The sequence below is a fragment of the Carya illinoinensis genome, chromosome 14, assembly GCF_018687715.1.
Source record: "Carya illinoinensis cultivar Pawnee chromosome 14, C.illinoinensisPawnee_v1, whole genome shotgun sequence".
NCBI classification, from domain to species: domain Eukaryota; kingdom Viridiplantae; phylum Streptophyta; class Magnoliopsida; order Fagales; family Juglandaceae; genus Carya; species Carya illinoinensis.
Genome location: NC_056765.1, coordinates 19,933,717 through 20,003,393, shown reverse-complemented (window position 1 = coordinate 20,003,393; position 69,677 = coordinate 19,933,717). Strand labels below are relative to the sequence as shown.

General features: G+C 35.3%; 3 protein-coding genes, 1 long non-coding RNA gene and 1 pseudogene across 12 annotated transcripts; 4 read left to right on the top strand and 1 right to left on the bottom strand.

Annotated features, from left to right (window-relative positions):
• Positions 1-14,333: 14,333 nt before the first annotated feature.
• On the top strand, positions 14,334-15,240 carry LOC122294842 (lamin-like protein). Its single transcript, XM_043103834.1, has 2 exons — positions 14,334-14,638; positions 14,763-15,240. Exons 1-2 carry the CDS (start codon positions 14,446-14,448, stop codon positions 15,092-15,094), a joined length of 525 nt encoding a protein of 174 aa, XP_042959768.1. The 5' UTR covers positions 14,334-14,445; the 3' UTR covers positions 15,095-15,240.
• A 90-nt stretch (positions 15,241-15,330) lies between these two features.
• Positions 15,331-25,547, bottom strand: LOC122294840 (protein argonaute 4A-like). 9 transcript variants are annotated; one of them, XR_006237754.1, is made up of 24 exons: positions 24,593-25,198; positions 22,737-23,034; positions 22,395-22,600; positions 22,087-22,311; positions 21,847-21,983; positions 21,666-21,763; positions 21,477-21,574; positions 21,163-21,331; positions 20,957-21,073; positions 20,762-20,869; positions 20,576-20,638; positions 20,389-20,502; positions 20,147-20,312; positions 19,905-20,017; positions 19,614-19,751; positions 19,352-19,482; positions 18,818-18,883; positions 16,718-16,781; positions 16,512-16,623; positions 16,338-16,411; positions 16,119-16,213; positions 15,996-16,027; positions 15,519-15,801; positions 15,331-15,409 (listed from the first exon to the last, which is right to left on the bottom strand). XR_006237754.1 is itself a non-coding variant. In XM_043103826.1 (24 exons), exons 3-24 carry the CDS (start codon positions 23,001-23,003, stop codon positions 15,626-15,628), a joined length of 2,769 nt encoding a protein of 922 aa, XP_042959760.1. In that variant the 5' UTR covers positions 23,004-23,034; positions 24,593-24,672; positions 25,231-25,547; the 3' UTR covers positions 15,331-15,625. The 9 variants fall into 9 exon arrangements, 8 of the variants coding, with proteins under 8 accessions (XP_042959760.1, XP_042959761.1, XP_042959763.1 ...); XM_043103826.1 differs by adding an exon at positions 25,231-25,547 and having other exon boundaries at positions 15,331-15,801; positions 24,593-24,672; XM_043103827.1 differs by adding an exon at positions 25,231-25,547 and having other exon boundaries at positions 15,331-15,801; positions 24,593-24,647.
• An 8,441-nt stretch (positions 25,548-33,988) lies between these two features.
• On the top strand, positions 33,989-37,395 carry LOC122294004. The gene is made up of 3 exons (XR_006237437.1): positions 33,989-34,222; positions 36,267-36,903; positions 37,119-37,395. It is a non-coding gene; the product is annotated as an uncharacterized LOC122294004 (long non-coding RNA).
• Positions 37,396-40,105: 2,710 nt separating this feature from the next.
• On the top strand, positions 40,106-45,543 carry LOC122294785 (leucine-rich repeat protein 1). The gene is made up of 6 exons (XM_043103748.1): positions 40,106-40,468; positions 41,477-41,548; positions 41,735-41,878; positions 42,347-42,418; positions 42,512-42,583; positions 45,224-45,543. The coding sequence occupies exons 1-6, from the start codon at positions 40,263-40,265 to the stop codon at positions 45,294-45,296; spliced, it is 639 nt and encodes a 212-aa protein (XP_042959682.1). The 5' UTR covers positions 40,106-40,262; the 3' UTR covers positions 45,297-45,543.
• Positions 45,544-46,616: 1,073 nt separating this feature from the next.
• LOC122293680 lies at positions 46,617-53,108 on the top strand (annotated as a pseudogene).
• The last annotated feature ends 16,569 nt before the right edge of the window (positions 53,109-69,677 follow it).

Here is a 69,677-nt window from a genome sequence, read left to right as displayed (position 1 = left end):
AGGCTGAAACAGCGCCATTTCAGCCTAACCCATTAGGGTTTTCCACTTTTCATTCCCCCCCCTCTGATTCCCTCCCCTCCCCCTTCAGTGCCTTCACTGAACGTCTCAGACCCTGAATCATTTTCTTCCTCAGTGCCTCACCTCTCGTTTCAACCTTCACCGACAGAACCCTCACCTCTCATCTGAACCCGTGCCGTGCCGTCGCCCCTCCGACCTCCGTCATCCCTCTGAAAGCCCATTCTTTGCAAAATCGAGGTGCCTTTCTCTCTCTTTCTCTCTCTATAATTTGTATATCTTAACTATTTTTGCATTATTTTTGTTCATTTTCTTGATAGTTGTGGATATTAGGTTTGTTTGTGTGCTAGAATCGCTGGATAATTGTGGATTTTAGGATTGTTGTGTGCTATTTATGAAAGGCCATGGGTTTTCTTCATGAGAGATGGATGGGGGTCATGGGTTTAAGTGTACAAATGGTTTAGAATTTATTGAAGTATGGAATTTGTTGGAATTTGTTGTTAGGATCTACTATGAAATACACTAAATGTTGTTAGGATCAATCTCCTTCAGTAGCCCTTGATGATCTGAAATGCTATTACTTGTTTTTTCCCATTCCTCTAGTAAGCACTAAGCAGATTCGCAGAAGATTTTAACCCAGTAAGCACTGAGTTCACTCAAGCTCAGTGTCAAGCGAGTGTCGAGCGGCACAATCTGACTGAGTTCGCTCGAGCTCAGTGTCGAGCGAGGGTCAAGCGACACACTCTGCCTGAGTTCACTCGAGCTCAGTGTCAAGTGAGAGTCGAGCGGCACAATCTGCCTGAGTTCGCTCGAGCGCAGTGTCGAGCGAGAGTCGAGCGGCACACTCTGCCTGAGTTCGCTCGAGCTCAGTGTCGAGCTAGGGTCGAGCGGCACACTCTACTAAGTTCGCTTGAGCGAGGGTCGAGTGATGCAACCACATTTATAGATTCATAGGACATTTTTTCTCACTACTACTATATATGTATATCATATAAGTTACTTGAGTAATCTTTACATTAGTTCATGAATTTATTTTGTTTATGTTTATCTTATTTGTTGTGTTCTACAGTTTTAGTTATTAAATAATGGATATGGAAGACACAAACACTCCTACATCCACAAGTGCATCTTGTCCTGGCATTCCAGCCCCAGAACAATCGATTGATATTCCCAGTCCAATAGTTGATGAGTCTAGCGAACCAATAGGCTCTTCGGTATGTAGGTACTCCTAGTGCCTTTCATTCTACCCCTCGCCCTCCACCTGGTAGTAGAAATATTAAGAATAGGTCTGAGGTATGGTCCCACTTCACAAGAGTGCCCGATTGTGATCCCCGAAGAGCCTATAGCTACTTGTAATCATTGTCATAGGCAATGGAAATGTCATCCCAAAAGGCAAGGCACTTCGGCCATGAAAACGCACATCCAACTTTGCCCCAAAAACCGTAAGAGTAAATTGGATAAGAGTCAAATATTCTTGGTCCCGGAAGCAAGAAGTGAAGGAGGGGAAGGGGAGAAGACCTTAGGGATGGCCAAATATAATGAGAAAAAAATCCGAGCTGCCCTTGCTAGGATGGTGATAGTGGATGAACTACCATTTAGATGTGTTGAGGGAGAAGGGTTTCAGAAATTTGTTAAAGCCCTTGATCCAAGGTTTCCTATTCCTTCTCGATTTACCGTAATGCGTGACTGCATGAGGGTATTCTTGAGAGAGAAGGATAGCTTGAAGAAAATGTTTTTGACCACCAAACAAAGAGTATGCCTGACCACCGACACTTGGACTTCTATCCAAAATATTAATTACATGTGTGTGACCGCTCACTTCATTGATAATAATTGGAAGTTGAACAAGCGGATCATTTCATTTGTTCGGATTAGCGACCATAAGGGGGCAACGATTGAGAGGGAGTTAGATGAGTGTATGCTTGATTGGGGCATTGACAAAATCCTCACAATTACAGTGGATAATGCTACCTCTAACGACTCTGCTATTGATTGGTTGAGAACAAGGGAAATAGGAAGTGTGGATTGTATAGCAAGTCACGAGCTTATTCACATGAGGTGTACGGCACACATCTTAAACCTTATTGTGAGTGAAGGTTTGAAAGATGTTGATGACTCAATTGTAAGGGTCCGAAATTTGATTAAGTATGTGAAGTTTTCTCCCCAAAGACTTGCCACTTTCAAGTCTTGTGTTGATAGATCAAAAGTTCAATGCTCTAGTTTTTTGACTCTTGACGTGCCTACTAGATGGAATTCGACTTTTCTTATGTTGGACGTGGCTAAGAAGTATCAAAAAGCCTTCCAACCTTTGCTTGATGAAGATCCCTACTCATGAGTTTATTTGTATGAGGATGGACATGGGAGAAAGGGTCTAGGAGCTCTTGGGCCGGATGATTGGGAGACCATAAGAAACTTTTCGAAGTTTCTTCAAATATTTTATGATGTTACATTGTGCATTTCTGGTACACTATATGTCACATCAAATAATTATGTTCAAGAGCTTATTGTCATTCATAAACACTTGAATAATTTTTGTGACAATAGTAATCGACGTTTGAGTTCAATGGCTTTCAGAATGAAGACAAAGTATAATAAATATTGGGGTGATCTTGAAAAAATAAATCGGTTGTTGTTTATTGCTGCTATTCTTGATCTGCGGTTCAAATTGGTTACTCAAGCATATTGGTTCAAGAAAACATTGGGGGAGGAGAAGGGTGAGGAATTTTTGCACTCCTCAAGAAGGATATGGAATATTTGTATGAGGCATATGTAGAGTTTGGTGGTGGGTGCGTAACTGGTGCTAACAAAACTCAAAGTGGTGAAGCTAGTGCATCAATGGGGAGTAGTAGTACAGTTACAGACTATGATCCCTTGGATTTTTTGAGGGAGTTCCATAAAGAGCATACAACATCCTTGATGGATTGTAAGTCAGAGTTAGAGCGGTATTTGTTGGAGAACATTGAGATTCCTACGGGGAGTTTAGATATTTTAATTTGGTGGAAAGTCAACTCTACCAAGTATCCAGTTCTTGCTCTAATGGCAAGAGATATCTTGGTCATTCCTATCACCACCGTTGCATCTGAGTCAACATTTAGCACAGGAGGCCGTGTCCTGGATCCGTTTAGGAGCTCTTTGGCTCCTAGAACTATAGAAGCTCTCGTATGCTCGCAAAATTGGTTGAAATCTACTCCCATATGCTTGAGTCAAAATTATTTTGAAGCCATTGATGATGCAAAGAGCTATAAGTTAGACTCAGGTAATGTATTTAGAGATTTTTTTAAGTTGTTATATGAGTTGATTTTAACATTTTGTAATACTAATTTCCTATACTTTAACATCTTAATGCAGAATTAGCCAATTCTATGGCCAGCATACTTCGTGAAGAGGATTGACAATCTTGTTTCTAGTATCTTATTTCAATTTTGCTTTCTTTATTTTTATAAATTTATGTGGTATCTTATTTCTTTACTAATTTTGTTCTTTTTTTTTTTTTTTTTTCAGGCACAAGTTGAAAAATGACATTTTTTGGACCTTTGGTTATGTATTTTTAATTTTAGGTTGTAATTTTGGACATTTGGTTATGTATTTTTAATTTTAGGTTTTAATTTTGGTTATGTATTTTTAATTTTAGGTTGTAATTTTGGTTATGTAATTTTAATATGTGTATTTAGTTTTAATTTAGTTTTTAATTTTGGTTGCACATTTGAATTTAGTTTTATTTTCTAATGTGATGATTTTGATTAAATAAATTAGAAATCTCAAATTATATTTTTTTTAAAAATTTGAGTCGGAGTCAGAGCGGAGTCAGAGTTGGGCTTTTTTATTGGGCTTTTTTTTAAACTTTTTTTTTACCCAATTAACATTTCAATTTTATAATTTGTAACTCTAATCGGATTTGGGGTTTTATATCAACTTTTTTAAAAAATAGAGTCGGAGTCGGAGGTCAGATTCGACCTCCGACAAAGTCGGAGGAGGCCAAATCCGACTCCGGTTGAATCGGTGCTCAGCCCTACGTGTATGGAGGGAGCATAGAACAGCCTTGGGATGGACTATTTCTAACATAAAAGGAATAAGTCCCTCCATTTGTATGCACAAAATTTTAATGGAGGAGTTTTACAAGCCAACGATCGAGTACCAACGAAGATTAAATCCAACAATAAAGGAAGTAGTGAGAGCTGAAATTTTGAAACTCCTTAATGCTAGAATTATTTACGCTATTTCAGACAGCTCATGGGTAAGTCCATTGCAAGTTGTACCAAAGAAGGGTGGAATGACGGTGGTGAAAAATGACAATAGTGAGTTCATTCCTACAAGAACGGTCACGGGATGGCGTCTATGCATGGATTACCGCAAGTTGAATAAAGCAACAAGGAAGGATCATTTTCCACTTACATTCATTGATCAAATGTTTGATCGATTGGCTGGGTACTCCTACTATTGTTTTTTGGATGGTTATTAGGGGTATAATCAGATTGCTATAGCTCCTGAAGATCAAGAGAAAACTACATTCACATGCCCCTATAGAACGTTTGCTTTTAGGAGAATGCCCTTTGGATTGTGCAACGCCCCTGCGACATTTCAACGTTGCATGATGGCTATATTTTCTGATATGGTGGAAGATATAATGGAAGTTTTCATGGATGATTTTTCAGTTTTTGGTACATCTTTTGATCATTGTTTGCATAACTTAGCTCTTATTTTGCAGAGATGTGAAGATAAGAATCTAGTCCTGAACTGGGAGAAGTGTCATTTCATGGTTCAAGAAGGGATCGTGCTTGGCCATAGAGTGTCATCTAAAGGAATTGAGGTGGATCGAGCCAAAATTGCAACCATAGAGAAACTACCACCTCCAAAGAATGTGAAGGGAATCAAAAGTTTTCTGGGACATACGGGATTTTATAGAAGATTTATCAAGGATTTTTCTAAACTCTCTAAACCTTTATGTAATCTTTTTGAGAAAAATTCTGCATTTGACTTTGATGTTGTTTGTTTGCAGGCCTTTAATGCACTCAAGGAGAAACTAATGTCAGCACCAATTGTGATTGTGCCTGATTAGAGTCAACCTTTTGAAGTTATGTGCGATGCAAGTGACTTTGCAATTGGAGCAGTGTTGGGGCAAAGGCGAGACAAGCTGTTTAGAGCCATCTATTATGCAAGCCGGACATTGAATGAAACTCAATCGAATTATACGACAACTGAGAAGGAAATGCTTGCTGTGGTGTTTGCTTGTGACAAATTTCGGTCCTACCTCATTGGTACAAAGGTGATAGTGTTCACTGATCATGCAGCACTTCTCTCTCTGTTTGGCAAGAAGGATGTTAAGCCTAGGCTAATTCGTTGGATCCTACTTCTTCAAGAATTTGATTTGGAGATTTGAGACAAGAAAGGAAGTGAAAATTTAGTGGCTGACCATCTCTCTCGGTTAGAGCAAGAGGAAGAAAAAACAGATTCAGTGGTCCAAGAGGCATTCCCTGATGAGCAGTTGTTTGTATGTGAGATCAAGCTTTCGTGATATGCTGATATTGTTAACTACTTAGCTTGTAAAGTTTTACCACCTGATCTTACTTACCATCAACGTAAGAAGTTCTTGCATGATGTGAATTATTATCTTTGGGATGAGCTTTTATTGTTCAAAAGATGCCCTGATCAAATCATTAGAAGATGTGTGCCAGAAGAAGAGATGCAAGACATCCTCCATCATTGCCATTCATCATCATATGGAGGACACTTTGGAGCCACCCATACAGCAGCTAAGGTACTTCAAAGTGGGTTCTTTTGGCCTTCTATTTTTCGTGATAGTTACACTTTGGTGAAAACTTGTGACCGGTGCCAATGTATGGGAAATATTTCAATGCGTCATGAGTTACCACTGAAAGGTATCTTAGAAGTTAAGTTGTTTGATGTTTGGGGAATAGATTTTATGGGGCCTTTTCCTCCTTCTTTTCGCTTTGCTTATATCTTATTAGCAGTTGACTATGTGTCAAAATGGGTGGAAACAATTGCTACAATAACAAATGTTGCAAAGGTAGTGCTCAAATTTCTGCACAAGAATATATTCACAAGATTTGGCACTCCACGAGCTATTATTAGTGATGAAGGGACTCACTTTTGCAACAAGTTGTTTGAAAATCTTCTTTCTAAATATGGTATAAAGCACAAGATAGCACTTGCTTACCATCCTCAAACTAATGGCCAAGCTGAAATTTCAAATAGAAAAATCAAGAACATCCTTGAAAAGACGGTCAAAACCAATCGAAAGGATTGGGCGAAAAAGCTTGATGATGCTTTGTGGGCATACCGTACAGCCTTTAAAACACCTATCGGGATGTCTCCATACTGATTAGTGTTTGGAAAGGCATGTCATCTTCCTGTGGAGTTGGAGCATAGAGCTTATTGGGCTGTAAAAAAGTTTAACTTTGATTTGAAGGCAGCAGGTGAAAAGCGACTTCTTCAATTGAATGAGATGGAAGAGTTCCGGAATGATGCATATGAAAATGCAAAGATCTATAAAGAAAAGACGAAGAAGTGGCATGACAAACAGATTCTTAGGCGAGAGTTTGCTCCAGAACAACAAGTTTTACTCTTCAATTCATGACTCAAACTCTTTCCAGGAAAGTTGAAATCAAGATGGACAGGTCCTTATACAATTCATGAAGTTTTCTCTTTTAGAGCAGTAGATTTGAAAGACAAGATAGGGAATATTTTCAGAGTTAATGGTCAGAGATTGAAGCACTACTATGGAGAACAAATGGAGAGGAACTATGCATTTATTCCTCTTGGAGATCCTAATTGATGATGATTGAAAAGTCTGGCTGTAGACTTTAAAACAAGCTCTTATGGGAGGCAACCCATAGATCTTTCTTTCATTCTTTCATTTATTTTATTATCTTTATTTATTTAGTTTTAATAAATTGGTTTTTGATGCAGGTTTATTTAGCATGAATATAGAGCTGAAAAATTTTAAACCTCGGAAGATTCATCATGCAACAAGGGAAGTTCCTTTTATTTCTTCAATCCTTTTTACTTTTGCATTACAATGAGGACATTGTTTAGTTTAAGTTTGGGAGTGTAAACTCCTATAGTCATTTGATCCTCTTGTTTTCTAAGTCTTGGGTTGTTGATGGGTTTTTTGATTCTCTTACCAAGCATACATTGGAGTAAGATTGAATTCTCTATGACTCTGAAATTTGTAATTGAAGATGGTTTTGAGAAAAATTTTCAAAAATTTCTTTTATGTCAAGTGGAGTTTTGTGGGTACTTTAATTTAAATCTTTGACCTTGAACATAATTGAGCACATAGTCGTTTTTCTCTTATTTCATTTTGTTTATGAAGAGAAGAAGTTGAATTAATTGAAAGAGGGAAGTTCGATTTTGCTTTGCTCTAGAATCCATTGATGGGTCCTTGAGGCGAAATCCTAGTTGAGACCAAATATTAGAGAAATGATCTAGGCATTTCTTTGGCATAACCAAAAAGCTTTCACAGCCGTCCTAAATATCATGCCATCATTACATGGTGTATTTCCATAGTCAACCCCCTTGAGCCTTCATAAGCCTTTATTTATTATTTGAACTACATAAACCATGCCCGCTCTAAGCCTGAAAAACAATGAATCTACCTTTAATAGTTTGAGAAAATATTTTGGTGAAGAGTACATTTAAAAGAGAAAATTGGTTTCATGATTAACCGTATTATGTTTGCTCTATTTGATCAAAGAAGAATAAGAAAAAAAAAAGAAAAAAAAAAGAAGAAGAAGAAAGAAAAAGAAAAAGAAAAAAGAAAAAAGAAGTCGCTAAGCGGAGTGTGAATTACCTCAGATTTTGTTAAGGGAATTGTTGGTATTGCATCAGTGATTACAGCAATAATAATGCCACAAGTATGAGCATATTGCCAAGAAAGAGCTATGATTTGAATCATGTGGGTATCTCTTTTAGTGTTCTCTTCACTAAGTATTTTTTCAGTTTGCTTTGATTTTCCATATCCAGTTCTTTCTTAACCCTCACCCTATGGCCTATCATTACAACCTTATTAAAGACCTTTTGATCTCTGATTTTGGTGTTGACTACATTAGTGGAGAGGATTTCTGAAAATTGGAATTATGGGGTTAAGTTTTAAGAGAATTCTTCTGATTTTGGTTGTTCTACTTTTATCTGAGTTTGCAGGTGGTTTGAGGTTAAATTGACTATAGCACACACACACTCAAGGTCTTAGCTTTAGGTTGAAGTAAATGCCTAACTCTTGCTTGACAAATTGTAAAATTTTTGATTGATTTTCTTGCTATCTTTGATGTTAAAAGAGTAAGATACTAGTGATGAAATCTAAATTCATAAAAGTTTGGTGAGTGATGATCCTTCTCTTTGGGTCGAGTTGGTATTGCCTAAACTATCATTTGCTTTTCTTTTTGTTTGAGGACAAACAAAGTTGTAAGTTTGGGGGTATTTGATGACTTGCAAAATTTCGTATTGCAGATTTTACAAGATCGCTCGAGCGGAGGCTTTTGGCCACTTCAGTGAATTCAGGCAGATTCAAACGCTCGACTTCAGCTCGACAGTGAGCTCGAGCGGATTGCAGGAAAACAAAGATCGCTCGAGCGGAGGCTTTTGGCCGCTCGAGCAAAATCAGGCAGAGTTGAACGCTCGACGTGCGCTCAATAGGACGCTCGAGGGAAATCAGGCAGAGTCGAATGCTCGACGTGCGCTCGATAGGACGCTCGAGCGAAATCAGGCAGAGTCAAACGCTCAACGAGCGCTCGACACCCCGCTCGAGCGAACATCGTAATTTGACAGATTTAGGGTTTTTCGCCATCACATCATATAAAAGGAATTTTTCACTCTATGGCCGTGGTGGTGGACTGAAGAACACTTTTTGGGACAGAAAAACACAGCTGGAAGGATGCAATTCATCTGTTTTGAAGAGGGAATTCCATATATTGCACGTACGTTAGAATCATACACGAGCACAAACGGGAGAAAAGCATTGAATTATTTCCTTGAGTTTTTTAAGACGAATTGCGGCTGCAAGGAGTATTTTTCAGCGTTTATTTTCTTCCAATATTCTCATAACAATTATGGTGAATTCGTTTATGTTGAATTCTATTTTTAGCATGAGCTAAATTTTATTTATTCTAAGAAAACGATGTAACATATTTCTAAACTATACTTGATTGTCTATGCTAATTTAAGCCAATTCTCTCTTTGTTTATATGATTTATTCTAAGTTTATTGCTTCCAATTAACTGGTCATTGATTAGATGATATTTAATCTTGTGATTTGCTATCGAAAAAGGGAATCATAGGGTAGAGCTTGAATATTTTAGCATAGGTAAATATAGAGATCGAAAGACTTGTATGAACCTATGTAGCAATTAAATCATTGATCTTATTGCTTTTTTGATTATTTAATTTGCATATTCTTGTGTGAATTGATAAACAAGAGTCATTTCCAATTGACTATCGAAAGAGGCTTTTGGATGAATTAGAGATTTGCTAATAGACGAAAAGAATTAAATTACATTAGCTGGATGAGAAAAGCATAGTGAAGAATTAGGTGAAGCCAATTTCCTAGAAGTTTTCTTTCCCATAAATTTGATCTTTGAACGTCAGTTTTATTTTCTTTGCATATTTCTCTTTGAGTTGATCTTAGTTTAATTTGGAACTACAAAAATCTTAGTGATTCATCTAGATAAAATCGAGATTAGTATAATTTTGGTATTTGGCAAAAGTAAGGTACCATTCCCTGAGGACGATCTTTTCTTATCATTTTATTATAAAACTACGATACTGTGCACTTGCAATTTTGCACCGATCACGACTTTCGCCAAAACACAAGTGGGGGTCGAGGGTACTAGAGGTGGTATCAGAACTTCATGGCTCTGGGTAAATCCATAAGTCACCTAGGTGCAGTACCAAGAAATTCTAGGCTTCAATCTTGAACTTTAGTTCTTAAAATGGGAGATTAAGGAAGTTTGCGGCAGTAATGTGGTTGGATTTTAGCAGGCAAGGCATAATGGTGTGACCAAGATTGCCTTGAGATGAATCCTTTGGCCAATCCTTGGGAATTTTGCCATGGCAAGAGCACTAAACCACATGACCAATTTTCTCCAGCAGAATTCCCAACAACACCTGCGGAATGAGCAAAGAATGTGTTCTTATGAGCGTTTCCTGGCTTGTAGGAACCTTGGATTTTCTGGCAATGAAGAACCAATCAGAGCAGTGAGATGAATCATAGATCTCGAGTAGACCTTTGAGATATGTGGCTGCAAGAAGACTAGAAAGTGCTATATGTAGGATATATATATATATATATATTAAGGAGAAGTTGCGACATGGTGGGAGACCAAGAAGGAGCTTCTCAAAATGGAACTCATATCTATAACAGCTGTGAAATGCACTTCAAGCAAGAGTTTGACAATCGCTTCTTTCTGAGCACCATGAAGCTATAAAAGGCTAAGGAATTTGCTAGCCTTGTCCATTGGACGAGGTTGGTGAAAGTAAGCTCATTGGGCCAAAAATAATTCAAGAGATGAAGGAACAAGTCAAGATCAAATGAGATAAGATGACGACAACTCAAAGTCATCAAAAAAGTTATGCAGATACGAGGAGAAGAGACTTGTTATTTGAAGAAGACGACTGGGTATACCTCAAAGTGACGCCTGTGAAGAGGATTAAATGGTTTGGGAAGAAAGGGAAACTTAGGCTAAAATATGTTGAACTATTCTAGCTGATGGAGAAGATTGGCCATGTGGCTTACAAGATTGCACTATCAGAATATTTTAGAAATGTACAAGATGTGTTCCACGTCTCCTCACTCAAGAAGAGCATCAAACAATAGGAACCTCGATAAGTCGATCCCGATAGCATCCAACTTTAGCCTAACCTTACATACGGGAAGCTTTGATGTAGATTTTGGATTGGAAAGAACACAAACTAAGGTTCAAGACAATACCCTTAGTGAAGGTTTCGTGAGGAGATCTAGCAGCTCAAAATTTTACTTGGGAGAGGGAAGTTGATATGAGAGAGCAATAACCGTACTTGCTTGGGTATTATTGATTGTATGTTTTATTCCAAGCAAGTGTGGAACTATATCTTGTAAATTGCTTTGAAGTTCTTAATGGATAAAGCTTAACAATTTCGATGAAGAAATTATTTTTCAAGGGAGGATGTGAAGCCTAGAGTGAAGTTTAAGTGGATATTTATTTTAGTGTGTGTGCAGCTAGCCTAACCCATGTAGGAGCCCATGTTCTAAATCTGAAGCCCATCCCCTCACCCCTTGAAAGCAACACCGTTTGATGTCTGAAGGGCTAAAAACCCTAACTCCCTTCTTTCCTTCTTTTCTTCTCTACCCTTCCCATCTCCCTGTGTGCCGTACCCTCTTCCTCTGCAACCTGTGACCCTACAAGGCCACCCATACCCACCTTAAGCTTGCCTCCGAGCATCAAGCTATGCTTGGCTCTCTCTGCACCTTCTGATCATTGTATGCTTCCCCAATCCATGCCACCCCGTGATTTTTTAGTTGTGTGCCTGCATACTGCCATTGTCCCACGCTTTGTAAGGCTCTGTCCCTTCTCAATCACCCCACCCACCATCCATCGTCCCCAATCATAGCTGAGGGCTGCTTTTATCGTGGATGGGCCTCTCAGCCTATAAATAGGTTGAGCGTCCACCCCATCGAAACCCATCCCAAGCCCTTCTCTCCCTCTCAGCCTCATCTCCCGTTCATCTAAAAAAATATCTCTTAGGCTAACGTTGTCGTCGCCGTTATCCACTAACCACCCACCCACCTCCTCCATTCCTCTCAACCTCTCCCCTCTCAAACCTAGGCCTGAAAATCGACATTACCGATTCGGTTCTACGCCGAACCGACCACCAGAATTTTTTGGTTTTGCTGACCGACAACCGACCGTTCAAGGGGTTGGAACCGGCCAGAACTGATTCCGGTCAGTTCAGCAGTTTGGGCCGATTGGGCCATTGTTTTGGGCCTCTTTTGGGCCCCTTTTCAGAATGCTTTTTTTTGCTCACTTCAATTATTTTTTGGGTTTTTTCTACTCAATCTAGTGAATTTATTAGTCAATATTCACAATATTTTAGACTTTTCTTCTTCTATTTTTAAAATTCATTACTAGTTTAAAACAATAAAACTAATATTGTTTTATAAACTAATAATAGTAACTAGTAAGTAGTAATTACTAAATAATACTCTAAAATCTAATAAGTTAGTTAATAACTATTAACTACTAACTACTAAGTAATCAATAAAAGTGTCCACTAAATAAGTAGATGTTTAATACAAATACAAACCAACACAAATTGTTTTAAAATTAAAATTAAAATCTTGGATCTTTAATTCTTCATTCTATATTCAAAAAGTCTTCAATCTTCAATAGTTGTGACGCCAGATTATGCTTCCAATTCTATATAAATATGAAAAAAAAAATTAAGATTAAAGATCAAATATTAATAAATTTGGATAAATTTGGGTCTCTCCCAAATTAACGGTTTGTTCATCAATATCAAGATCAATTAGAGTTGATGAGGAATCCATCTAACATGTGAAACATTAAATTCAAAATTAATTAAGAAACATAGTTGATACAGTAAAATATATGGTGATCAAACTACTGAACTATAGTTATTCCATATTTAATCAACCATATTCTGCATGCTGAAATGTATTTGTCGTGGAGCATGTTGAATTAGATATGCTAAAGATAGTTTACAATTCCTTGCCTCTATAATTCATGCAATTGCATAAAAGAGATGAAATCAGAGTAATTTATTTTCCTATTCCCCATTTCAGCTTCAACAATGACGATTACATCAATAAATAACTGTCTCACATTTCAGCATGCAGATTCCTCATTCCAGAATATGGTTTCAACTGGACGCAAACAACAAATACACTTGCAAATAGATTCTCTCTATTTTTTTATGTTAGTGTTTTTAATTTTTTTAATCAAATATATAACATTAAAAATAAACTGGACGCAAACAACAAATAAACTATATAATAAACTATTTTATTTTACATCAAAAAGATCAAATAAAGTATATAAATTATAACAACATTAATCTAAATTAAATTAGAGCTAACTTATATATAACCCAAATCCAACTTAGTAAATAGCAAGATCCTATCCAAAAAAAAAAGAACTTAGTAAATAGCATTATAGCAAGACGAATTGTCAACTTACACCGTAGAGGAAGGGGCGTTGCGCCATCGAGCAAAGGCTGGCAAACCAAGAGAAATGTAAGGGCCGACGCAGAGGAGCTGAGCAGTGAGCGGGAGAGGGCCAGACGCAGGGAGAACTGGAGAAGGGATCGGCGGCCGTGTGGAGATTTTCAGAAAATCAGAAGACAGAAAAGCCGAAGGGGAAGGGGGAAAGGTAAGGATTTTACCCTAATATCAAACGGCGCCGTTTGGCTTAAATCCAATTTAAGTGAAACGACTTCGTTTTCTAAAGTTTTAACTTAAAAAATATATATATATATATATATAAACGGCACCATTTGGCAGTGAAACGGCGTCGTTTTATGCATATAAAAAGGAAAAAAAAATATAATTTAACGGTCAGTCGGTTTAGCGATTTATTTATCTCTAAACCGCAAACCAAACCGACCGATGTCGGTTCATGAAAAATTTCCTCAACCGCCGACCTGTTCTTGGCTGGTTCCGGCATCTTGAGGTCGGTTCCGGTTGGTTTAGGGCAGTTTATCGGTTTTATGTACACCCCTACTCAAATCTCTCCCACTTTCGTAATCGATTCACTCTCTCTTAGCGTTTCTGCCGTTACCAACCACCACCAACCACCACTAGCTCCTATTTCCCAATCCTCTAAGAAATAAAGTGAGTGATATAATCTAAGTTGTCTGACTGTGTATATACTTAACTAGTTAAGTATTTTAATTAAGTATAGTAAATTAATAATATTAATAGTATGCGTACTATCAATAATTAATAGTTAACACCTTGTCTTAAAATTCTTAACCCTTTAATTTTTATATAATCTAAGAATAAATAATTAGGTTAGAAGACAATTAAATAATTAGTTATAATTAGTTAGAAGAAAATTACATAATTAATTGCTATTAGTTTATATAACTACTTAAAACAATTATAAAATATCATAGAAAAAATTATTTAAAAACTTTTATATTTTCATATCGATATGCTCTTAGAAATTTGGTACTCAGTACCCTGTCCATGTGAATGCAAAATTGAAATAGACCAAATCATAAGGTTGCCACCAGAGAAGCATGATATGGTAGGTTAGGCGGCCGAAACAACATTGCTTTGATGTTCACAATTAAATGATGGCCTGGAATGATTAGTTGATGAGGAAAATCAAACTGAAGATATATTATATGTATTGCTGATGCTAAAATACCCATGAGATATGCATGTTTTTGTAGTTTTTTAAACCTTTCTACCGAGGGATGTTCTTGGGAAAAATGGAGAATTCTAGGAAAATTGTTTGGTGCTTGATGTTGATTATGATGGGCATTGTTTTTGCAGAGAGCAGAAACACTGTTCTCCACAGGGTTGGAGGTGGGAGAAACAGTTGGGTACCTAATATCAATTTTACTGAGTGGTCGAGTCACGAGCAGTTCTACGTGGGTGATTGGCTATGTAAGTTGCCTCCATTTCCAGGCACATTTATGAACTCTTTCATTTTCATTTCTTTCTTTCAATCTCTCAAAGCTATATATCATACGGATTTCTCACCCTTTATGACATTTTCTTGCAATTTAAGATTTTGGGTTTGATAAGCAACTCTACAATGTTCTGGAAGTGAACAAGACGAGCTACGACAATTGCATTGACAAAGACTTCATAACCAACATTACTAGGGGTGGTCGAGACGTGTTTAATCTCACTGAGGCAAAGCCATTTTATTTCCTCAGTGGCAGAGGCTATTGCTCTAAGGGAATGAAAGTTAGAGTCTGTGTTTATGATTATGAACCTCCACTTGCAGCCCCACTTCTGGTCTACAATGGTTACCCGAGGATTATCTGCAGTCGGGGGATCCAACATGTGCTGCTTGCTGCAGCTTTAGTGTGTTTCTCTCTCTTCAAATACATCTGAATTAGATGGATTTCAGAGCACACTACATATTTCCCTGTTTTTTTTAAGTTTTTGAAGGGATGTATACATTTAACGTGATAAAGACTGGGGGTGCTTGATTGCTCATCTTGTACCAAGTTAAATTACAAATAAAACTCCTGCTAACGTTCCCTATTGGAGGGAGGATGAAGCCAAATCTATTTATTTTACATGCTCGGATGTGTGAGAGATTAATCAAGCGAAAGAACAAGCGGATGTGACAGAAATTCAGCGACAATTTGATACCGTTAACAGGAACATCATCTAAGTTCATCCCACCCTAAAATCAATCCATGGCTGCAACAAAACCACAAGTGACTGCATATCAGAGCATGTAGTAAATACTTGCAACCAAACCGACCAAAAAACAGGCAGCATACAAGAACTCAAGGTAAGACGTATCTACCAAAAAGGTTCAAGTTACTGCTTGGTCCGACATCTTCCAAAAGCTTAGGCTATATACAGAGACAAAGGCGTCCAAAATAGTCATTTTCAGTTATTCAGAGACAGGCCTCAACAAAAGAACATGGAGTTGCAGACATTCTCCTGTAATCTGGGCAGTTGCGGGACAGGAACAGCTCCAACAGATGTCAATCCGCCATGGCTTGAAGACGTCTCAGACATGTCTTCAAATTTCATGAACTGCCCAATCTGGGTGGCTGCCAGGTGTGCATAGCATATTGGAGCAACTGCACAGATTGGGAGCAAAATTTACAGGACAAGAGAGAGGAAAAAAAAAAAACTGTAAAGTTTGACATTTTTAATATATTAAAAGGGTCAGAGGCAGGTTTAAGCAACAAAGCAGAACAATATCCTGCGTAAGAGAAATTGGCCAAATCTACAAAAATAAGTAAATGCATCATCATAATAATCTCTGAATTACCTACAGAAATGGCAGTGGTGCTTCTTTGATACCTGCATTAACACAATTCAATATGACTTTAATAGCAAACCATAGCTCCAAACAAATTATTAAAGCAGCCTTCAAGGCCAAATATTTACTTACACGTATGATAGAGAATGCACAAGTTCCTGCAGATCATCTGTCGAAAATCCAATGTCATCCAACAGGACGTGATAATGAGTGGGTCTTGTGGTCCCCTGCCAAAAAAGATTGAAACGCATCGTGAAGACCACCATATCAACTAATTCATATCAACAAATAAATATTTTTCCAGGACAATTGAAATATATAACAGATTAGGACCAACAAGACAAAACTCACAATCATTCCAGCATGTGCACATAGATAGAAATCGTTGTTTCTCGGATGACAAACTTTGTTATCTATAATAGTTCCTGCCAAGAGAAAAGAAAAAGGGGGGAAAAACCAAAGCAAAGTTCAAAATGCTTGACCAATGCCATAAACATGTAACTACAAAACTTTAGGCAACCTTACCAGGGGGAACATTGTCAGGAGAACCAGGCTGGAAGAATTTAGTATGGTGGTTTTTCTGTGCAACAATAACAACCAACTTGGGGGACCACTTGTCATCGAGAAATTTGCAGGCCTACAAATATAAACAAGCATGAAGTCATCTCCAAACTAAGCAAAGTCACAGCCTTGAAATATATAATTGAAGAGTTTTGATTAGGCTAAAGAACCTCAATTATTTGATCCAGTTCAATGTTCAAAACTTGGTTGAATTGAGACTCACTGACTCCATCCCTATATCAAAGAAATTCAATTAAGGAAATTACAGAACCATATAGTATTTTAAATGAAAATCCAACTTGATATGACCAACATAGACATGCTCACATAATCTATTTGGACATGAATTATATCGGTAGTCACCAAACAAACATAAAATGCTAACTATAATGCACCCTTTCACCAACATTTTAGTAAACAGTAGGTCATAATAAGATAAAAAGGTAAAAGCATATAAACTTAGGTACAAAAAAATCCACCCCCAACTCCCAAGTCACCAAACAAACATAAAAAGCCAAGTATAATACACCCTTTCACCAACATTTTAGGAAACAGTAGGTCATAATAAGATAAAGAGGGAAAAGCATATAAACTTAGGTGCTAAAGAATCCACCCCCAACTCCCAAGTCACCAAACAAACATAAAAACCCAAGTATAATACACCCTTTCACCAACATTTTAGGAAACAGTAGGTCATGATAAGATAAACAGGGAAAAGCATATAAACTTAAGTACAAAAAAATCACACAACCCCACCCCGCCCCACCCCTTGGCGCCACAAAGGAAAAGAAATATTTACATCCACACCAATTCACTGCAGACTACATAATTGAACAAGCGCTACATGCAAAAAAATATTATGATCCTTCACTGAATGAGGTAAGTTAGTTCTATTTTATAATGAGCTGAGATAAAGAGCAACTCACAACAAAATCAATAATTATCAGAGCAAAGAAAAAAGAAACACCATTGATCAGATCTTGCAGGGAAAAATGCTAGAACCAAAGAAAAGTTCTCATGTAGGCCATTATGCAAAAACAATTAAAGACCCTCATTTACTCTCCTCTGATATTGAATATGAAATCCACTTGACAATTTAAAGAAGCATTCAGAAATTATTATGCAAAGGATTTGTTGGATTCACTATTATAACAGGTTTGTCCACAAAAATATACCTCAAATGCCCATAAGCATTGAGTTTTGGCATGCTAAAAATTGAAAACTCCTAAGCCTGGATGCAGAGAAGGATATAGAAAAAACCAAAAAATCTATATCCCAAAAGGCAATAGTAAACCAAACAAACTCATGGGTAGAAGAAACTTGAAGGTCATCCACAATAATAACATACAAGGATATATGATCTAACAAGCCAATAAAAATACAAGGCTACTAGGTTCTAGTTGGAAGAATCTCAGATGCCACCAACTAAGGGAATGACAGAAACTTTAGAACAAGACTTGCAGAGATGAACACAGATTTGTTTTAAAGAAAACAAGAAACAAATAATTCGTAGGTTATGATCCATTTGTCACCTGCAGTTGTAGACATGAATTATCTAAGAATATTGGGTCTAAATTTCATCAGCTTACCGATCTTAATTACCTGTAAATCCTAATTCTGAAAACATGCAAATGACACCAGCATATGTGAACAATATAAATTCCAGGGACATGCCTTCTATGTTTTGACTTCAAACCAGTTAATGACTCATGGTTTCAATCAGGTCTCCATTCAAGACTGTAGCCCCAGAATAGGGTCCAAACCAAAAGGTTTTAAACGTGAATACCTTTCTTCATAAAGACCGAAAGCAAATAAAAATTGGCAATTCACACAAACAGCTTCATCAAAGATAGAGAGAAGTTAATAAGTTTTTTCTTTATAAGTAAAAAACTTATCAAAACCTAAGTTTTAAAACGTATTAAGAAGTTAATAAGTTTTAAAACCTAATTTGCATTTGTATCAGCATATTTTTTTCAAAGCTTTTGCTTTAGTTCTCGTCGTTGAGTTGTCTGCATACTCTTGTATGCAAATGGACGGATAAACAAAATTTCAAAATCATCCAACTTCACATGCTTCACTTTGTCCATAATATAACTGACATTTTTCCAGATTTCTACTGTTTTATGAAATAAAAATTCTTTGCAACTGAAAAGAGAAGAGAACCTTAATTTGACGAATTGTGAGTACTTTCAAATGGCATTTGAGGACAAATAACATTGTGAACAGAATACGTTCAACTTTCACACTGGCATCACAAAAGAAACACAAACCTGAATATTATGATCTGATCAGGCTTCCGTTTCCCTGAACTTGTATAGAAATCTAGGAGAAGCTCCCTGAAATGTGAAACTGTATAATTTGAGGAGTCTAGAAGCTTAGATTTTAAAGTCATAGGAGAAAGACAGAGACGCAGGAAAAATGAAAGTTTCCATCAAAGGTCTCTCAACCTTTTTAAATGAGAAATCACCAGGAACTTTTTCTTACATTTATTTCATTTTATAATTTTCTCCAATTATTCAATTGCTTATCATTGATTCTATTTGCTTTTCGCTATTTGGGTCATTAATATTTGAACCTATTACCGATCATATACACCCAATAGCAATCTCAGCCCCATCCCTTAGCACTTGAGTCAAAGCCCAAGGACAGAACAGATCTGCCTATTAATAAGAGTACAAATTTAATTTCTCTCCCAACCTGCCTCCCCACCCAAAAATTAAAAGAATAAAAATAAAGACTGACAGAAAAGAGAATAAACTTAAAACATTACTGTACAATCAAAAGCATGAAGACAGGAAACCCACCTAAATATTCCTTCATCTTCAGTTTCAGACACTCGCTTGAACAAAGAATCTATCATTTCAACCTTTGGGGACTGTGTCCGGACAGAAGCCCTATATTTAGAAATCAATGGCCACTGCCTTGAGCTGACGACCTACAAGTTTCATTAAAAGAACCATAAAAAATTATTAGGGTCTTTTTTTCAATGAAGTTATAACTCAACAGGGTAAACAATTGTTCAATAGATATCCTAATCAAATAGATGAAACAGAGATGCCATGTCACCGCAGCAATTGATGGTACGTCAGACTGCCCAGGAGAACCATGAGACACATCCATCCCAACTATGATGGTGGGAGCCTTGGAAACCATGGGGATAGAAGGCGAGTGTTCAACCGCTAGTACTGAGTTCAAACCACCCAGCTGTAATTGAGATTTAAGGAAAAAGAAAACAAACAAGGATGATGAAACAGATGGACCAAAATCATTTTAACCCAATAAATAATTTGGATCAGGAAGCGGAAGGCAGGAAAGATAGAGTTAAGTTAAAAAGCTAAAACCCACACAGCAGCTCACCTTTGCATTGATCTTTAAGAGGACATTGGTAAGATATTGGTCATTAACCCTTGTAGGAGCAATACACTGGGTGACTATTCCAAACTCAGCAAGGTTTTTTCTTTTCCATGGCCCTTTTAAGAGACAATAAATTCCCATGTAATAGACACTCGGTAGAGCAATTAACAGTCTCAATAGAGAAATTGATCAAATCTTGGTAGGGTAATTAACAATCATAATAGAGATTGACCAAATTATCATACCATAGAGATCAGAGTTTTTCCTCTCTGGAAGCAGGCAAAGAAGAAACTGTGGAGCACCAGGAAGTTTTGATTGTATCTCCTCGAACATCTTCTCCACTCTAACCACAGGGGGAGCTCGTCTACTCTGGGGATTCTCTTGAAACACATCGAATGGAGGATCTATAAGCTAAACCAAACAGAGGAAAATGAACTGTCAGTCACTATATAATACATTGATGTATTCATATCAGGAATAAACTTACAATTCCTTTTAGTTCTCCACATTTAATCAGATCCCGTACAAGACCCTGTATATCACAACGTGCTGAGAAGTTAACGACTGCCCACTTTCCTATCTTCATTGGCTGCACTAATTTCTACATAAAAATATGAAAATACAGTGAGAATACCAGAATGAAAATCATAACAAGTGGAAAACACAATAAATACCTTATTGTTGAAGTTCCATCTCCCATTCCTAGGAAAGAAATCCTCCCCATTTCCCACTTTCAACTGTTTGGAAAACAAAAGAAATTATTCTACATGCAACTTGGCCACTCAATTGTAGAATTCTAGAAAAATAATTCAATAAAAAGAAAAAAAAAATCATTATATTAAAAAAAACCAGAGATCTACCCTTGGAACTGGCAGAACACGACCTTCCACTTGAGTGAAGCTGGTACTAATCGAAATGCCACATGATTGTAGCATAGGTTCAGAATCATAATCACTGCTTCTCAAAGCCTGCAGCAGAACTCGAGGACTTCAAATTAGAAAGAAAAATAAAACAATTTTAATATCATCACTCAAAAGTAAAGCAAAGACACATACTTCGGACAAAACCTTCATTCTCTCATTCGGCTTTTGTCTTGATTTTTCCACTAGAGAAGATCTTTGAAGCGTGGATAGAGCTTTCGTGTAGCGTTGCAAGGAAACCAATGAACAGAGCTAAAGAAAGTGCAATATAGACCACCATAAATACAACCCATTCATCATTTCAACAGTATTAGTTACATAATTATATCCCATCAATTCACCTCAACAGGGAAATAAGTAGGACGCTTTGGCTTCCCAACATTGATACATGGTAGGTCTCCGGAATAACGCAATTCTATACCACGATGATTAACAAAATAATCATAAACGGTCACTTCAATTGTACTGTCGCCATCCACATCCTTGACATTCCTCTGTTTGAGTGTAAACCTTAAAAAAGAAAGCATAAAAATTATTCCAAAAACAGTATTACAATAAGGACTATCAAAATTAGGTGCAATACAAGCACATACTAACTATGATCAATTTCAACGGAAGATAAAGAAAACAGGTTGATACACAACAGGAAGTATACATTTGCTCTTTGCATGGTTTCTCACTCAATCCAGTTATCTTGTACTCTGTATTGGAAGGATTTGTTTTAATTCTAAGATTTTTGAGCGTTCGTTTAGCCTGTCAATAGAAGCAACAAACAGAGCGACAAGTCAGAAGAGAAACCAAGTGGAGAAATAAAAGACAGATGCAGAGATGTTAGTATAATTACCTTAGACCAATCAAGGGAATAGGGATCCCTCACATTCTGGTTGGCAATTAAAAAATCTACCACAGGTCCAGGCTGTATAATCATGGTAGTTGATACATCTGGACAGAAAGGCAAAAAAGACAAGTGATGAAAATAATAGGTGCAGAGATAGATTAAAATATAACATATATAAATGGGTTACCAATATTCAGGGATAAGCCACCCTGGGAGGTCCTAAAACTTGAATGAAATCCTCTGCAGCCAAGAACGCCACCCCCTACATCTGCAAAATTTCTGGGATTATTGTGAAAGAACGATTGGCGAACAAGGAGACAGCCCCTGCAATAGTTGGAAATGGTTTCATCCTAAGTAAAATTAAGCTAAAATCACCCAGAAGATGCACAGATAACTGTGAAAAATCAAATAAATATAATTCCCTTACTGTTTAGCAGCATGCTGCCTCAAAATAATATCAAGCACTCTAAGGGCTTCTTGGGAGTTCTCTGACTCCTGACCACGTAGCGCATTCGCAATCGCCTGCATAGGAATTTTGGAAGCAAAACTAATCTCCACTTGGAATGTCTTGGACTGGTATGGACGCCGCAGTCTCTTTCTGTCACTCTCATTTGGACTTCCACGGCCATCAGGGCTAGAGTTTCTGTTATTTCTATACATAAGTTTTCTCAAAATTAAAGCCGAACCAACACTAAAGAAATCCAAGAACTAAAATCAATCACAAACCATGTATACCTGTTTGATTGGACATCCTCAAGCACAACAGTAAACTCAAGTTTGTTGCGGGGCAGTGGGCCAACAGTAAACAAACTCTTTTCCCCATCATAGGCAAAATACTTTCCAGATAACTCAGTATCATAAGTTTCCTGCACCCTATCAATCACCCTTCTTCCAATACCTTTGCCATCTACAGGACGGCCATCTTCATATGTCACAGTAACCTGTATGAAAGATAGCAGTTCAAAATATATATATATATATATATATGAATAAGTTATATATATATATATGAATAAGTTGGAAAACAGAAATTTTCTTGAAAACCCAAAATGAGAGTGGTGTATGAGAGAAATATACACAGTAGTGGAAGAAATGGCCATCAACATTGCTGACCATAACTTTGAAGTGATTAGTAAGCAAAGGTATTTTTTGCCCTTTGTTTCCAAGGCCACGCCTAGCTATAGGAACTCGGACAACTTTTTTCTTAACAGGTTCGGGAGGCTGTTCAGGTTCGGCATGCAGCAGAACAACATCTGGTGGGATAACAGGGGGAGGAGGTGGCAATGCTTCCTGTGCACTGTCTCCATTTGTTGTCTTCTTATCATCTGGCTCAAGTGAATCCATAACCAAACCGAGAATAGGTACCCCGTGAATCCTATGAACAATCATGAGAGGATACAAATCAAGTTTTACGATATGAAACCATTACTCCTACAGGAACATGAGACCTCTTAGAATTGGGCTGTAAATAAATTAAACTATTTGAGAAACCACTTCACGTCGACTCGGCAAAACCATTAAACCTTACAATGCATAAAAATCTGCTCAACTCATATAAGTTCGAATAAAATCGAATAACTTGATATTTAATAGTCTCTATGGTATTAGTTATGAAATCTTCGCTTAACATGAGTATATATAAAAAGATAATAGAAAATAAAGTTCGTAATAAGATACATGTTACTTGAATTCTTATCAATAGAATCATTGATGCATATATACAAAATTTGCCTGTTAAAATTAAGTAGCATGTGAACAGCCTTGAATTCCATCAAAAAATAAATGAGTTGTACACTAAGATAGAATGTAACGACTTGATAAGCTCAAACCCAATGCACATTTGAATAAAAATTAAACAAACAAATTAACTATCCACTACTCGCTAAACTCAACATGTTTACAACCCTATGTTCAAAACTTAAGGTACTGAATGTAACAGGAATCATATATTCTATAGCTTTAAATTACATAATAAAAATCCATATATGTGCAATAAAGCATTCAAACGATGTACTTACCATAAACGCAATAGAGAAAAGATCAAGATATAAAGGCAACAATAATAAAAAAATATGTAAGAAAAACACAGATCTTAATACCCAAATGGGTTCTCAAACTCTCTTACTTTTATAACTTCAAACTTTAGCATAAATGATCAGCAATCTTGAATAAATAAAAGCCCTGAAAAGCAATATAACCCATGCAAAACAAAAGGGCATGTAATCCAACCAGTGGGCAAACTTTTTATAGACTAAAAGCTGAGAGGAAAACTAAACTGACAAGAAGCTAGACAAACTATGCAAATGCTTTTTATTGCTGATCCTTAACCATAAGAACCAAAGTCAAAACACAACTATTGAAGACGAATTTCAAGGGAAATGAACAGCAGCATATTTGGGGACGTAAATTTATGGAAGGAAACATTCCCCCAGGAAAACATTTTCCTGCATACTAACAAGCAATAGAATCTGATACGAACCTCAGAAAAAGAAGTCCTAAGCCGTGATAGTTTTAAAAAAATCTCTGGCAAACCATAAGATTGCGGAACACTCTTGAAATTCACAAACACCGGAATAAAAATAAAATATGCACGAAACCGTAGTTCAGAACAAAATAGAAAAATTCACAACAAAGAAAAAAAAAAGTTCACATTAAAGAGCAATGAAACTTTATTATACCCAAATGGCTAGAGTCTGATGTGTAAAAACTGCCATGTCAAACTAGGCGAAATCAAAAGAAAAAACAGAAACCAGAAATCACAACCTACTCAGTCACAAATGTCCCCACTTTCGTTAACCAGAGCCAGGCATGTAAGGAGCAGTTTTTAGAGACACATTAACCCAAACCAGACATGCAAGGAGCAGTTTTCGGAGACACCTTAAGCCAAACAAGACATGCAAGCAGGAATAAGATTTATTCACAGAGCGTAATACCTAAGAGTTCAACAAAACGCTGCTGAAAGAGCAAGCCCCGGAGATTCTAGTAACGCTGCAAGCAAAAGAGGGCAAAAGAACTGCTAGAACGTTATATACCCAAATAAACTGTCCTAGAGAGAATAAAAACAAAAACACTGCAGGAACCAAGTTCAAAAGGCAGGATAAAAAACAAAACAAAATTACCTAAAACAAACAGTTAAGAAAGGGCAAAAAATAAAAAGAGCACGACAGAGAAAAGAAAGACGCAAAATGCCCAGTAGAGACGAAAACCAGGGCAAAACGAAAAATAAAAAAATAGTGACCGAATCTTCTCGTAAAGCATCTAAAATTTTTAAAAATAACAAAAACAAAAAACAAGTCGATCATAGTTAAAGCCTCAAAGCAGGGAGATTTCTGTAATCTCAGAAGCAGAAACAGAGACAACAGTTGCAGATCGAGCTCACACACATGCAACACCTAAAAAGCACACAACAAAGCATAAACAAGAGCAGCATTACTGATATAGAACCAGAATGAAGGAACCCGAAAAGAAACACTCTCCGGAAACAACAGTAAACACTTTCCCAGACAGCAAAATCTGCAGGAGACAAAAGAACAAGGAGAGCCCAAAAAACTGGGGGCTAGGCTAAACTTACAGATATCTATGAAAGATGAAGAGAGCAGTGACGCTCAAAATGAATGACTGCTTATTGAGAGAGAGAGAGAGTGAGAGAGCTCCCTCTGTGTGCGTGTCAACGCTCTCTCAAAAAGAGCGTGACGTCAGCGGAAGAACCCCATGTCATGTTTGCAGCACATATCACGTCCTTGTGTCTTGGACACTTGACGGCTCAGATTCTTTGGGCTTCTTGCATTCACGGTGGATGATCGGTCCGTTACACTGTACCGGCCGGCTTTTCTTAAATGACGGTCACCGTACTTCGCGCCCTTTCGCATGGAGGTTATGTCATGTCAAACTCTGCTAGTGCTGCCGCGTGTTCCGGAAAATCCTGTAATATTCTTTTTTGTTTCGACGGTTTCAGTTGGGTATACACTGCTGAAAATGAAATATCAAATATATTTATTAAGAAAAATTCTTATTATCATCCTCACATTTCACATATCACATTTATTTTAATTTTTTTTTATTTTTTCTATAATAAATATATAATGTGTAGGTGATAAATAGAATAATTTAATTATTTTAATAAGAATAAAAAAAATAAAAATTAAAAAAAAATAAAAAAATATTATTTTAATATATAAAATGTGTGGTGTGGGATGATGTGTAACATTTTCCATTTATTAATGGGTTGTTTATTTATATTTATATTTTTTATTTTTTTAATAATTAAAAAGATGATTATTATTGAATTTATATTTTTTAATAATAATCATCTTTTTAATAATTATTAAAAAAATAAAAAATAAAAAAATTCATTTATACTAAAATATATATTTAATAAATATATTTAATATTCACTCTAACATTATGGACCAAAAATACGAAAATGTGATTTTCAATTTGGACTTTGTTCCCGTTATGCTCCAAGGGTTAGATTTGATTTTTTAAAATTTTTTACTTCGAGTCCGAGTTGGAGATCTCGCTAGATCGACTCCAAGTGTGATTCAATTCGATTTTAACTTTACAATTCGACTCTGATTTTAGTAGTGTACATATGTATAAATTAAATTTAATAATATATTAGTATGAGATAATTATTATAAAATAATATATTTATATTATAATATAAACAGATTAAATCTAATTTAATATATGTAAACATCATGGTATTATTACCATATATAGTCAAGTGTAGAAATAAATTAGGCACTAATATTTAAATAAATATAATACAATAAATTAATAACACATATATTAATTTTCAAATTTGGAAGTCTATAAAAAAATTATTTTTTAAAATGGACTAAATATAAAGTTAAGAAAACTCAAAAAATGTCTAAATCCTACTCCACTTCGACAAGTCGAGTCGAAATCAGATCATAGAAGAGTTTTACAAAATACAAACAAAGTCACGCACTAATCTGCATACTAATACTGATTCATTCATACTTAAAATTTAAATTAACACTGTTTTCAATAAAATCTATTTTTTGACCAATCACAATAAATTGGTGCACAGATTAATGCACAATTATATTTACAACTAAATTTTTCTATCAAAGATTACACAAATCAAAGTTGAAGTCAGAATTCGAATTCTATCAAAATAAGAATCAGAATAGGATTTAGAAAAATTTAACTCCAACTAAATTGGTACTCATCACTAATATAAACCTAAAAAAAATGGAAAAACAACAATCCTTAGACAACTTTTCTAAAATTTTTAAATAAAATAATATTTTTTAAATATTTATTTTAATTTTGATTTTAATTTGATGTGTTTGAATTTTAAAAAATACTATTTTATTAATAAATTGTTAATAAAATGATATTGGGCGGTAACCCTATCATTGCTCATAATCCCATAATGTGTGTCCTCTTTATTTTCTCTTGGTCAAGCAATGCTTTTCTCTTTTTCCGTTTAATGGTAAAAGGTTGTATTTGTTTATTTAAAGCAATAGTAGTGAGCTCAACGAAATTAAGATTTAACTAATATTTAATTAGAAAGTATAAAAAGAGATTGTAATGGATATAATAAATTTATAATAATTTTAATTTTTATCAATTCTATTGGCCAAATTTATTAAGCCCCAACAGCTAGCCAAATATTATTTAAGCATAAAAAATTATCTTTCCTTCTTGTTTTTCGATTCTTACCTACTGCATTTCCTAATTTCTATTTCTTAAACATATTTAATCATTTGCGTAGTTTTTTACTTTAATCTGCATCTATACCATACTTGAAAACATATGACTATTGTATGAAAAAAGACTGTTAAAAAATTTTATTCATTAGAATAATATGAACTTTTTTATAACGAATAAATATTTAAATTATAATTAGAATTAAAATAAATGAAAACGTCAAAATCAATATTTTTAATATAATAATGATAGATTTGTTGAGTTTGTTATTTAGTTTTGTTAAAAAATGGCTAATTAAATTTATAAAAGTGAATTTTTTAGTCAAATTTTATTGAACCTACTATTACTACTCTTATAACATTTTAAAGGAGACTGAAAGGAGAGAAGAGGGCAAACATGGAAATTCGTAAACTTTGGAAGGGTACGAAGCTTATAAGCCAAAGGTGATTAAAATCTCGTTTGATAATGAGATTAGTTAAGATAAAAATTTATAAATAATAATAAAATAATTTATAAATAATATTGAAATAGTTTAAGTTATAATATTTAATAAGTTTTTAAAAATTAAAAAGAGAAAAAGTTGATTCAAATTATTATAGTATAATTTTTTTAATATAATTTTTATTTTAAGATTGAAAAAGTTAAATTATTTTTTGTCTTTTGTTTAAAATTTTTAAAAAATTATAATAATTAAATAATAATTAGATAAAAAATTTAAAAGTATTTGAATTTGAGTAATATTTGAATATTGAAAGAAGATAAGATGTGTATCATCTTAACATCCAAATGGGTACTAACTCAAAATCCAAATTATAGATAGCCTAAGGCGATAAAGATAAATAAGGACACTGCATTAGTTTATATAAAAATTTAATCAAATTAATTTAATACTTTCCGTATTGAATAAGCTATTTTTTGTATTATTTAAATATTATTTTTTATCTTATTATTTTTTAAAAAGAAGAAGTAGAGAGCAATTAAAGGATTTTGAGAATATTTACTAATATTTATTATTTTATCATTACTTTTTATTTATACTATTTATTACTATTTAATATTTTCTTATTATTTTTTCATTACTATTTACAGAATATTTGAGATCACGTCACTGCCCAAATGTAATCAAAATTATACAATTTATACTACATTACAAATTTACAAAGGCTAATGAAATCGTTGTTAGGCTTCCGCCATGGTACGCGAATCACGATCATAGGTTTAATCTTTTTAGATTTTTCTATTTTAATTTTACCAATAGGATTTTACTATTTTTTTTTAAATGAAGTTTTATTAATTTAAAAAAATTAATAATGAAAATGGAGGATTTCGTTCAATCAATACAATATATAAAACAAAAATAATACACCATCTACTAGTTAACAATTTGTTTATAATTATGGATTAAAATAACATATTTTTTAAAATTTTAGTTTGACTTTTATTTTGATTTGATGTGTTTAAAGGATTTAAAAAATAATATCTTATTAAGAATCGTAGATAAGTTGTAATTTGATCTTAAGTCCATAAAAATGAGTAGTGCTACTATGACCTAGAAAAGTTATCCATAGCAATAATCGACTGACAGGACATGCCATGCGACTATTTCTTCATATAAAAAAGAACTAAAATAGTAAGAGGACCCGATACCTCAACTCAACATGACTAGGATTTAGAATGAACTCTCCTCTTGGCCTCTCTGGAGAGAGCGAAGGTGGAGTTTGAGTCTTGGATTGCTTGGTAAGTGAGGAAGAAGAAATTCTCGTAGCTTGTTTGCAGGCTGGAGAGATGTGATGGAAGGCTTAAAAGAGCAGGGGGAGAAACTTAAGTTGACAGAGGAGGAAAATGAGGCGATTGATCTAGACTCTAGATAACCGATGAAGGTTTTCGAGGAAGGGGAACAAAGTTTAGTAGGGAAGTTGATCTCTGATAGAAGGACTAGTAAGGATGTAATTCAAGCTACATTGCTAAAGATCTGGCGCATGGAGGGATCGTTTGTGTTCCATGAAATAGAATCAAATTTATTTGTCATCACTTTCGAGAATCGGCATGATATGGTAAGGGTGATAGAAGGTGAACTGTAGCTGTTTGATAATCATTTGCTTGTATTAAAACTATTCGATGGTTTTACACCACCACAATTCTTGGAGTTTGATAGAGAATATATGTGGGTGCAGTTATTCAATCTTCCCTTAGCTTGCATGATGGAAGAGATGGGAAATCGAATTGGTTCATCCATTGGGGTGGTGAGAGAGGTGGATGTCTGTGAAAATGGAATTGGATGTGGAAAATGCTTAAAAGTCAAAATTGAAGTTTATATGAAGAAGAAGGTGGTGCAAAGGAGGACGGCAATGCTGTTAGGGAATAAGATCTAGATCCCGCTAAAGTACAAGAAGTTTCCAAAACTATGCTTTAATTGTGGTGTGATTTGTCATGGTGAGGAGGGGTGCAGGGGATTGAAGGAGAGTGCAATGCGAGGCAAGGGATTGAGGCCACAGTATGGATCTTGGCTCAAGGCCACCTATAATCCACAGCAAAAACTTAATGGTAAACAAGGGAGTAGGGGGGAGGGGATTGGAGTTGGGGATATTTTGTTTTGGGGCGTGGGGGGAGGGGATTGGTGTTGGGGATGATTGGGGGGTGGGGAGGGGGGGACCTTGCTCCTGATGATGGTTTTTTAATGGGCTGAGCCTAGTATTATTACTATTTACAATAGCTATAATATAATATTTTAATATTATTTTTGTTTTTGAATTTGAAATAATTGAATTATTTTTATATTTTATTTGAAAGTTTGGAAAAGTTATAATTATTATATGAAAAAGTTAAATATTTAAAATTAAAAAGTATTTACATTTGTGTAATATTTGAGAAAAAAATTAGATAAGATAAAATGGTATAAGATAAAACCTATTCCCAAACAACCCTTAGATCAAATAAGGGACTGTCAAATTGTAGTTTTTTTATGCTACGACTAAAGACCATCTTTTAGGGTTTTTTGCAACCTTCTTCTTGATCCATCTGCATCTGGATACAAATAGCATCTCATTCCCTAAATTTTAGTAAAAATTTGTAACTTTTTGACAAAAACCACTCTCTATCTGGTTGTCTATTTTAAGAAAATGTTTTGAGATTTGAACAATAGCTCCCTAAATATAGGGAGCTATTAGTCATCCATAAATCATTGTTTATAAATATTTTATTTTAACTAATAAAATAAATTCTTCTTCCAATCATCTATACTTTTTGTCATGCTCATATACAGTTTTGGAGTGTACAATCATCGTTATTCTATTTGAAAAAGGGTGAAACTCCTATTAAAAAAATAATTTTTTCAAGTAGATTTCAAATATACCCACTGTTTTTTAAAGAAAGTACGCGGAAACTATATGCTCAAAAATTGCAAATATTATTTCTTTTTTATTAATCCAATCACACATTTTCCCTTTTGTTTATTCCATTTAAAGATTGGTCAGGAATCTGGTACTTACTCGGTTAATAGGCAGGAGGACTTGCTAGGTTAGGATCCTCACAAGAATTGGATTGATAAAAAAAACTTTAGCAGTTTCTCAATCAATAAGCCGAGCAGTAGAAGAGCACAGCAGCAAAGGCCACCCATTTGCCCCACGTCTAGGGCCGCTGGCCGATCTAGACAAAGGTGTCGAGCAAGTCACCTCAAGCATAATCGGTCACAGGGTCTAGAGGTGGCCAAATCAATACTACTCTAGTCAAAAGTGCTCTGGTCCGAGGATCGAGCTCATGGTGCACTAGTCTGAAAAACAAATGCCCACATCTCATGCACTAGCACTTAACAGCTTTTTGTTTTTCAGTATGTTTGAGGAACAATATTTAAAAATACTTAAATAGTTTTAAAAGCTTTTTAATGAAAAAATCAAGTTATTTGGATGTTACATAACTGGATACTTTTAATTTTTAATAAGTTAAAAAAGTATGTTTGAGGAACAAAATCAAAATTGATACTTTTCCTTAAACTTGTTTTTTTTAATAATGTAGAATATAATTCGAATTAAAAAAAATTATTAATGAATGGAAAATATCCATATAACTTTAAGATAATTACAACTTTTAAATTTTTAAAAATATGATTATAATCTTTAAAAATTTAAATAATAGTCATTTCTATTTCAGAAAGTACTTTTTTAATTTATTTCCAAACAAACGTATTATGTTTGAAAGTGTTTTAAACATATAATTACCAAATTATAAATAATTTTTTAATAGTAGAATTTATTACTTAAGTTATAAATTATAAGCCATAAAACTATAAGTTATATTTTCCACCACAATTTCAAACATTCACTAACTGTTGATGGATAAAAGTTGGAAATTACAAAATTTTGAAATAGCAAGTATAAATGTTGAGAGTTGAAAGAGTAATGACACTCATTATCTCATGATGTAGTATTAGATGATTGAAAACTATTTATTATATTTCACTTTTAAGTCTATCATCTAATGACATAATATGAGATAGTGAGAGAATGATGAGAAAATGGATGATGAATAGATTTTTTTTTAAAGAATTGAGGTGGCCTTTTATAGCTGACGAAAAATTAAGATATTGAATTTGTAATTAATCCTTACTTTTCTATTTTAAGATCTGTTTGGAATTGTATTAGGAATCTTTTCTATTTTAAGATCTGTTTGGAATTGTATTAGGAATCTTAAAAAGTGTTTAAATAACATTAAAAGTTCTTTAACAGAAAGATTAGGTTGTTTGGGCCTTTTTTTTTTATTTTTTTGATATTAAAGTACTTTTTAATATCAAATAAGCCAAAAAATTACGTTTAAGGAAAAGTATCATTTTGATATTTTTTCTCAAATGTGTTTTTTCAAATAATGCAAAACGTAGTTAGAATTTTATAAAGACTATTAATGAGCAAAAATATTTATACAACTTTATGATAATTACAATTTTAAACTTTAAAGGATATGGCCATAATTGTTTTTAAAAAAAATCAAATAATCTTCATTTTTACTTCATAAAGTACTTTTTAAAGTTGTTTCTAAGCAAATATAATATATTTGAAAGTGTTTTAAAAATATGATTACTAAACAGTAAATAACTTTTGAATAATAAAACTTATTATTTAAACTATAAGTTATAAGCAGTAAAATTATAAGTTATATTTTTTACCGTAATTCTAAATATGCATTTAAATTATTTAATCTATTCACACTGACACTGTTACTCACAATATGCTTGTTTTCTATTTTTTCGTTGGACCCACATTTCTTACCTTCGTATACTTTCATGAGCTCAATTTCGTGTTGCGGTTAGGCTTTTCAGTCATTTTGCTTGGCCCATTAATAGCTAATCGGGCTGTACGTTGTAAGCTGAATCTCTAACTACAGAATTCGTTCATGTTTGCTTTTGACTAAAGAAAGTCAAAATTTCAAGTCATGTTATCGATGGCTGGTTTTGATTTGGTTTTTCACCATTTGTTGTCTGGTAGGTCTCATATTGTACCATCCTATCATCTTCCTCTTTTCTTGAGAATGGCCACTTGGTCTCTCTTGTGATCCTTCGTTTTAAACATCACTATTTTCTTATGTTATTTAGGATTAGGTGGCGGACCTTGCAATCTCAACCCACCTGTCCAATCTTTGTTTTGCTAGAGTATAGACGACCGAGCTGCCAGCACTCAGTACGGGTGAAGGTTGGTGCTACACCAAAAGAAATCCATGCAAGTGGGGGGCGAGGGTACACCTGCCAGGATCGACGCAGACTCACTACAAAAAAAGAGAGTAGATTGGACTATTTTTATTTTTGGCAACATTAATATTGCAGGAAATACACATATTTTTATTTAAGCCAGAATTTTGTGGCTCAGCGAAAAACTAGCCGGAATTAAAGATTTTTTCCTGTGACTTTTGGTCACCAAAAATAGTCTGGCCAAATATACCTCAGTTTCATATTTCTCAGTCGTCTTAATAACTTATTATAGTGACAAAAAGTTGGCCACAATTTTGTTGCCTTTAACTTGACTTATTACCACGACTAGAAGTTGTTGTAATAAGAGTACTAGTAATGGGTTCAATAAAGTCAAATTTTAGCCAAGAAATAGCTAGGATGCACAATTAATACATTTTAATAGACTCAACAAATTAATAGTATTTTAGCCAAAGATTAATTCACTAGCTAAATTTGGCCAGCCCGATATTATTTTGTGATAAAAAATTACTTCTTGCTGCCTCTACTCCCAAGATGCTACCTGCTGGTTCTCTCTCACATACACAACCGACACATACAGAGACATGTATTAATAAGTTATTGATTATGCAATTTGTTGAATTTCGTGTATTGATTTTTTTTTCATTTTTATTTTAAGGAAAAAGTAGTTCTTGATTATGACCATGTGTAATTTTTTAATGACGAATAAATATTTAAATTTACACTTAGAATTAAAATAAATAAAAAATTTAAAATTAATATTTTAATATAATAGTGAAAGATTTGTTGAGCTTATTATTTGGTATTGTAAAAAGTGGTTAGATAAAATTTGTAAAAGTGAATTTTCTAACTAAATTTTACCTAAAATTTGTTAAGCCTACTACTAATGCTCTAAGTCTTTTAAATTTCCACTTCCCCCAACTTTCCCCTGTCTCTCTAACTCTCGTGCATCACTTCCCCCAACTTTCCCCCTCCCCCCACCCTGCTCTCTCTCTCTCTCTAACTCTCGCTCGGATTCAAGAGCAACATTTCTCAGTCACTGTACTTCACGGAGTCCACCATTTCTCTCCCTTTTCTCTTTGATTTTGTTTTTGTTAGCTACCAAAAAATCTGAGAGCAACATTTCCTTCGCACAAAAGCAAGCCACTCCAGCCGTTACCTGTCGACGCAGCACCACTCAAGCCATCTGGTAAGTATGAGATTTGTGATTTTGTGATTGTACCATCTTTGTAACGATTTTGACAAGGGATTTTCAGAATATGGGACTGATTTGTTTTGTTGTGGTTGTAATCAAGGGGTTTTCAATTTTAGGGTTCGAATATAGCTCCAGTCTAACAAACATTTTTTCATGTTGGTTTTGAAAGGATTTTATTAGCTTTTAGTTTAAATATATGGAGCTAAAAGATTTCTTGAATTGAAGTAAAAACTCTGAATTTTTGTTTCCAACTCTATTGTTGTTTATTGTGGCTACTAGTATTGTTTATTTGAAGTATTGTGGCTGTTGTTGTTGTTGTTTATTTGAAGTATTGTGGCTGTTGTTGTTGTTTATTTGAAGTATTGTAAACTTCAATGTAAATTAGGGGTCATTTGATTCTTGGAAGGGAATGGTGAAATGGAAACAAAACGGAGGTGCCTTCTTTTCATTTTTTTCTTTGTTTCTGAACCACTTGGTTTTGGGGTCGACAATTTATACGGACAGAGCACGTAAGTCAGTAGATAGATTTCCTTAACAAGCTTAGGAAACAATACTCCAGTATTTGCAACAAGAGTGTCAATAGATTTTTGGTTTAGCAGTAAGCATCATTTAGGTATCCATTAGTTCATTAGAATTTTTTGGTCATCTGCTGCCCATTTTTAATACTTGTCTGTACATATAGCAAAGTCTGATGACTTGTAACCAAAAAAGAAGCTAAAAGTGAATTGGAAACGAGAGCAATTAATAATAAAGACACAATTCATGTGGCCAGTCTAGTTTAGTATTAGATCATTTTTATTTTGCAACAGACCTTGCCAATAAGTGTAATTTTCGCACATGAGGGATTCTTGGAATCTTTATTGCCACAAGTTCCTATAGGGTATTCACTGATTGTCAAAGAAGCCCTCTCATCTTCCATTGCATTTTTGACAGTTGGATTAAGAGTTGTCAAGTAGAAGAATGGTATTCCACCACCTTTGCCAGGTAGCCTCTTACGGTAAATACAAAAGTTTTACTTAAAACTATATTACAAACAGGGTGAAAAGACAGAAAAGAAAAAGTCTTTTCATGCATGGTCAATTTGCCATAAAGGCTAAAAAGCCAATGCTTCAACTTTCAGTTTACATTGCTGTTGTCCTACCATATAAACTGAGCAATGTTGATTGTTTGGATGAAAATAAAAAAATTGAAATGAAAAATGCAGTTTTTCAAGTACATTGCTGTTTGTCCTACCATATAAACTAAGCAATGTACTTCTGAGATTCCAACACTACTTTTAGGTGTAAGATTGACTAGTGATGTAAAATCATGAGTATGTATGACTTTTTTTTTTTTTTTTTTTTTTTTGAGAATAAAATTCTTCTGCATTCATGCATAGAAATAGTATTCAAATACATAATGCACCAACATGATGGCAATGACAGGCAACTAATAAAAGCTGTTTTGTAGGCAAACTATTCTTACAAGCCCTCCATATAAAATTTTTAATCTTATTTGGAAGCCGTAAATTCCATAAAACCTTCCCAAAAGAAGATAACGACAATTGTGTGAGAGAGATAAAGGTTTCTTTTTTTTTTCTTTTTTCTTTATTATTATTATTATTATATTATTATTATTATTATTATTATTATTATTATTATTATTATTATTATTATTATTATTATTATTATTATTATAAGTCAATTGTTTATTAGCAGTTTTTTTTGCTTTTTCACATTTGTCTTGCTGAAAATGATGGAGGATTAAAATGAGTAAGTTTTGTATCTATTTTTTTATCATTTTGGAATATAGTCACGATTGCTGTAGGCTGTTGCCTCAATTTCATGTGTTTAGATTGTTCTGTCCCCTGCTTTCTTTTAGGCGCTTGCTATATCATGTTCATGACATATCTGTTGATTTCTTCTACACTGGGATATACTTTTTGAATTAATGAGTTAGAATTGTTTGCATTCTAAAGTTTCTTTTAAGCTTTAGGGTAACAACTTTCTTCTACTTTTCAAATACTTTGCCTTAATCTAATCATTCTGATTATTATCAGGTGGATGGCTATGTTAAGATATTCCTGAAAGTTGCACATGGTTGGACAGTTAGATATGACGTAAGACAATTGCTCGTGGGCACCAAACTTGGTAAGACAATGTAATTTTAGAAGCATAAGTTATTTCCATACGACAAAGTGTTCCATATTGGTTACATCTCCATGTCTTCTTTGTTGATTATTCAAAATTTTGATAATTTGATCTGAAATTTGTTATCCAAATCTGGTGCTTCCTCTGCCTTAGGAGCTTCTCATCAATTCTCCGTCGGTTCTTTTACTCCAAGTGGTACATTTGGAATGCAAATCGTACCTTTGCTACTTTTTACAACCCAATAATTAAAATCGTTAAAAACTTTGCAGGCTTCCCATTTTGTCGTAATATCAAGTGCGCTTATTAGACAACGTTTATCTACAGATTTATGAGAAGACAAGCAGTTCTTGTCTGATCATCCTGGAGTAACACCGATAACAACTGCTCTGATATGTGCAAATCATATCATTAAAGCAATTTTTTACTGTCATTTTAGTCAAATATTTGTTGGTTTAACATGAAATATTTGATCATGATTAGGGTGAGGACTTGAAGAAAATGATCGGTGCAGTCTTCAACATAGAGTGTAGTTCTAAAACTCAGCAGGTACGTACGTACCTATTTCCTTAATAATCAGCCCAAATAAGTAAGTATGATAAAAATGGCTAAAATATTTATCAGAGAATTAACAATAAGAACTTCAAGAATCCCACTCGATCCGAAGTTATATAAGACCTTTGTTTGCTTCTGGTTAAAATATTGCTTGAACGAAAACTTTTATAGATCTTGCAAATTTTAAACTCTCGTTTCTGGATTTTCAGAATGTGAAGGCTGTGTTTGATGGTGCCATAAAGGTTGCTTTGAGGCCACTGAAAACAAAGAAGAAACCAAGCAAGCAAAGGACGTGTGCTTTCCTCTAGCAGCCAATATGAAATTGATCATTAATGTCACTTGTAATCTATATTTTTTGTTTCTCTTAATTGTTATATATTTTTCTAATACGTATAAGCTCAGTCTGGAGCAATGGGACATTTTTTTGGAGGATGTTTCCGATCAATATATATATTTTATTGTTGCATGATTTATCAATGTTTTAAAGCAATCTCTATTGTCTCTTATTTGATTGATATTTTTTATTTGTAGTTTGTGGTCAATTAATTCTTGATTGCTTGTGAGAAAAAAAAAAACATTTTATTTGCTATGAGGAAAGAAAAGAAGCTCATTTCATTTGAGTGAATTAAAATTGATATAATTTTTAAAAAAATGCAAAATAATAATAATAATGATAATAAACATGAATAGCGGTGGCAAGAAGTATTTGTGGCGAAACTTTACACTTTTGGCGGCGATTGTTAGTTGCTGGAAATAGACAAATATTTCTATCACTGTGCACAATAGCTGAGAAAAGTCTATCTTGGCTTAAAATTTGTGGCGAGTTTTGGGCAATATTGTTTTGACGGAAATGTGTATTTGCGGCGAATATTATACTATTTTCAGCGAAAATTAGTTGCTGGAAATAACCTTATTTGTTGTAGTGACTAACCGTCGAAGTATGGAACCGTTTGAAACTTATAGATAATTGGTTGGTTGGTTGGCAATAGAAATAAGTTGAAACTAATGTCGGCCAATTTGGTTCTGATTTGAACCTGGTTCAAACCGCCAAACTGGTTGATTATATATATAAATATATATTTTTATATATATCTTTGATAAAATGACGCCATTTCACTTACACGTATAGTTTAGATAAAAAACATTAGAATGAAATGATGCTATTTGGTTTAATACACCAAATGTTGTCGTTTTAATTTAGTGTTTAATACCTCTCTTCCCTTCTTCTTCTTCTTCTTCTTCTCCCTATTCTCAAACTCTCTCCTCTCTCATGCAGTGCCACAGTGGTGCATGTCTCTCTATTTGCCATCTGTCGTGCATCTCTCTCTCTCTCTCTCTCTCTCTCTCTCTCTCTCTCTCACATCACGCCAAACCATCTATGAGTTTAGAACCATTCGTGACACTGAAACAATTGACTTTCCATCTCATTGCAACGCCGAAGGGACATCGATGACCGACCAAGATCATGTCAAAACCGACGTCATTGATTTTCTCCTCCTTTACTGGCCGCATTTATCCATGTATATAAGTTTGATCGAAACCAAACCAAAAGAGTTGGTTTTCACCACTATGTGTAACCGCCTCCCCTAGGGTTAGAACATCCTTAATTTTTAAAAGTCTAGGGGAACCCAAGTGCTACTAATTTTGACTTTAAAATTCTCTCTTTAGCAAAGCACTAGGTATAAAAGATTCTCTATAATAAATAGAGATGACATTCTTTGTCAAAACATAAAAAATATAAAAGAGAGTATGTACATGATTTAGGCTTCTGCTTGTCTCCTTGGGCCATGTGATAAGGTTTCTTGGAAACCATGTATACTTGTAGTTATAAATCTAAATAACATGAACATGAATCTGAAATATGCATGAAATACCTTTACTTGTCTTTCACTTTTCATAGGCCGATACCCATTATTGACCCTCGTAAGTTAGGGTTAGCGATTCTTAAAGATTCAGGTTCCGTTCTTGCCGTAGGCTAGGAATCCAAACATAAGAAAGACAACATCAGGTGCACTACAATCGTGTACATCCCGGCAATGCAACCCAAATTAATTAAAAGACTACAAACTAATCTTGACATTAATGCATTTCCTCATTGAAATAAGAAATAACAAATAATTTCAATTTCAGACAAATTATTTAAAATTATCTCATTTCATAATCATGAAATTATCCATAAGTATAAACAACACCCGAGAAAAGTAATGTTAGGTACAAGTTCTACATAGGTATTTTGTAAAAAATTGGGCTCTACTAAAAAAAATAGTTGTTTTACACAAAGTAGAGTCCACTTTTTTTTTTTTTTTTTTAAAAAAAACTTACACGAGATTTGTCTATTTTAAAAGACTTTACATATTATTTATCTTTTAAAAACACGTATATTATTTTGGAAGGGGCTTAATACCACTCCGAGGCCTATTGGGCCATTACAGTGATTACACGGGCTTGGGTTATTAGGTTTACAACTTAACCTAATAACCTAAGATCTCTTGATAGCCCAATCCATTCCAACCATAAAAAGAATAACTGATTAAGAATCTCCTGGGCAAGAAGAGCTATCTAATCATTTGAATTTGGCCATGTTCTCCATTCCAAGATTCGAATTTTAAATGACAGATGAGCTCGTTATTACATTATATCAAAAGTCTCATTGGTTATATATATATATATATATCACCTAGGTATGTGAAGGTCACCTTATTCATTTGTCTAGAAAAAGAGATTTTTATTGTGAACATTGACTTAGGTATCGAAATCATTTCCCATAATCCCAAACTACTTGACTCTTTGATGGTAGGTGATCGTGTGTGGGAGGGAAGCAGTGAAACAAATCCACAACATAATTACTGTATGATTTTGTTGAAGGGTGACTGATCTATGATTTTGGTTTGGTTTGGCACCTTCTAGAAAGAAGTAAAGAATCAGAATATGGTAACTTTGTTGACTCCCACTTTTTGACCCGTTAAACAGAAAATATCTGGATATACATGGAAGAAAAAAAAGGTAGAGCAGAGGATATACAGAAAAGCCAAGGCAAAGAAAAAGAATCCTAAAATGGAATCTTTTATCTCGAGAGCAGTTTGTGGCTTTGTGCGTGCAAGTGGAAGTGAAGTGGAACAACCACTTCAAAAAATATAATTAATTAAAAACGATAAACCCATAAAAAAAAAAAAAAAACCAAACGAATCAAAACTAAACAACACAAAGCAAAACGAGAAAAAGCTCCATGTTTTACTCTGATATTCCCAAAGCCGATCCTCCTGTCTTTGTTGACCCTCTTTTCTCTGCCTCTGACGTACCCAACCAGACCTAACGAAAAAGAAACCCTAAAGGAAAGGAGATCGAGCTCAGGCATGGCGGCACTGGGCTGGGTTTTGAGCCTCTTTCTGGCTGCTACTCTAGGATTAGTCAGTGGGAACTCGGAAGGGGACGCTCTGTACACGCTGAGGCGGAGCTTAACAGATCCGGACGACGTCCTCCAGAGCTGGGATCCCACCCTTGTTAACCCCTGTACTTGGTTCCACATCACCTGCAACCAGGACAACCGCGTCACCCGCCTGTCAGTTTTTCATATCCCTCTCCTGTTATTGATCTTTCGTTCTGAAGCAAATGAAGTTGATCCAATTTACTTTTTCTTTTCTTTTTGGGTTGATATTCTGGCTTAGTTTTTCGGCTTTAATTTTAATGCCCTTTTTTTAGTGGCACAAGGCTTTTGAGTTTGTAATTCTTGGACTTTGAGCGGGAGAGAAGAAAAAATAGGTTTTGTTTTTATATATTTATGGAATGCAGCGTTGTGGAATTGTGGTTAAAGACTTGGTTAGAGAAAAGGGTTTTTAATTCAACTGTGAAAACCATGCTAGTTGTGTTTGTTTCCTGTTGCTTTTTGGATTCTGATTCGAATAACTTCGCTTGCTTTAAAAGTTCAAATCTACTTGATTAAACTTTTCTCCGTAGGCAAACTTCGTATGTGGATGTTATTGTTCCTAACCAACATTCCTTTTCTTTTCAACCCTTTAGGTATTGGAACTTTGCTTCACCATGTCCTCCAGTTGTTTGCATTGCTTTCCAGCAAGATATGCCTTTGTCATAGTCTAGGGACCTTGTTTTACCTTAAGAAGTTTACAATATGGGCTATTTTGGACAAACATGGACTAGTGCCACGAATGACCGAAAATGGAGTTCTCGACTTTGGAGTGATGTGGGGGAAAAGGGCCTAGGCATGCTGAGGACTCTGTGCTATGCATATTCATACGCAAGTCTATGTATGTTAATAAAAAATGTACCGCAAGGTTTTAAACCAATATTATGATTCTCCCTACAAGTGTATTTTTTGTTTGAAGTGAAAAGGCCCATATCTAAAGTCTCCACTACTCATTTAAAGTTTGTAAAATCAGCAACATATCGTTATTGACATTTAATTTGGGTTTGTGGAATTAGCGACCCAAGTTTGATTGTACAAACATGTGGTTATTATGTTAGATACACTTGCAGTTTTTAAGTTACATGTGCACCTTTGTCGCAATGTCTCAAGAATAATTTTTTTCCTTTTTCTGTTCTGATATTGCAGTGATCTTGGTAATTCAAATTTATCTGGACATTTGGTGCCTGAACTTGGGAAGCTAGAGCATCTACAGTATCTGTATGTTTATTTTTTTCTTGACAGTATGCTCACTTGATTTATTGTTACTTCTGAAATGATCACATATTTGATATTTAATGGCATTTGTCTCCTGCTTTGACTGCCATGAGTATCTGTTGCCAGTGACCTCTTCATATCGGGGCATCCTTTAATCAATTGAGACCACTTTTTTCTTTGTTGATACAGGGAGCTATATAAAAACCACATTGAAGGGACTATTCCTTCAGAACTTGGTAACCTGAAGAGTCTCATCAGCTTGGATTTATACAATAACAACATCTCTGGGACAATTCCTCCTGCATTGGGGAAATTGAAGTCTCTTGTGTTCCTGTGAGTTTTATTAAATTTACCAGTGTTCTCTTTATGCATGATTAGACTTTGTTTTGGGATTTGCTTTCTCTCAATTGCCCTCCTTAACTAGAGCTGGATATATTATTTTTCCTTTCACCTTCATTTTCTCTCAGCTTGGTCCCATAAAATAATAAATGGGCAGACATCTGAATCTACCAAGAGCCTAAATTTAGGATGTCAAGTGAACATATAAGAATCAATGTTGTGGTTAGCTACCTGCAAATAAGAAATGTTGTGGTTCGCTAACATTTTCACCAAATTCATGTAATTAGTCATTGACAAATTGTTTTTTTTTTTTTGTTGTCAAATTAGACATTGACAAATTGTTGTCGTATAATTACTTGATCTGATGATTATTCTCTCCTATGTATTTTCAAGTATAATTTCCATAGCATGAACACATCCAATAAATAGTCTCTCATTATTCATTAATACTTGTTTTGGCAGACGGCTTAATGACAACAGGTTAAATGGGCCAATCCCCAGGGAGCTTACTGGTATTTCTAGCCTCAAAGTTGTGTAAGTTTTATTAATATCCTTTTGGTGGATCCAGTCTCATGTTATTTTGTAGGGTAACACTTACAGAAAAGACTTGAAAACTCTGTTTTTCAGAGATGTCTCGAACAATGATTTGTGTGGAACTATTCCAACCAGCGGACCATTTGAGCACATCCCTTTGAACAAGTAAGGCTTTTTTTTTTTTTTTTTTTAAATGTTTGTATCTTTGGGAAAGTAAGTACTCTTATGTGGTTAGACAGTAAAACATGAAACCGGCATAGTGTCCTTGTGTTTAAGTTTGGGGTATAAAGTTGAATTGTCTTGCATATATCCAATCAAATTGTGTCACTTCATGATTTATTTTATAAGCTAAGTTTATATCTGTAACACTTTGACATAAACAATTGCAAATTATATTGGGAGGTTTTAAAAGTTAAAACCTCATTTGGTTCAAACTATTGGGAGGTTTTGTATTTTCGATTTTATCTTTTCTCTGACTATCTCCATGTCATTATGTTCTTTTTAACTTCTAGAGTTGACTACTTTTTTTTTACTTTTATGGGTCTGACCATTGTTTGAGACTTCACATAGAATACAATGCATCTCTCTAGCTCTCTCTGTACCTCCCCCTTGGTTCCCCCCTGTTCCATATAAGTGCTCATTTAAAATTGTATCATATGTGTAATGCATCTCTGGTATGTCCACTGGTGTGTATATTTTACCTTCTGCCTTGACTGTAGGAATTGGAGATTTATAATGTTAGTTGCATGTTCCCACCCGTTCAAAATTGGCAACCAAAAGGGTCATGTACATGATCATATAACAATATTTTCACATGTTGGAGACAGTATATCTTTCGTGCTATTTTGAAGTGATTATGATATTCTCATTAATTGTTAAAAAAAATCATTGACAATTTTTTTTTTATTTTTATTTTTTTAAATTTTTATCAGCCATCATGTCCAATACAAATATGTAATTACCAAAGAATTTAATAATATAAGAGACTGGAAAATGTTCTTTTACTTATCAAAAAAAGAAAACACAGAGAATGAAAAATGTTTGAAACAATGGACTGGTTCTTGCCCTTTATAGTGATTCCAAGGGACTTCAATCATTACATTGACTAGTCCTTTTGGAAAATAAGTCTAGACCCATTTGGGTGTTTTTCGGGTCATTACAATTGGTACATTGTAGATCTTGGGTATTGAATGAGCCAATTCAGTGTGGAGTTGATATAAACTGTTTTATTTTTGGGGAAGCACAAAATATTTTCGCACCAAGACTTCTATATGAAAGGTTGAGGATTAAGATGGTAACTTACGGTTATATAGTTTGGTTGTTTAAGTGATTTTTGTATCTTTCTATTTACCAAAAACTCGTAATTTAAGTATTAACTTCAAGGTTGTCTCACACTGTTAGATTAGTTAGCAATGCCATTTTCGATGATTTAGGCATAAATATTCCTTGAAATCAACTCTCTCTCTCTCTCTCTCTCTCTCTCTCTGTATCGATCTCAAAAGAATTTTACACACTGACTGTACAAAAGCTACATCTTCTTTAGTGGAAACAAAACTGAAAAGGTTCTAATGCCCCCTTACTAGAACCGGGTCTCATTATTAAGATTGAATTCCAGATTAGAGGTTTTTCCAATAATAGAATTTAACGAACAATCCAGATTATCCTAAATTCACTTTTGTGCAATTAGATCAGGTTCATAGGATTAGGTTGGTGGAACAAGCTGTAGGATTGGACCATGAAGAACATAAAGTACTCAAGCTCCTAGATGGACTGTTGAGCTTTCCATATTATTGGATGGCAATACTAACAAGTAATTGTGGATAATAAATTGAGGACATGAAATGATAGAGTTCAAGAGAAACACAGCAGCCAAGGAAAACAATTTTTTTTTTTTTTTTTGATTGGCACCAGGTATCCAGGAACTGTGCAGCCTAGGAAAACATTAAGAATATGAGCATTTGATTCTCGTGTGCAACTTATAAATTATAAGTTACCTCTAATACCTACCCAAATTTTTGGGGGTGAAAAGTTATGTTAAGATCAAATATTATCATCTTACAGTGTGCAAATGTCTGGGGTCTCTCAGCTTGTAATTTCCTGAATTAATTGGGTACTGCCTTGTGATTATACCAACTTAACATGCAAAGAACCTTTTACATTAGCATATCCAAAATTCACTCTAATAATAATGCAGAGAGATAAATATCATTTGACTGTGGAACTAATGATGGATATTTCAATACACAATGAATTAATACTATCATATCAAAGGAAACTTCTAAAAGCATAGTGATAGAGCACAAGGAAACTACTGATTGTGTTGTTGAAAGGAACCAGTTTCAGAGACGGAGCATCTTTACTAGCCTATCCTTGTTTTGAGCTGTTTAGACGCTTCAACCCACTTGGCCTTCTTCATTGTGGGTGCAACTTGTATTAGTTTTGTTAGTGTCTATTGTGACATGACTACATGGAAATGTCAGTTGTCTGTTACTCTGTTATATTAATTGCCAAAAACAATATTGTAGTATTAAAATGTTTTAATCACATTGACTTATGAAAAATATTTTGTTTTAGTCGCATTGTATTTTTAACTGGTGGCATACTTTTCATTCCTTTTTTTCCCCTTTCTTTAATGTTTTAGCTTGCTTTGTTATAAGAATTGGCAGCTTTTATGGTGATTTACTGCTGAACTTTGAGTTAATCCTACTGTGTCATCTTTATGTCCATCCTGTTATTTTTAATCTCACTGCTAGCCGCTGTTTCCTTTTGTGATCATCCAAAACTCATATCGTTCCAATGATGTAGCTTTGATAATAATCCTCGGCTAGAAGGTCCAGAGTTGCTGGGACTTGCAACTTATGACACAAGCTGCTCGTGAAGATGTATGATGCTGCAAAACCTCGACGTCGCATTAAACTAGATATGTACTTAAAAAAATTGGAAGTGTATTACTCTGTATAAGGGGGTTAGTGGGAAATTCACTCCCTCATATATAACTATTTGTAAAGTTTACATACTACTGCATTGTCATGCTCTTACTGTTTCTAAGATGTTCAACAGTACCGCCTTGTTGCAGTACTATAGAAGGGTTTACCTATTGTGCCAATCCATGCTCTTTCGCTTAATATGGCACTCTTCATTAATCGTAGAAATTCTTTTTCTTACAAAAAGTAACCTATTCAAGTGTTATCGTCAATGCCAGAACATTAGGAAGATGGTATGGTATATAATATGATTCAAAAAGGTTTGTGCTCTTCCTATCTAGCAATGTTATATATATGCACTATTATTTGACTTCATTACAATTTTTAAAGAATGAGAAAAAGGTGGAGCATGTCGAATTTTCTCTCTCCCTTAGTCATACATGAAAATGGACTGAACTTGGTTCCTTGCAGTGAGAATGATGTGGTGCAATAGTAAGAGAGCACTCTAAAGTAGGGTGGCAATTCGTGCTTGCGGGTCTGTCAAGTAATAAGTAGTAGATTATATAGATTAAAGTGAATACGACCCGTTTAATTAAATAGATCAGATCCTAAAATTCTAACAAGATTCATATAAATAACAAATAATATGTTATTTGACTCAATTCGCTTAATCCGTTTAATAATAAACTTCTATTCGGTTATTCTAGACATAATCCATTTAATCTATTTCATATAGATAGGTTAAGCTAACCTGTACATATAATTGTTTAACCCAATTAATAGAATTTCATATGTAAATAAATATATAAATCATTCAAAATTACAACTATATTCATAATAAAATATTATATTATCAATATCCAAATCAATGATATGAAATAAAATTGATTTTTTCATAAAGTAAAATTACATATTAACAAAAAAAGTTTAAAAGTTTGAGATATTAAGCAGTTAAGTACTGATATTAATATTACATCCCTTAAACTAGCATATAAAATTAAACAATTATGAAACTTAAAAAGTATAATCTATTCATATTATAATTATATAGGTTGAACCGTAATTGATCTATTTATTATCTGTGTCTTATTAAGTGAATCCGTTTGAACCCAAATCAAAATCAATTTATTTTGTGTCATGTGCGTATGTTCAAGGGTTATACCACATATTACCACCCTCACCTTAAAAGATTTTTTTGTTTTTTGTGCCCTCAATGCACGAAAACGTGGAGCACCCCAAATGCATCTCCAGATCCCAAAAATTGCTCTTATGTACGGTTGGTTTATCAAAATTGGGAATAACTTCCAGCAGGCATAACCTTTATCTCCTAAAAAATGACCTCCAATGACAATGTGTCACGTAGACACTCCATTTATCAGCCATGTTGCCGCATTGCAGAGGACTGTCTCGTTCTCTAGTAGCTCAATTTTGCGCTTGCAGTAGAGGACGCTCTCGCCCACGACCGGGCGATGAAATCCCCAACCAAATGTGATGGAGTCGAGCATCCTAGAATCAATCGGCGTCGAGATCATCGGTGTCATGTCCCCCGTCTCAATCTACATGTTATTGGTAGTCCTCCTCGTTTACTCTCTCTCTCTCTCTCTCTCTCTCTCTCTCTCTCTCCTTCCAATCCCTTCTCCTCTCTCTTCCTCTATTTCCATCCGCACCACCGCCAACCTCGTCTACCTCGAGAGCCCTTCTGACTCTGCCGCCTAGAAGCTGAAGGCGCACTCTTAAATGCCTTGGTCTTCGTCATCCTCATCGCCATCGTCACCTTCCTCCTTGTCGTCCTCTACTATTATAACTTTACCAATTTCTTAAACAACTACATTCGTTTCTGTGTCTTTTTCATGCTCGCTACCATGGGTGGTGATGCAAATTAGGAGGATGCTCCATAATTAGTGGAGATATTTTAATTAATAATTATCTTTTTTTAATTTATTTCTTTCTTAGTTAGATTAGTATTTCTTAGTTTTATTTTATCTGCAATTGTTATTTTCTAGTTAGATTAGTATTTTCTAGTTTTATTCTATTTGTAATTATTATTTTCTAGTTAGATTAGTATTTTATTTTGTTGGCTATATAAGGATCAAGGATATACAACTAAAGGCACTTCCTGAATGATTAATGAAATTGTATGTTTGATCCTAAGAAGGGACTAGTCTGGTGAGACACCAAAAATTTATTAATTTATTTTCTTTGAGAGATTCCAACTTTATAGAGAGAGATTTTGTACTTTTCTATTCTTGGCATCGACGTTAGCTTGAATCATGAAGTTGGCACCAATTTTGGCATCAGAGCAAGGTTCCTTACTTAAGGAGCTTAGCACCCCATGCCTATAACCCGTCGTGGTATTTCGTACGCCATGGCAAATAACCAAAATCTAAACAACCAAAATTTGGACAACTAAGACACAAAACAGCCCAATTTGCAGCAACAAATCAATCAAATCGCCATAGTTTTAGAGTAACTCACTCACCGACTAGATGCCATGGGTGAGCATCAAGCTCGAGAGAAGTTTAGACCTTTCAATCGAAGAGGGCGTGGCCCAATTCGTGGGGAGGTGTTGGACGAAAGTGATAGAGATGTTGATGAAGATTGGGAAGATTAACAAGACCAGGAGTTTGAGGATCGTCGGCCTCAAATCCTACGTCATAGACAAAAGTTTCACCGAGGTCGTGGTGGAAATGACGCAGATTATCAACCTCTTGATGAACTGACTAAGAGGATGAAGGTTGATGTGCCGGATTTTTATGGGAAATTAGAGCCCAACGCTTTTGAAGATTGGTTAATGGCTATTGAGGATTATTTTGATTGGTTTACTGTATCAGAGGATCGAAAAGTTCATTATGTTCGGATGAAATTGAAGGGGCATGCACGAGCATGATGGAGAAGTGTGGAAGAACAATTATGTTGTACTTGACACCCAGTAGTTTCTAATAGGGAGGAGATGAAGAAGCGACTGAAGGAAAAATATTTACCCATTGATTATGAGTAAATGATGTTCGAAGAGATGTTACAACTTAGGCAAGGGTCATTAAGTGTTGATCAATTTAGGGACCGCTTCCACGAGTTGACAGTACTTAGCAAGATTGTGGAGACTAAACATCAAACTTTAGCTCGATATCACACCATATTACGTAGCGATCTATGCAAGGATATGTTGATTGCATGTTTAATCAATGTAGAGGAGGCGTATCAATTGACACTACATATTGAGAAACAAATGGGGGCCTCAGTTGGGAGGAAAATGATATCAATAGATCTAAGACCAGAACGTGTCACAACACCTTCATTCCAAAGCCACCATTGCTGAAAGATCAACCTAGAAGTGCAGTGATTGGAGACCAGAAAGGAAAAGCAAAAGCTACTAGTGAAGGGCCACAATGTTATAAATGTAAAGGTTTTGGACACTATGCTATTGTGTGTCCTACAAGACATAAAAAAGTTAGCTTTTATTTGTGAAAAAAAATTATTGGTAATGGACGCTGTTGAAGAAATTGATGAAGAGGAGATCGATGAGGGTAGTCACGATGAAGAAGAACACTTGGGTGCATCAGATTTACCTAGTTGTGTGATACATCAAGTGTTGACCGGAACTTAGAAATAGCTCAAGGCTAATCCTGAGTGGTTGCGTACCAATATTTTTCACACACGCATGGAACATAATGGTCGAGCTTTGAACGTCATCATTGATAATGGCAGCGGCATGAATGTGATTTCTAAAACTGCTGTAGAACATTTGGGGCTGAAGATTGAGAAGCATCCTACTCCTTATCGGATCAGTTGGGTTAACGAAGACAACTCAATCCTAGTGAAGCAACGATGTTTGGTTAAATTTTCATAGGGAAAAAAATATGTGGACGAGGCCTGGCGTGACGTAATCCCTATGACCGTTTGTCACATGCTATTAGGGCATCCATGGCTCTATGATCGGAGGGTTTCCTATGATGGGTATGCTAACACTTACTCATTTAATTTTAAAGGTAAGAAATTTGTTTTGGATCCTTTGCAGATCTCGAAATTTGAGACAAAAAGGAAGCCGTCCTAGTTTTGATCATGCGTCAATTTTCTCGAGTCATACATGATGAAGCTATGGTGCTAATGGTAGTAAGGTGTGAAATGAAACAAGATGATGGTTATGTTCCAGAGAAACTTGCCACAATGTTGGAGGAATTTCAGGACATTATGCCGGATGAGATGCCGAAAAAACTACTTCCAATGCTGGATGTGTAACATACTGTAAACTTAATCTCCAGATCAACCTTGCCTAATTTACCGCACTATTGCATGAGCCCAATAGAGAATGAAGAGCTCAGCCGAAAAATTCAGCAATTGTTAGACAAAGGCTTTATTCGAGAGAATCTTAGCCCTTGCGCTGTTCCAGTTTTACTTACTCCCAAGAAGGATGGTAGTTGGAAGATGTGCGTAAATAGCCGAGCAATTAACAAGAGATAACAGTGAAATACCGTTTTCCCATTCCCTGTCTTGATGACATGTTGGATTTGCTAAGTGGTTCCTCTATTTTTACTAAGATCGACCTTTGAAGTGGATACCATCAAATTCGTATTCAGCTGGGTGATGAGTGGAAGACGAGCTTTAAAATGAAAGATTGTTTGTTCGAATGGCTAGTCATGCTCTTTAGATTAACCAATGTGCTAAGCACCTTCATGCGTGTTATGACACAAGCTCTCAAGCCATTCTTGGGTAAATTTGTTGTTATTTATTTTGATGATATCCTAATCTTTAGCCGAAATTTGTAGGACCATTTAGGCCATGTCGAGCAAGTATTGAAGACTTTGAGAGTTAAATAGCTTTATATTAATAGAGACAAGTGTTTATTTATGAAGAAAAATGCCAAATTTTTCATTTTATAATTTTTGATCAAAGTGTCGAGGTCAATTCCGCAAAGGTGCAAGCTATTTAGAATTGGCCAACGCCCCAGAATTCTTCTTAAGTCAGGAGCTTCCACGGTTTGGCCATATTTTATTGCCGATTTATTCACGGGTTTAGCACTATAATGGCTCCAATCACTGAGTGCTTGAAAGCAAAGAGTTTTTTGTGGAGTGCCGCAATTGCCAAGGCCTTCATCGGAATTTAAGAGAAGATGAGGCAAGCAACAGTTCTTAAACTACCTAATTTCTTTAAAGTTCTTGAAGTGGCTTGTGATGCCTCACATGTAGGAATTGGGGGTGTATTGAGTCAAGAAGGTCACCCCATCACTTTTTATAGTGAGAAGCTTAATGACACTTGTTGGCGATACTCTGTATATGACATGGAATTCTATACTTTAATTCAAACTCTCAAGCATTGGTGACCATATTTGATTCATAGAGAGTTTATTCTTTACACTGATCATGAGTCCTTGAAGCATCTAAATTCTCAAAGGAAGCTAAATGCCCGACATGCTTGTTGGATGGACTATTTGTAGCAGTTCGAGTTTGTTATTAGGCATAAGTCGAGGACTGAAAATAAGGTGGTTGACGCCTTAAGCAGGAAACCTCACTTATTGCATATGTTTTTAGCTAATTTTATAGGATTTGAAAGTCTCAAAACGTAGTATGCTAATGATGACCACTTTAGCAATGTGTGGAGTAATCTATCTACTCATGTGCACATATCTGGTGGTGAATATTTTTTGAGAGATGGATATCTATTTTACGGAACACGGCTATGCATTCCTTGTGGGTCTTTCTGCGAGTTTCTAATTATAGAACTCCATGGTGGGGGTTTAACTGGGCATTTCGGATATGATAAAACTTTTGGTATTGTTGTTGATCAGTTCTATTGGTCTTGGATGTGTAGAGATGTGCATACAGTGGTTGATCGTTGTCGGATTTGCCAAATAAATAAAGGAACCAAGCAACAAGCAGGGCTTTATACACCACTCCCCATTCTGGACAAGCCATGGCAACATATTAGCATGGACTTTGTTCTTAGGTTGCCTAAAACTGTTCGGCAACATGACTCAATTATGGTGGCCGTGGATCATTTTTCAAAACTGTCAATGAAAAACTTATGATGCCTCAAAGATTGCTGCATTATTCTTGCAAGAAGTAATCCGATTACATGGTGTTCTACCTTCTGTTGTGTCTAACAGGGACATAAAATTTGTGAGTTTTTTCTGGAAGACATTGTGGACAAAAATGGGGACAAAGTTAATGTTTTCTAGTGCATTCCATCCCTAAACAGACAGCCAAAACTGAAGTAACCAACATGAGTTTGGAAAATTTATTACGTTGCCTCATCGTAGATCATGTCACCAGTTGGGATATAGTACTTCCACAAGCAGAATTTGCTTTCAATAATTCTGTTAACAGATCAACAGGGTGCACCCCATTTGAAGTGGTTTATGGTTTTCGACCCAACACTCCAATCGATAACAACTCCTTATCATTTCCTCCTAGACCAAGCGAAGCTGCACTAGATTTTTCTAGCTATATGAGGGACGTTCAGGAAGAATGCAAACGGCGCCTTACCTTTCATACATATTCTTATGCAGCTTCTGCAAATGCAAGGCGCAAAGATAGGCAATTCAGTGTGGGTGATATGGTTCTTATTCATTTAAGATCAGAGCGATTTCCTCTGGGGAGTTTTACCAAGCTTCATGCACGACAGGCGGGTCCTTTTAAAGTCAGCAAGAAATTGGGCACCAATGTGTATATCATTGATTTGCCTTCTGATTTTGGTATTAGCCCAATTTTTAACATAGATGATCTCAATGAGTTTAAGGGTGATGAAAATAAGTTTTCCACATTACCAGCTCTAGAGGCATCACAGAGACCAACTCTTCGTGTCCCAGCAAATAGAGCTACTCGAGATGAGATTGCCTCTAGTCTTGATCACCAATTTATTACAACTCGTCAAGAAGGGTATTATAAGTTTTTAGGTCAGTGGAACAATCGTCCAAATTTGAAATCAGTTTGGTTGCAAGCATTGGAAGTGCAGCGTTTACATCCATATCTATTTGCTGCTTACACTCATCAAAACTTGTCAAAGTCAAGTTCTTTAGGGGAGCTGGCAATTGATGCAAATTAGGAGGATGCTCCATAATTAGTGGATATATTTTAATTAATAATTATCTTTTCCTAATTTATTGCTTTCCTAGTTAGATTAGTATTTCCTAGTTTTATTCTATCTGCAATTATTATTTTCTAGTTAGATTAGTATTTTCTAGTTTTATTCTATCTGAAATTGTTATTTCCTAGTTGGATTAGTATCCTATTTTGTTGGCTATTTAAGGATCAATGATGTACAATTAAAGGCACTTCTTGAATGACCAATGAAATTGCATGTTTGATCCTGAGAAGGTACTAGTCTGGTGAGACACCATAAACCTATTAATTTATTTTCTTTGAGAGATTCCAATTTTATAGAGAGAGATTTTGTGCTTTTCTCTTATTGGCATCGACGTGAGGTTGAACTAGGAAGTTGGCACCAGGTGGCCCCATCTTCCTATCCATAGTTCAGCATTTGTCCATACTCGTCGACTCTATCACTTACTTTTTGCTACTTTTCAATTTTACAGTTGTGGGTGTGCTGTCTGTGTTCTCCAGTGGGGTACCCATATTCTTGAGGCAAACGTATATGGTCTCGTTGGGAATAATTGTGGCAACATGGTTCACAAAATTGCCCAAATGGACAACTTGGGTTTTGCTGGTGGCTTTGGTTCTATATGATTTGGTAGTTGTCTTGGCCTTGGAGGGCCCTTGAAATGGCTGGTGGTTGGTGGGCTTTCGGATTCTGGGTCAGTTGAGCTATACTAGCTATTGAGCGTGACAACAAAATATAAATGTGGTCGACAATCACAATAATTCTGAGTATACCTCTATTGAAGTTGGGAGTTTTCCAAATGAGGGTGGTGACAACGGTAGAGATCAAGGGGAGAGTTCCTCGTTGGTAGGTCATTCGTGGGAGAGGCATTCGTCAAGCAGTGGGTCTTTAGAGTATTCAACTTTGGTTGTTGCTTCTGATTGAGCTCGAGATCCAGAGTTTGAGATTGTTGATGAGGAGATGTCTCCACTAGTTGAGATGATGGGGGTGGGGAACAACAGAGAGTGGACTAGTAGTGATAATGCATAGGTGATGAGTAGAGGTATTAAACTTGGCATTGGAGACTTTGTTTTCTATAGTGTTCTTGTGGACAGAGCTGCAATGTATGATCTTATGACAATATATGCTTGTTACCTTGCAATTATTTCGAGACTTGGCTGCACTCTTAAGGGTTGCGACAAGCTAGGGAGGTGCGGCAGTGTGAAGTGGAAGTGAGGTGCAGCGGTGTGGGTAGTGGGGACTTGGGAGTGGTTTAAGCTTCGCTCCAAAAGAAGTTTTTTAGTCAATCACTTGTATTTGATTTTGCTTAGCTGTAATGTGGCTCATGGGATTTAGATGAGGATTATTGACGTGTCGACTTTTTATTTTGTCATTGAGGGTCTGAGAATGGCTTAACGGTTCAAAAAAGGGATTGATCAAAATTTAATTTTTTAACAAACATTTTAAACTTTTCCATTTGCACCTTGTATTTATTCAAAGGTTTTCATATTTAGAGTTTTTAACTTTAGTCGACAAACCTTCTACCTATCTTGTTTTGTTTATATTTTGAATCATATTTGCGAGTCAATTTGATACCATTGACATGGTAGAGACTAAGATATTTAACTTTAAATTATTTTAGTCTGACATATTAATATTGTATAGTGTGTGTCATCTACACAAATTTAAAAATAGAAATTTATGTCATTGTTTCTTCATCTAGTTTAGTTGAAAAACACTTGCACAACAATTATTATCATATATATATATATATATATATATATATATAATATAAATATTCTTATTTTTGGACTTAGAGGATGATTTATCAGAGATTTTTGAAGTAGTGGCCTTAGCAACTAGGTATTCAGGCAAAGTGAGAGTTTCTTTAACAACAAGAAATTCTTCTATGCTTTTGATATTTGGAGTAGTTTAAGGATAATCTTAGGCAATTGATGAAATAATGTCTTTAGTGTGGGGAAATTTGTCCTGCCATTTGACAAACCAATGTCGAACCAAAGTGTCGTTATTCCGTTCCTAGTTCTATTTAAAGATCCAAGTAACCTTGTATCTTTAGTATAAATGGAGTAAATAACAAAATTTTGAATTGTGATGGTCCATCTTGGGGAGGGTAGCAGTAGAGAAATATTTGATGGCTTTTTGAAATCTTTTAGGAAAGATCTCATAAATAGGACCAAATTGGTTCTACAATCGCTGAAACCAAAGTGGAAAATTATGTTGGATTTCTTATCAAAGTTTAGAAACCAAGAGTGTGACTGATCTGGGATTTGAAATAGCATAAATTTAAACCAAGCATCAATATAATCATAGTAACAATAAACAACATCTGATTGTGGGAGTTTTTCAAAGTATAGGGATGAGTTTGCCAATCTTTTTTAGTAATCACATTCAGAATGTAGGCATTATGATAAATTATCTTGGTTTTATCATATTTGTCAAAAATGGATTTAATATTATTGAGAGACTTTGCTTGAAGCAGAATTCCAGAATAAAATTGGAGATTTTTTGTTGGATTCTTCAGAGTCCAATGAAAATTAGGGGGAAAGTAGTTGGAAGCAACTTTAAAAGGATCTATATACATGGACCTATTCAGTTCAATGTAGAACAAACTTTGAAAATGTCTTTTTAAAATAGTCAGTTTTGGAAGCATGAAAATATTGAGTAGGCTTAGTCGTAGTAATTGGCTTAGCATACAGATCATAAAGAATGGAAATAGTTGAAACAAATGAAATAGGTTTGGTGGCAGAAATACTACCAAGTATAGTAAACCTATTGGCAATGTCGAGAGGGGAAGCTGACTGATTTATAAGTAATAATTTGTGAGGAATTGGGGGAGGAGATTTAGCATTTTTACCTTTATCATTTTTCTTACTCATGGTTTTTGCATAAATTCATTGGTAAGAAAACCAAGAATAGAATTGTCAGATTCCTTAATATATTCAATATCAAAATAAAAAACACTTAAAATATGTTGTCACCATGCAAAAATATGTTTAGATGTAATGTTTTCAACATTTCTTTCTTGTACACGTTTAGCACTTTTACAATTAATGTGTAATAAAAAAAATTTTATTCAATAAATCACTTTGAAATTTAGAAATACATAGTATTATGGATAATATAGAACCTCCAGTGGTTGAATCTTAAACAGAACAACCCCCCCTTGGAATATGCTCCACTTCAATTCCACGAACTGAGTTTTTTTGAAAAAATCATTCACACCGGAATTTTTCTTTGCACGATCCCTTGGAGTTCTATCTAGACCCTCAAGCTCTCAATCAATGTAAATATGTGCAGTTCAAGTTTTGAGAATAAACACTCAGCCAACTCCTCTATAGATATGTAATGCTGTCTGTGATGCCCCCAAATTCCCAAGTACGGACACAGGGAAATCGAAACGTCCGGATGGTGACAACATGGGTCACCACCCTATTGACGAGTGCCAAGTGTGTGCAAGACAAATGTGCACAAAGAAACACGCAGCAGATAGCAAAGACATATAACTAAGTACCAGAATTTTTCTTAATTTAATACAAAGCGGTTCAAACATACATAATAAAATATTACAAACTACAAATATAGTTTCAAAGCCAAATACAAAGCATAGACTCCAACTTAGAACTCCGGCGGAGCCGCATCCTCGGGCTCAACCTCCTCCTCCTTCTCGATCTCTGAATCAAAGTCTACGGTACCAAAAATGGTACCGCAGGTAAGTAAAATCCAAATACCACTAGATAAAAACATATTATAACTCAAACAATATGCATGAAAGAATGCCAATGCACAAAACCCATAAAATCATATTTTTACCACGCACGCCAAAAATTCCATTTGGCCCAAAATATATCCTTTAATCATATCCTCGCCATTATCCCAGATAATGACCCAAAAACCAGTCTCGCCATTTTTCCAGAAAATGGCCCATTAACCAAACCATCAGAGCACTGTAGACGGGAATCGCAGGCGGGACTCTACCACCATCCCTACGCGTGCACCGTAGGCGGGAATCACAGGCGGGACTCTACCACCATCCCTGCTTACCACCATCCCTACGTCGCGTGCACCATAGGCGGGAATCGCAGGGGGGACTCTACCACCATCCCTGCTTACCACCATCCCTGCTTACCACCATCCCTAAACGTGCCTTTGAATCAAACCAATCAATCCATACGTTCATATATACCAATAAAACATTTCTCGCTTGAAAACCCAGATTTCAATATTTAACACATGCATCTGCGTGCACAATGCAATGCAAATGATACGACACCAATTAACCAACAATTTCCAAACATCCATAACAACCAAACAAACAACTCTATCCTCAATCCATCCGACCTCCGAACTCCTCGGACTCAGTCCGGAATCAGTCAACCAACAGCAAATAATTATTGTATGAGCAAAATATATTTAAATCTAAAAGTAGGGTTTGAAAAATACTTACAGCGCTATATGGTATTTTTCGAAAGCTCGCAGCATTGCAAACGGCGAAAGAAAAGCAACGTAACAATGTAATTTACACTGTTGTCGTGAGTAATAAATTACCCACTTTTGAACGGGGACAAACCAAGACACGAAATTGATAAGGAAAGGTCTTGAGATATATATGAAGCTAAGGGAAATGAGTTTTGGCAGTGGATGGTGGTGGAAACGGCGGTCGAAGGCCAAAAAGGGGCTGAACGGAGTTGAACTCGTGGGAGCTGCTCCTGCAATGGATCGAGGCCGAAAATGGGTAGGTTAGGTCGGCAAGAGGTGGGGGAAGAAGCTGTGAAGAGATGGTGGCCGGAGGTGGTGCGACGGCTCCAGAATCGGTGAAAAACCGTGTGGCTTGGAAGAGCTCGTGGTGGCTAACGGTGACTCAGATGGAGGTGAAACTTGGTGGGGATGTTCACCGGTGAGAGGGGAATAAAACTAGGTGGGTATTGTAGGCCATGCCGCCGGCGAACGGCGGTTCTGGGCTGCGAAAGCAACCGGCAATAGGGGGAAAAATAGAGCAGGTGCCGTGACTTCCAGGGGCTCGTGGCGGCTAACGGCTGGTCCGATGGCTCTGAAAATTGGTGGGGATGATCTCTAGTGGAAGGGGAAGAGAATGGTGGGGGTGGTGTACAACACAGCCGCCAGATGCCGGCGCAATGGGGGGCCGAAGTGGCAGCGATGGTAAGGGGAAAAAGAAGGGGTAGCGCGCGGGAGAGAGGAAACAGGGAAGAAAGAAGAAGAAAAAGAAAGAAAAGAAGAAAAAGAAAAGGAAAAAGGGAAAAAGAAAAAGAAAAAGAGAAAAGAAAAGAAATGAGGTCCAATCCTCACCCCGGAAACCAAAAACAGATTCGCCGAAAACGATTTTAAAACCGTAAAACGATTAAAATAAATTAAACACAACATCAAATAAATTAAAAACCAATTAAAATACATTAATTTAAAATAAATAAACTAATATATTAATTAAATTAAAAACAACCCTTCAGTGAAAATACACGTAAAAGCGAGTCATCACACTGTCATTGACTAAGAGAAGGACTCAGCTGGTAGGTTTATATAGTATCCTAGTCAGATACGTTTCTAACAACTTGCGAATACCTTGGACTGGATTATCCTTCTGGATTGCATCGAGTTTAGATCAGCTTCAATTTCTTCAATAAAACTTGCATCTTTATCTCTTCAACTGATGCTTAGACTCTAAACATACTTAGGACTCTTGTTGACTCTTATCTTATAATACAAACAAGATGTGATAAGAGTCCCAATTCAAATATTTATTCTTATTGGATCACTAGAGTACAATTGAGATTACATTTATTCCTAACATCATACACATATAATCCTAGCCAAATATAAATTACATTTACATCAACTTATATGGTGAACAACGGGCAATGATAGTCTATGGATTACTTTGACCCTCGCCCTTCAAGCCATGTGCCCTTGCTCTCATGCCACAACCGTTGCTAGGGGGTACCTTTGGGAATGAGACTCGAGCTTCACAATTGCGTTGTGTAGGTTAGGCTTCCTGACAATTTAGCGCATGTTATTACAAACAAATTCTAACATCAGTACCAACAAAAAATTGCCTCAAGAGGCAAAAAATCCACCAACACCATAAAAAATAAAAACATTACTATCAACAAAATTACACGCTCATTGCTTGCGATAAACCATCACATGTGACCATCGGAACTATCAATTATCAAGAAAGCATTTGCGACAAACAAAATTCCTGGAATTTGTTTTCTCTGCAGATTATTGACTTGAAGATTCTCAATGTATTTTTCTTGAACAATTTGACCTTAAGAATAATGGGCATTCGTTGGGGATAAAATCAACCACCCAAAATCAAGCCTAAGGATAAAACCAAGAATAGATAAAGCAAGTTGACTCATAATCCTAAAAGGAAAGGAAGTCATAAGGCAAATATGACTCAATAACTCCAAGGAAGGAAATAAAGGAGCAGCTCTCCACAGGTTCTCTATGACTTCTTTATGCATAGACTCCACCACATACAATGAATCCAAAATATCTTCTCTCGAGGGAGGCATCATAATCTTCAACCTCCCGAAATTTTAAATTTCTTCATTGTATTGACAAATATGTGAGGTCATGAGAGAAATATAAAATCACCTATCATAATGGAATTCTCCCCAAAACATTCATGGACGTAGGCATTACACCGAACCATGTAAATCTTCGCGTTTCTTTTTTTTTTTTAATTTATTTTTATTTTTATTTTTATTTTTATTTTTATTCACTTAGTTATTATTATTTAATTCATGGATAAAAACGAAGAGCACTACAGCGAGGCTAGAATCAGTCTCATGGGTCGGAGATGATCTTTTCTTCCCTTCCAGCCTATTGTGTGAATTTATGAATTAACATATATATATATATAGAAAATATGTTTGTTAAGTTGAAATTGACGGTAAACTATACTTCGTCAAACCATTTTACTTTAGGAAAATGTTAGTATGTCGCTTGAGTATATTGATGTATTTTACTTAATAATTAAAGAAGTAACTTTTATGTATTGATGTATTTTTTTTAAATATTTAAATATGTTAAAAAAGTTGAAAAATAAAAAATAAAAAAAATAAAAAGAGAAATTTATATTAGTGGGCACGTCTGAGCAGCACACTAGCATTGCCCCTTTAATGGGTTATAATTGTCAGCTTTGGAATACGAAAGTTCAGCACGCATGCAAAGTGCTATCTTCCATGTATTTGGACCGAAAAGGACGTATTTATAGAGATTAGATGTTCAATTCCAGGGTTATAATAATTTATATATATACATATGTAGAGAGAGAGAGATCGATGACTATATTAGGATCATGGCCTATATTACATATTGGATCTGTAGTAAAAAGGGACTGTGGTGGCCCAACAAACAAAAAGACCAAGAGGTCTACCTAATTCCTCAGGAAAGACATGCACTCACCTAGAGAGAGAGGCAAGCCTATTTAAAGGGGAATTTCTGATCAGTACAGTCACGGAGAACAGCATTCCTAGCTAAGTAGAGCAAATCCAAACCAGCAACTTGATCGAATTTGGACCAACGAAAATGCTAAAGACACTGGATGTACACGGACCCCACCATAAACAACATTTTCATGGTTCTTGGATCAAAAGTCGGCGAACAAATGATTTCAAAACAAAAAGAGGTCCAAGATAAATCAAAATAATTGGTCCAACGTCTAGAACCGAGGTAATTTGTAGTGGCAAGCGCATTTATTATCTATACCATGATTAAAGTAGGAATATGCCATGATTTCAAAGAGGAAACGTGGGTTTGAACCATCACAGTCAAACTAGGAAAGCAAATTCCCACCAGAAGCAACACTTGATTAAAAGCCAACTTTAGTTGGTCCAAACCCATCATTCTTATATACCCAAAAGAAGAGTGAGCTCGTGTTTTGGAAGGTAAATGATTTCATTTCATGGTTCTGACATTATCACATACAGCCGTATAAGGCGTGTTTGGAAAGGAAAAATAAAAGGTGCTATTCCTTAATAGATCTCATATGATTTCAAGCATAGAACATGCGATGATAATATATTTGAGAAACACGTGCTTTCAGATAAATACTTTTATTTGCTAACAAATTAGTAAACGATCACTTTTTAACTCGGGCTTTTCATCCGAGCGTGTCTACCTTGGTTGCCAAAAGATCTCCAAGTGTGCCTATGTTTTTTCAAATGTAAAAGTATTCTACAAGCTTTTTCTAAAAATGTGAACCCCATTAAGAAAAGGTAAGTTTTCATACTTTTTCATTGCGGTGTCTATCCGTTTTTTTTTTTTTTTTAATAGTAATGATGCTAACCACACCACCATCCTATTTTATTCTATAATATAAGATATGACATATTTATCATTTTTATTCTATTGGATGATAAATATGCTACATCTTATATAATGAGATAAAAGTAAGATGATAGTATAGTGTATAGAATTTTTTTTTTTATAAAGAATTTACATGATACCTATACATTTAAGCTTGTATATATCATTTTCCTTTTTTCTTATTAAGCTCGAAGTTTAATAAACTTTCCAAGTATCACACTGGGCTTCTAATGGTCTTTTTATCCTAGGAAATGATAAAAAATAACTTTTTTATTTTTATTTTATTTTTCAGCTTTTTACTACTCTGTTTTAAATGACATTTAAAGCTGTAAGTGTATTATTTTACAAAAATACCATCCTTTTAAATTGTTAATGTAAAATAATATGTTGGCATATTCTTTTGACAATATTTTGTCTAGTTGAGATGTAAATATGTTGATTAAAATTTAGGTTGGAATTAGAGCGCAAATTTATTAGACTTAGGAAGATCAACCTAATAGAGGTAAAATATTCATATATTCTAATCTTGAAACAGAATAAAGGTGATCTTGGTGTTGTTGGAAAGCTAGCTTAAAGCTCTACACCTTCATGATTCACAAAAACCTCTAAATCGCCAAGTTTACTGTGAAACAAAGATTAAGAATAATAAGATTTGCTAGACTTGTGTGAGATGTATCAATCGAGCAAATTTAATTTCACAGATAGTTTGTTCAACATGAGTTCGACATTGGCTTGAACAACGATTTCAAGAATCAAAATTTTACTTGGATTTGAACTAAGGCCTCGTTTGGTTATATAGATGAAATAAGATAAGAAATCTGTTAATAGTAATAAAATTATTTGAGTTAAGATTTTTATGGAGAGATAAAGAGTTGAATACAAAAATTATAAAGTTTAAAGAGGGTTAGCATATAATTTTTATTTTGGGATTTCAAAAAGTTGATTATTTTTTGTATTTTATTTAGAAGTTTGGAAAATTTGTAATAACGAGGTAATAATTAGATGAAAAGTTAAAAATTTGAAAAATTTGAAATTGGTGTTTGGATGTTGAGATGAGATGAAATGAAATAGTTTCAAAGGTTTGTGAAATCAAATCAAAAAATTCCCTATACAAACCCAAAAAACATATACATTATGGAACACAATTTTTTGGGTTAAGTGAAAGGATCCTATTGCTAATTTGATAGTATTTATGAGAGAAAATGCAAAAGAGACCCATTAAGCATACTTTCTCGATAAACAGTCATTTCATGTTAATGTTTGACTGCTAGTGAGTTCATTATAAGCGTGACGAATTCATTGGTCATAAGAAGCTGCGGAGTTATAGAGATTGAGTGGGTACTTGTGGAGAAACTATAGAAGACACCAGAAGCCCTTTCGAAATTGTTGAGTTGTAGAGAACAAGAGGGTCACTCACGTTGTTACAAGCTAGACTTGGCTACTTCAAAAGTTTTGAAAATGTTTTTCAATTGGTTAACTTTTATATATTACAAGAAAATTGCTTAGTTGTGACCAGTTATTTTTTACGAAAATGATTATTTTCAGTAAAAATGAGTTTGTCTTGGTCGTAAATAGTCATTCGTATTGCATATAATCTATTACAAATGATCATTTTTCTTGTAGTGATAGTAGATTATAGGTGGTAAGTTACATCCATGATGATTTTAGATTTGGTAGACACTATTCAAATAAGTTTCCACTTCCTTACAAATTGATTGATTTTAATTATTGTTAATTTTATTTACCATACGAAAAAACTTCTTAATAAAAAAAAAAAAAAAAAAAAAAAAACCACATATTCACCCTCTCTATGTGCACATGAGATCTGATCTACAGAATTTTCACCAAAAGAAGTTATACAAAAGTTATAAAAAGGTTTGTATTTCAGTTGGTATCGTTTCAACGATCAAGATGATCAGTACTGTCCAAATGGGTCACTGTGAGACTCATAGTCATGTCTCAATATTGACAATCATTGTTTCTCTACATCTATCCAAACCAACTTTTCATTCCATTCTAATTCCCTCGGTCAATGTCTGTAGAAATTTCATGCTTTTATAAAAATTTCGATCATAGAGAAAGACCTTGCGTTTTCTCCATATAACTAGCAAAAACAATGTTTTTCTAATATCAGGGAGACTACCTAGCATATATATGGTCCTTGATCCCTTAGTACATAATGAACATACATACGTAGAGTTTGGCCTGAAAAATACTCATCCTTGGTAAAATCTCCGTCAAAGCTCCTGATCTTTGGAGGCTAGAACTCTTTATCCGCACCTACTACATTGAAGAATACCCTCAACTCGATCACTTGTATAGAGTTTTGGCAAAAGTATACAGAGAGAATAAAGGAAATTCTCGGACAAGATGTCTTAGGGGTTTGATGGTATTTATAGGGCAAACTTCTGGACTATCGTCCGAATGGAAAATAGGGACATTTGAAGTTCCGATGTCCATTTCTAGTCATGCTGCAAAACACCGTACTGCCTTACCATCAAGTTGTGCATAGCAGACAATTGTCATTGGGGAGGTTTGGATTGTGAGTTTAGATGGGATGAGATGCGATGAAAATTAAAAGTTGAATAAAATATTATTAGAATATTTTTTTAATATTATTTTGTTTTGAGATTTGAAAAGGTTGTATTGTTTAATGTATTTTGTGTAAGAGTTTGAGAAAGTTGTAATGATTAGATGAGATGAGTTGAGAAGCTCTCTCAATCCAAACAGTTCGGAGTCAACGCTCAGATGAACACCAATAACTTGTAGATGTACGTTTCTATCATGCACTAAATACCATGCCGATTTTTCCAACATCAAGTGTCATTCAAGACCTAATAATGCTTAAACAGGATGTATTAACATCCAGGTTGGCGACTAACACAAACCATACTGTTTGTCTTACCGCACTATGCCATAGTGTGGCACAGGCCACACTTGGAATTTGGCAGTGATTAAAGCATTGCGTTCATGACAGTTAACATGAAATAGGCTTAGCATGTTTCTAGCAATATAAATAAATCACATCGGAATAAGTGATTCAATAATTATATTGTACGTACCAAAATAAACTAATACTCTAAATTCATAAATAACTTCAAAAGAAATAGTATACTTGGTCCTAATTCATCAAACATTAACACACATAATGAAAAACTTAAATCATTTTACTGGATTATCATAATCCTGATATACATCATAACTCCAAACGTTGTTCCCAACAAAGATGAATCCATCCTTAGTCCACTTCATCCCAACCAGCTTGCTCTTGTTCATAGTAGCTGCCTCTAGATCTATCACAACTTTTACTATTTCGGGATAGGAATGGTGGTAAGACTACCACAATGAGATTCTTTGAAATCTCATAAAGTTATGTAACAAACATACATAGAGATAACATAAATATGATTAAGGCAAACATGAGCATGTATGCATGGACATGAACTTGCATTTCATGAAAACTGTATTTATCTCCCATCTAGATTCCCTTTTCAAGATTCATAGAACTTTATAACATCAAAACATATATGAAACATCCTGCATATTTTCTTGTTCATACATATGGATACCTCATGGTTCTCCGTAAATTGTGTGCACCTACTAGTTATCTTTAAACACAACTGGTAACGTCGTTTGTGATTTCGTCTCAATAATACTCAGACAACATAGAACGACCTTCTCTAGCGCATTCACCAGCTAGAATTCTCTTAGCTTCACTCCAGGATTGTTGCTATCACATTCGAAGTCATTGAATGTTCTTCATTAACTCAGGGGATACCACTCTATCTTTAATCACTCCAGAGTGGATAGGTGAATTCCATTAGGATAATCCTCGATCCTAGTCTCTCTCATTAAATTTGCTTAAAATAATAGTTACTGGGCAACTATTTAGATGGCCTCATATGAGGCCTTGTATGTAAGAAAGTGTAAATCGCTTTTATTTTGGGACGAAGTTGGAGAAGCTAGAATAATTGGGCTGGAGATAATACAAGAGATGGGGGATCAAGTTAGGTTCATATGGGAAAGGATGGCAACGACTCAAAGTAGGTAGAACAGCTATGCCAACATAAGGAGAAGAGAATTGACCTTTGAAGAAGTTGATTTGGTATACCTAATGGTCTCACCTATGAAAAGGGTAAAAAGGTTTAATTTGAAAGGGGAACTAAGCCCAAGGTACATTTGACTCTATCAGGTATTGGAGAAAGTAGACCTAGTAGCATACAAAGTGGCATTACGAGAGGAATATGTAGGGATCCATAAGGTGTTCCATGTTTCCTCATTTATAAAAAGTTTTGGGAAGCAACAACCCTGCTAAGAAAGGCTAGTACGAATCGTAGATTGGAAGGAGCAGAGACTACGGTCCAAAACTGTACCATTGCTAAAGGTTCAATGGAAAAGCTCAGGAAATGATGAGTTTTCTTGGGAAACTGAGTGGTCACATAGGAGTAGTTTCCCTATCTATTCAAGTTGTAGTAACTGACCTGGAGTGCATTAAGTGAGGGTAATTTGGTTGATTCAAGAGTCGAAGCACGACTACAATAGCCTTCAAACTACCCACTCCATTCATAACACTTCAAATTTTGAGACCATTGTTATGCTGCGAGAGAAGAAAACTACACGGAAGGCAGCAATACCGCTAGAAGTTATTCGTCATTTTTTGAAAGAGCGATGTGAAGTAGCAAGGTTGAGGAGGACGCCAGCGAATAAAGGAGGAATACCACCAAAATGAAAAGGGTGATTTGAGGGTAAGGCCCCGATTGCAAAGATGTTGGATCACGCTGATAAAGCCATGAGTCAACGTGGAGGGAAACAAATTGTCCAAGAATGTCATGGACAAGAGGAGGACAAAGGTGAAGTCTCATTGATGTCTCATGACATTGAATCTAGTGGAAGATTAGGATGCAAGATAGCAACAAAGATGGTTGCAACTGGAGCAACCAATATAGGAGAAGACTAAGGGAGGAAACCCTCAAGATCTAGTCGCAGATGATGAAGTTTCGTAGGTGGACAAAAGATTGAGTGTACCATCACCTCGATTGGTGTCAACAAAGATCGATTTAGGATGCCTTGCCTTAGGCATATCACTCACAATATTTTCGAGAGGGATAGTCATCTTGAAACTTGTAAGATGAAATTTCTTGTAAGGATGGGAGGATGCAAGGACGGCGCTGATGCAAAGGAAGAGATCTCTTACCAAGGACAAAAGGTGTGCGACAAGGAATTGGAAAGGCGAGTAAAGTGTAGCTAGTCTAAGAGAAGGGCGGGTGACCTATTTAGAAAGCTTGGCTGATATGATTCAACACTGGGCAATGAAGGGCTTTTCACCTTGTGCCAGGCAGGCAAATAAAGTGCTGACCACACTAGGGTGAGCAACAAGCAAGGACAAGCTCGATGTAGACATGGGAGCTCTCTAAGATATCGTGGAGATGCTCAAAGAACATTTGGTGTCATACTATTAGAACCCTAAGGAAACTGGCCTCAAGCCATGCCTCGACACTGGCCTTGACAAGCCATGGCACGCCCTTGACACTCAGCAGTGAGGCTAGTGGCATGCCATCCAGTGCACGTCTCCCACCTATGCCTTGCAGGTGAGGCTAGTGGCATGCCCACTAAGCATGCCATCTAGCGCATGGCTCCAGCCTGTGCCTTGTAGCAACAATGCCCAGGCTACCCACCTAGGCCATGCGGAGTCAATGCCCAAGCCACCTGTCTGGGCCATTCAGCATCAGCACACGACACCATGCCGTGCCAACCAGCAGGCCAACACATGGCACCATGCCATGCCTGTCAGTAGCACATGGACGGCACCATGTCGTGCCCACTAGCAGCCATGAGCCAGACCAACCCAGCCGTGGGCATGATTCACACTCCAGTTGTGGGCCATGATTCACACTAGGCCATCCATGGGCCATTGCATGCCATGGCCACCACGGTCTATGCAAGTTTATTTTATTGCTTTAATTTATTTTTAATTATTTTTATTTAGTTATTTTCCAACGGACCTTTTGAGAGTTTCTACTTTGTAATCTCTATAAATAGGACCCTTAGTCATTTCTTTTACATCTTTTGACAATTTCCTTAGAGGATAGCTACTTTGTTCTTGTTCTTATTTTCGGTGATTATGCATTTGGGCTATTTGGGTGCAATCCGTGAATCCCAAGGAGAGGATCACTACCTTGCAATTTTTGAATACGTGTGATTCATTTTATCCAATATATGAGATGTTTCCTCTCAACATTGTGCAATTTGTGAATTGATGTTGAGTTAAGTTTCATTGTGTTCTTGCTTGTTCATGCGTGGTCATCAATTTTCTTTGGTGTTCATCTATTTTCTTGCATAATCCCATCTCCCAAACACTCTAAATGCCCACCATTGTCTACCAATTCTTTCCATATTCGACATTACCATAAAACAAGCCCTCTTCCATTGACCTAGCCAAAACTCCACTTACCATATAAGGATTCCTAAACTTTAGGAATCCTAATTGCCTTCCATATCATATCCCTGAATCTTTGGTGATTGGTCTTACTTACCATATTTGATTCCCTTAATTCTAGGAATCCTCCTAGAGTTACTCAATCAATCAATCAATCTATCACTCAATCAATCCATTCTCTCCTACCATAGCCGAAATACCCAAGCTAAATTGCCTCCTACAATTTAGCAAACCTTCTTTCATCCAAACCTTAGCCTCACTCATCATCCAAACCCTAATTACATCACAAGTGGTGCCAACTCCAAGTGCATCCATTTTAGCCCTACCTCTCACTCAAGTCCTTGAGTTCATCACTTAGTGATATCACCCTTTTTATCACCATCATACACGATTCCATCACTAAACACCCAAACTTCCATTAACCTAGGGACCCATCATTGCTACGATTTCGTCAAGACCAAGCAAGAGGGCTAGCATTTTCGGTCATCACAGAGAGAATCAAGGCGAGAGGAACTTAGTGTTTAGGGACTAGAACGAGGTCCCTAACACATACATAGAGGCCTATACTCCATAAAAGATGTCACATTTGGAGTGAGCTTGCGGAAATAGGATTATGAACTTGTAGGCCATATCATTTAAGCTCAGATGTATGGTCTCGTGCAAGCTATAGAGGATGTGTGGGCTTTCTCCCTGTTGCTACGACTATAATAATGCTCCCAAGTATAGGATTGTCGTGAAGTAATAAATCGATGAGTCCAAGTTCGAATCCACAGGAAAGGGTGTAGAATTGCAATCCAAAGCAAGAAAATAAAATACAACAAGAAAACTTAATAGGAAAAATTATCAAGGGTTGATTGAGTTGCTGGAAAAAAAAAATCAAAACTATGGAGAAAAATATCAATATCTTAGAAGACTAAGGCTTCGGGATTCACACACAATGCATCTAATGATAGTTTCAACAATCTATTTTATAACTCAACTAAACTTCATACGAAGGATGATCTTAGTTGGATGATTTAGCAATTACAGCACATATTACTTCTAAGAGATAGTTTCATGAATTGGATAGATTTTAGGCAAAATAGATCTAGAGAATTTATGTGCAGGGGATTCTAAGCATTCAACATGCTCGGAGTCTACGATAAATCAAAGAATTATATAGAATAAATCTCTTTTCTAGAATTGTAAATCAATCCGAAAACATCAAAACTTAAACATAAAAATCATAAACAGATTGTTAAGAACATACCAAAAGATGGTTGGGCTTTACCCTATACCTTAGCAAGGTGTTTAGCAATCCATAAAAAAATAAAACAATAAACTAGGGTTCCTTTTTTCCTTTTCTCCCTCCAATTGGTAGAAAGGAAACCATAACGTTTTCATGATTTCTGCCTAAAAAATGGCCTAACTTTTAGGACATATATTGACAGTCTCGTACGCACTTCAGGATTCAGAATTTAGAAATTCTTATTAGATTAAAGTTGTAGCCATGTAAGATATATTTCTAACGAATTAAGAATTTCATCAATTGGATATGTGAGTAAAAATTTATGATCGAAAAACTAAACTATGTCTAAGCAGTCTCCTAGTGCATTTCAAACTTGGACTTCTTGTAGATTCATTCTTTGATTTCTTTCTCTTTTTCTTGATCCAAATTACTCTCAAACCCCACAAAAAATATATTTATGCATTAAGGACTCATTTTAAACACAAATTTAAGAAAAGAACATTATTCTAAAACAACCTATAATATGCATGAACTAACCTAAACTAGATGTGATAAAGCTATCTACTAATGAGATAAATATGCAAAACTAAGCTATTATCACACCCTCCCCCCCCCCCCCCCCCCCCCCCCCCCCCCCCAAACACCAAAAAAACCAGTTTATTTCTAGCAATCCAAGTGACTCAACATAAAAGCATAAAATGAGAAATTAAAACTTGAAATTTTCATTACTTTAGCACAAAAAATTTAATCAGAGGTCAAAACACTAAAAATCACAAGGGATATCCATGTGCCATCATTACTCATTGTGGAAATGGGGTTTAGCCAATACGAATATGCTTTGAGTTTCAAAATAAAATATGACTAGAATCTCTATCCAAAATTATGTTTCGACTCAATCCTCACTAGTGTTAACACTCAAAAGAATAAAGTCACTCTGAACATTGTGCACACTCTCAAATATATGTGAGTAGATTAATGTATAATAAAAACAGTTATCTCACATATAAATCAAAGGAAAGGATGCAAATAGAAGAAAATAGATAGTCTCATGAAGGGATGCCAAACACATTAAGAATTTGACGCCACCCCATCTTGATTTTGTCATTTCAATTTCCAAACTATACCTCCTCAAGATCAATTAAGACTTTTATTAGGACGTGGCATAGGGTGAAGTGGGAAGATTATAAACAAAAGGTAAGGGATAATAATGAAAAGTGTTTCCAAGAATAAGAAAATAATAAATCAATGTATCATTTAACTTTTGAATTCATTTTTTGACTTTTCAATGTA

What these genes read in the sequence shown, in the direction of transcription:
- LOC122294842 (XM_043103834.1), top strand. Translation starts at nt 14,446, where the DNA reads ATGTTCTTGGGAAAAATGGAGAATTCTAGGAAAATTGTTTGGTGCTTG. An exon ending in CTACGTGGGTGATTGGCTAT is followed by an intron (nt 14,639 to 14,762) that starts GTAAGTTGCCTC and finishes TTGCAATTTAAG; the next exon opens with ATTTTGGGTTTGATAAGCAA.
- LOC122294840 (XM_043103826.1), bottom strand. Translation starts at nt 23,003, where the DNA reads ATGGATTCACTTGAGCCAGATGATAAGAAGACAACAAATGGAGACAGT. An exon ending in GAATGAAGGTTTTGTCCGAA is followed by an intron (nt 20,870 to 20,956) that starts GTATGTGTCTTT and finishes GTTCTGCTGCAG; the next exon opens with GCTTTGAGAAGCAGTGATTA. An exon ending in ACGTACCATCAATTGCTGCG is followed by an intron (nt 19,483 to 19,613) that starts GTGACATGGCAT and finishes TGAAACTTGTAG; the next exon opens with GTCGTCAGCTCAAGGCAGTG.
- LOC122294785 (XM_043103748.1), top strand. Translation starts at nt 40,263, where the DNA reads ATGGCGGCACTGGGCTGGGTTTTGAGCCTCTTTCTGGCTGCTACTCTA. An exon ending in GACAACCGCGTCACCCGCCT is followed by an intron (nt 40,469 to 41,476) that starts GTCAGTTTTTCA and finishes CTGATATTGCAG; the next exon opens with TGATCTTGGTAATTCAAATT. An exon ending in ATTTCTAGCCTCAAAGTTGT is followed by an intron (nt 42,419 to 42,511) that starts GTAAGTTTTATT and finishes TCTGTTTTTCAG; the next exon opens with AGATGTCTCGAACAATGATT.